The following is a 71,532-nucleotide window of genomic DNA, read 5'->3' as shown; positions in this document are numbered from 1 at the left end:
TGGCCTCAGAGTGACAAAGGCACTCTCCCCATGGGGCCAGCAACATGTCTCGGTTGTGGCAGGCTGCTGGAACCAGTCAGCCTACACAGATAGTCGGTTAAGGTTTCAGGGGGCACCTCTAAGGTGCCCTCTGGGGTGTATTTCACAATAAAATGTACACTGGCATCAGTGTGCATTTATTGTGCTGAGAAGTTTGATACCAAACTTCCCAGTTTTCAGTGTAGCCATTATGGTGCTGTGGAGTCCGTGTTTGACAGACTCCCAGACCATATACTCTTATGGCTACCCTGCACTTACAATGTCTAAGGTTTGGCTTAGACACTGTAGGGGCACAGTACTCATGTACTGGTGCCCTCACCTATGGTATAGTGCACCCTGCCTTAGGGCTGTAAGGCCTACTAGAGGGGTGACTTATCTATACTGCATAGGCAGTGTGAGGTTGGCATGGCACCCTGAGGGGAGTGCCATGTCGACTTACTCGTTTTGTTCTCACCAGCACACACAAGCTGGCAAGCAGTGTGTCTGTGCTGAGTGAGGGGTCCGTAGGGTGGCATAAGCTATGCTGCAGCCCTTAGAGACCTTCCCTGGCATCAGGTCCCTTGGTACCAGGGGTACCAGTTATAAGGGACTTACCTGGATGCCAGGGTGTGCCAATTGTGGAATCAAAAGTACAGGTTAGGGAAAGAACACTGGTGCTGGGGCCTGGTTAGCAGACCTCAGCACACTTTCAATTCAAAACATAGCATCAGCAAAGGCAAAAAGTCAGGGGGTAACCATGTCAAGGAGGCATTTCCTTACACAACCCCCCCCCCCCCAAACGAAAGAGGATGAGACTAACCTTTCCCAAGAGAGTCTTCATTTTCTAAGTGGAAGAACCTGGAAAGGCCATCTGCATTGGCATGGGCAGTCCCAGGTCTGTGTTCCACTATAAAGTCCATTCCCTGTAGGGAGATGGACCACCTCAACAGTTTTGGATTTTCACCTTTCATTTGCATCAGCCATCTGAGAGGTCTGTGGTCAGTCTGAACTAGGAACTGAGTACCAAAGAGGTATGATCTCAGCTTCTTCAGGGACCAAACCACAGCAAAGGCCTCCCTCTCAATGGCACTCCAACGCTGCTCCCTGGGGAGTAACCTCCTGCTAATGAAAGCAACAGGTTGGTCAAGGCCATCATCATTTGTTTGGGACAAAACTGCCCCTATCCCATGTTCAGAGGCATCTGTTTGCACAATGAACTGCTTGGAGTAATCTGGAGCTTTTAGAACTGGTGCTGTGCACATAGCTTGTTTCAGGGTGTCAAAGGCCTGTTGGCATTCTACAGTCCAGTTTACTTTCTTGGGCATTTTCTTGGAGGTGAGTTCTGTGAGGGCTGTCACAATGGATCCATATCCCTTCACAAACCTCCTATAGTACCCAGTCAAGCCAAGGAATGCCCTGACTTGGGTCTGGGTTTTTGGAGCTGCCCAGTCCAGAATAGTCTGGATCTTAGGCTGGAGTGGCTGAACTTGGCCTCCACCTACAAGGTGTCCCAAGTAAACCACAGTTCCCTGCCCTATCTGGCATTTGGATGCCTTGATAGAGAGGCCTGCAGATTGCAGAGCCTTCAAAACCTTCTTCAGGTGGACCAGGTGATCCTGCCAGTTGGAGCTAAAGACAGCAATATCGTCAAGATAAGCTGCACTGAAGGACTCCAAGCCAGCAAGGACTTGATTCACCAACCTTTGGAAGGTGGCAGGGGCATTCTTTAAACCAAAGGGCATAACAGTGAACTGATAATGCCCATCAGGTGTGGAGAATGCTGTCTTTTCTTTTGCTCCAGGGGCCATTTTGATTTGCCAGTACCCTGCTGTTAAGTCAAAGGTACTTAAGAATTTGGCAGCCCCTAATTTATCAATCAGCTCATCAGCTCTAGGAATGGGATGGGCATCTGTCTTGGTGACAGAGTTAAGTCCTCTGTAGTCCACACAAAACCTCATCTCTCTCTTTCCTTCTTTGGTGTGAGGTTTGGGGACTAAGACCACTGGGCTAGCCCAGGGGCTGTCAGAGTACTCAATTACTCCCAATTCCAGCATCTTGTGGACTTCCACCTTGATGCTTTCCTTAACTTGATCAGACTGTCTGAAGATTTTGTTTTTGACAGGCATGCTGTCTCCTGTGTCCACATCATGGGTACACAGGTGTGTCTGACCAGGGATTAGGGAAAAGAGCTCAGCAAACTGTTGTAGGACCCTCCTACAGTCAGCTTGCAGTTGGCCAGAGAGGGTGTCTGAATAGATCACTCCATCCACTGAGCCATCTTTAGGGTCTGATGAGAGGAGATCAGGGAGAGGCTCACTCTCAGCTTCCTGGTCCTCATCTGTTACCATCAACAGATTCACATCAGCCCTGTCATGGAAGAGCTTTAGGCGGTTTACATGGATCACCCTCTTGGGGCTCCTGCTTGTACCTAGGTCCACCAGGTAGGTGACCTGACTCTTCTTTTCCAGGATTGGGTAAGGGCCACTCCATTTGTCCTGAAGTGCCCTGGGAGCCACAGGCTCCAAAACCCATACTTTCTGCCCTGGTTGAAATTCAACCAGTGCAGCCTTTTGGTCATACCAACACTTCTGGAGCTGTTGGCTGGCCTCAAGGTTTTTGCTTGCCTTTTCCATGTACTCTGCCATCCTTGAGCGAAGGCCAAGTACATAGTCCACTATGTCTTGTTTAGGCTCATGAAGAGGTCTCTCCCAGCCTTCTTTCACAAGAGCTAGTGGTCCCCTTACAGGGTGGCCAAACAGAAGTTCAAAGGGTGAGAACCCTACTCCCTTCTGAGGCACCTCTCTGTAAGCGAAAAGCAGACATGGCAGGAGGACATCCCATCTCCTTTTGAGTTTTTCTGGGAGACCCATGATCATGCCCTTTAATGTCTTGTTGAATCTCTCAACAAGGCCATTAGTTTGTGGATGATATGGTGTAGTGAATTTATAAGTCACTCCACATTCATTCCACATGTGTTTTAGGTATGCTGACATGAAGTTGGTACCTCTGTCAGACACCACCTCCTTAGGGAAGCCCACTCTGGTAAAGATACCAATGAGGGCCTTGGCTACTGCAGGGGCAGTAGTCGACCTAAGGGGAATAGCTTCAGGATACCTAGTAGCATGATCCACTACTACTAGGATGTACATATTTCCTGAGGCTGTGGGAGGTTCCAGTGGACCCACTATGTCCACACCCACTCTTTCAAAGGGGACCCCCACCACTGGAAGTGGAATGAGGGGTGCCTTTGGATGTCCACCTGTCTTACCACTGGCTTGACAGGTGGGACAGGAGGTGCAAAACTCCTTAACCTTCTGGGACATGTTGGGCCAGTAGAAGTGGTTGACTAACCTCTCCCACGTCTTGGTTTGTCCCAAATGCCCAGCAAGGGGAATATCATGGGCTACGGTCAGAATAAACTCTCTGAACCCCTGAGGCACTACCACTCTCCTAGTGGCACCAGGTTTGGGATCTCTTGCCTCAGTGTACAGGAGTCCATCTTCCCAATAGACCCTATGTGTTCCATTTTTCTTGCCTTTGGACTCTTCAGCAGCTTGCTGCCTAAGGCCTTCAAGAGAGGGACAGGTTTCTTGTCCCTTACACAACTCTTCCCTTGAGGGTCCCCCTGGGCCCAAGAGCTCAACCTGATAAGGTTCCAGCTCCATAGGCTCAGTTCCCTCAGAGGGCAGAACTTCTTCCTGAGAAGAGAGGCTCTTTTTTTCTTGTTGTGTTGCAGCTGGTTTCCCAGCTGACTTTCCTTTTCTCTTGGTAGGCTGGGCCTTTCTTCCAGACTCCAGCTCTACTTTTTCACCCTGTGCCTTGCACTGTGCCCTTGTTTTGACACACACCAGTTCAGGGATACCCAGCATGGCTGCATGGGTTTTCAGTTCTACCTCAGCCCATGCTGAGGACTCCAGGTCATTTCCAAGCAAACAGTCTACTGGGATATTTGAGGAGACCACCACCTGTTTCAGGCCATTGACCCCTCCCCACTCTAAAGTTACCATAGCCATGGGATGTACTTTAGTCTGATTGTCAGCGTTGGTGACTGGATAAGTTTGTCCAGCCAGGTATTGGCCAGGGGAAACCAGTTTCTCTGTCACCATAGTGACACTGGCACCTGTATCCCTCAGGCCCTCTACACTTGTCCCATTAATTAAGAGCTGCTGCCTGTATTTTTGCATGTTAGGGGGCCAGGCAGCCAGTGTGGCTAAATCCACCCCACCCTCAGAGACTAATGTAGCTTCAGTGTGACACCTGATTTGCTCTGGGCACACTGTTGATCCCACTTGGAGACTGGCCATTCCAGTTTTAGCTGGAGTGGAGTTAGAAGTGGTATCTTTCTTGGGACAGGCCTTGTCTCCAGTTTGGTGTCCAGACTGACTACAGCTACGACACCAGGCCTTTTTGGGATCAAAGTTTTTACCCTTGTACCCAGAATTGTTTTGTGAAGAGGCTCTGGGCCCACCCTCCTGTGCAGGTTTTTGGGGGCCTGTAGAAGACTCTTTACTATTTTTGTTTTTGGCTGTCTCACCACCCTTCCCCTGGGGAGGTTTTGTGACCCCTTTCTTTTGGTCACCCCCTGTGGAAGTTTTGGACACCCTAGTCTTGACCCAATGGTCCGCCTTCTTTCCCAATTCTTGGGGAGAAATTGGTCCTAGGTCTACCAGATGCTGATGCAGTTTATCATTGAAACAATTACTTAATAGGTGTTCTTTCACAAATAAATTGTACAGCCCATCATAATTACTTACACCACTGCCTTGAATCCAACCATCTAGTGTTTTTACTGAGTAGTCTACAAAGTCAACCCAGGTCTGGCTCGAGGATTTTTGAGCCCCCCTGAATCTAATCCTATACTCCTCAGTGGAGAATCCAAAGCCCTCAATCAGGGTACCCTTCATGAGGTCATAAGATTCTGCATCTTTTCCAGAGAGTGTGAGGAGTCTAACCCTACACTTTCCTGTGAACATTTCCCAAAGGAGAGCACCCCAGTGAGATTTGTTCACTTTTCTGGTTACACAAGCCCTCTCAAAAGCTGTGAACCATTTGGTGATGTCATCACCATCTTCATATTTAGTTACAATCCCTTTAGGGATTTTCAACATGTCAGGAGAATCTCTGACCCTATTTATGTTGCTGCCACCATTGATGGGTCCTAGGCCCATCTCTTGCCTTTCCCTTTCTATGGCTAGGATCTGTCTTTCCAAAGCCAATCTTTTGGCCATCCTGGCTAACTGGATGTCCTCTTCACTGGAGTTATCCTCAGTGATTTCAGAGAGGTTGGTCCCTCCTGTGAGGGAACCAGCATCTCTGACTATGATTTGTGGAGTCAGGGCTTGAGAGGCCCTGTCTTCCCTAGATAGGACTGGTAGGGGGGAATCACCCTCCAAGTCACTATCATCATCCTCTGTGTTGCCATCCTCAGAGGGGTTGGCTCTTTCAAACTCTGCCAAAAGCTCCTGGAGCTGTAGTTTGGAAGGTCTGGGGCCCATTACTATTTTCTTTAGTGTACAGAGTGACCTTAACTCCCTCATCTTAAGATGGAGGTAAGGTGTGGTGTCGAGTTCCACCACATTCATCTCTGCACTAGACATTATGCTTCTAAAAGTTGGAATACTTTTTAAGAATCTAAAAACTAGTTCTAGAATCTAATTCAAACTTTTACCAAAGTTTTAAACTCTAAAAGAAATGCTAAACAGGATCTAACACAAGGCCCTAACAGGTCTTTTAAGAATTTAGAAAAATTTCAAATTGCAAAAACAATTTCTAATGACAATTTTTGGAATTTGTCGTGTGATCAGGTATTGGCTGAGTAGTCCAGCAAATGCAAAGTCTTGTACCCCACCGCTGATCCACCAATGTAGGAAGTTGGCTCTGTATGCACTATTTCAAAGTAAGGAATAGTATGCACAGAGTCCAAGGGTTCCCCTTATAGGTAAGATAGTGGCAAAAAGAGATAATACTAATGCTCTATTTTGTGGTAGTGTGGTCGAGCAGTAGGCTTATCCAAGGAGTAGTGTTAAGCATTTGTTGTACATACACACAGGCAATAAATGGGGAACACACACTCAGAGACAAATCCAGCCAATAGGTTTTGTTATAGAAAAATATATTTTCTTAGTTTATTTTAAGAACCACAGGTTCAAATTCTACATGTAATATCTCATTTGAAAGGTATTGCAGGTAAGTACTTTAGGAACTTTGAATCATTACATTAGCATGTATACTTTTCACATAAAACACAATAAGCTGTTTTAAAAGTGGACACAGTGCAATTTTCACAGTTCCGGGGGGAGGTAAGTTTTTGTTAGTTTTGTCAGGAAAGTAAATCACTTACAAGTCTCAGGTTTGGGTCCAAGGTAGCCCACCGTTGGGGGTTCAGAGCACCCCAAAGTTACCACACCAGCAGCTCAGGGCCGGTCAGGTGCAGACGTCAAAGAGGTGCCCAAAACGCATAGGCTGCAATGGAGAGAAGGGGGTGCCCCGGTTCCGGTCTGCCAGCAGGCAAGTACCCGCGTCTTCGGAGGGCAGACCAGGGGGGTTTTGTAGGGCACCGGGGGGGACACAAGTCAGCACAAAAAGTACACCCTCAGCAGCGCGGGGGCGGCCGGGTGCAGTGTGCAAACACGTGTCGGATTTTCAATGGTTTTCAATGAGAGATCAAGGGATCTCTTCAGCGTCGCAGGCAGGCAAGGGGGGGGCTCCTCGGGGTAGCCACCACCTAGGCAAGGGAGAGGGCCTCCTGGGGGTCACTCCTGCACAGGAGTTCCGTTCCTTTAGGTGCTGGGGGCTGCGGGTGCAGGGTCTTTTCCAGCCGTCGGGAAATGGAGTTCAGGCAGTAGTGGTCAGGGGGAGCCTCGGGATTCCCTCTGCAGGCGTCGCTGTGGGGGCTCAGGGGGGACAACTTTGGTTACTCACGGTCTCAGAGTCGCCGGAGGGTCCTCCCTGAGGTGTTGGTTCTCCACCAGTCGAGTCGGGGTCGCCGGGTGCAGTGTTGCAAGTCTCACGCTTCTTGCGGGGAGTTGCAGGGGTCTTTAAGTCTGCTCCTTGAAACAAAGTTGCAGTTCTTTTGGAGCAGTGCCGCTGTCCTCGGGAGTTTCTTGTCTTTCTTGAAGTCGGGCAGTCCTCAGAGGATTCAGAGGTCGCTGGTCCCTTGGAAAGCGTCGCTGGAGCAGAGTTCTTTGGAAGGCAGGAGACAGGCCGGTAGGACTGGGGCCAAAGCAGTTGGTGTCTTCTGTTCTTCCTCTGCAGGGGTTTTTCAGCTCGGCAGTCTTCTTCTTCTTGTAGTTTCAGGAATCTCAATTCTTAGGTTCAGGGGAGCCCTTAAATACTAAATTTAAGGGCGTGTTTAGGTCTGGGGGCTTAGTAGCCAATGGCTACTAGCAATGAGGGTGGGTACACCCTCTTTGTGCCTCCTCCCAAGGGGAGGGGGTCACATTCCTATCCCTATTGGGGGAATCCTCCTTCTACAAGATGGAGGATTTCTAAAAGTCAGAGTCACCTCAGCTCAGGACACCTTAGGGTCTGTCCTGACTGGTCAGTGACTCCTCCTTGTTATTCTCATTATTTCCTCCGGCCTTGCCGCCAAAAGTGGGGGCCGTGGCCGGAGGAGGCGGGCAACTCCACTAGCTGGAGTGTCCTGCGGTGCTGGCACAAAGGGGTGAGCCTTTGAGGCTCACCGCCAGGTGTGACAGCTCCTGCCTGGGGGAGGTGTTAGCATCTCCACCCAGTGCAGGCTTTGTTACTGGCCTCAGAGTGACAAAGGCACTCTCCCCATGGGGCCAGCAACATGTCTCGGTGGTGGCAGGCTGCTGGAACCAGTCAGCCTACACAGATAGTCGGTTAAGGTTTCAGGGGGCACCTCTAAGGTGCCCTCTGGGGTGTATTTCACAATAAAATGTACACTGGCATCAGTGTGCATTTATTGTGCTGAGAAGTTTGATACCAAACTTCCCAGTTTTCAGTGTAGCCATTATGGTGCTGTGGAGTCCGTGTTTGACAGACTCCCAGACCATATACTCTTATGGCTACCCTGCACTTACAATGTCTAAGGTTTGGCTTAGACACTGTAGGGGCACAGTACTCATGTACTGGTGCCCTCACCTATGGTATAGTGCACCCTGCCTTAGGGCTGTAAGGCCTACTAGAGGGGTGACTTATCTATACTGCATAGGCAGTGTGAGGTTGGCATGGCACCCTGAGGGGAGTGCCATGTCGACTTACTCATTTTGTTCTCACCAGCACACACAAGCTGGCAAGCAGTGTGTCTGTGCTGAGTGAGGGGTCCCCAGGGTGGCATAAGCTATGCTGCAGCCCTTAGAGACCTTCCCTGGCATCAGGGCCCTTGGTACCAGGGGTACCAGTTATAAGGGACTTACCTGGATGCCAGGGTGTGCCAATTGTGTAATCAAAAGTACAGGTTAGGGAAAGAACACTGGTGCTGGGGCCTGGTTAGCAGACCTCAGCACACTTTCAATTCAAAACATAGCATCAGCAAAGGCAAAAAGTCAGGGGGTAGCCATGTCAAGGAGGCATTTCCTTACACCGGTCCTCTGGGTCTCCTCTCAGCACGACGAGTGAGGTCCCTTGAACTCAGCAACTCTGTCCAAGTGACTCCCACAGTCCAGTGACCCTTCAGTCCAAGTTTGGTGGAGGTAAGTCCTTGCCTCCCCACGCTAGACTGCATTGCTGGGAACCGCGTGTTTTGCAGCTACTCCGGCTCCTGTGCACTTTTCCGGGACTTCCTTTGTGCACAGCCAAGCATGGGGCCACTGCACTCTAACCTGCATTGCACGACCTCCTGAGTTGTGCTGCGGCGGCGTGGGACTCTCTTGTGCAACTTCGGGTGAGCACCGTTTCACTCCACTTTGTAGTGCCTGTTCCAGCACCTCTGCGGGTGCTGCCTGCTGCTGAGAGGGCTCCTTGTCGTGCTGGATGCCCCCTCTGTCCCCTCACGCAATTGGTGACACCCTGGTCCCTCCTGGGCCACAGCAGCATCCAAAAACCCTAACCGTGAGTTTTGCAGCTAGCAAGGCTTGTTGGCGGTCTTTCTGCAGGAAAACACTTCTGCACGACTCTTCACGACGTGGGACATCCATCCTCCAAAGGGGAAGTTTCTAGCCCTTGTCGTGCTTGCAGAATCCTCAGCTTCTACCATCCGGTGGCAGCTTCTTTGCACCCACAGCTGGCATTTCCTGGGCATCTGCCCACTCCCGACTTGATCGTGACTTTTGGACTTGGTCCCCTTGTTCCACAGGTACTCTCGTCTGGAAATCCATCCTTGTTGCATTGCTGATGTTGGTCTTTCCTGCAGAATTCCCCTATCACGACTTCTGTGCTCTTTGGGGAACTTAGGTGCACTTTGCACCCACTTTTCAGGGTCTTAGGGTGGGCTATTTTTCTAACCCTCACTGTTTTCTTACAGTCCCAGCGTCCCTCTACAAGGTCACATAGGTTTGGGGTCCATTCGTGGTTCGCATTCCACTTCTTGAGTATATGGTTTGTGTTGCCCCTATCCCTATGTGCCCCCATTGCATTCTATTGTGACTATACATTGTTTGCACTGTTTTCTATTGCTATTACTGCATATTTTGGTATTGTGTACATATATCTTTTGTATATTTGCTATCCTCATACTGAGGGTACTCACTGAGATACTTTTGGCATATTGTCATAAAAATAAAGTACCTTTATTTTTAGTATATCTGTGTATTGTGTTTTCTTATGATATTGTGCAAGTGACACTAGTAGTACTGTAGGAGCTTCACTCGTCTCCTAGTTCAGCCTAAGCTGCTCTGCTAAGCTACCTTTTCTATCAGCCTAAGCTGTTAGAACACCCCTCTACACTAATAAGGGATACCTGGGCCTGGTGCAAGGTGTAAGTACCCCTTGGTACTCACTACAAGCCAGTCCAGCCTCCTACATTGGTTGTGCAGCGGTGGGATAAGTACTTTGCAACTACTTACCACTTTTGTCATTGTACTTTTCATAAGAGAAAAATATACAAAACAAGTTCAGTGTATGTACACCTAACCAAAAAGTTTTGCTTTTCTTCTCTCACTTCATTTCTAAGTGCTGAAAAGTACCTCTAAACTTTCTAAAAAGTTCTTTAAAAGTTTTTAAAGTTTTTTTCTGTCCTTTCAAAAGTTCTGAAAACTTTGTTCTCACTTTTTCTATCTCTTAAACACTGTCTATCATGTCTGGTACAGGCCAAACTCTTGATCTGGCCAGCATAGCTTATGACAACCTTGGCTGGAAGGAAGCAAGGAGTCTCTGTGTAGATAGAGGTTTAGGGGTAGGGAAGAATCCCTCAAGACAACTGTTGGTTAATATGCTCATTGAACAAGATAAGACCTTAGTTGGCACTTCTGTTGAGAAATTAGCTGATGGTTCCCACTCTGATTCTGGGGCACCCCTAGCAAAAGATTTGGGAGGGAATCTTTCCAACCTGCCCATTAGCAGACCACCTAGCATAGCTGGTACTGATGTGAATTCACATCACAGTAATAGTGTTACCTCACATCACAGTAAGAGCGTTCCTTCTCATCATAGTAGGAGTGTTACTTCTGTTAGCCAGGTTGTTAGAGTGCCATCTGTTAGGGCCAGGTCTCCTTCTGTTCATTCTCAGCATACTTCTGTTTCTAGACATGCCTCACCCACCCACCCTGATGACAGAGTGTTAGAAAGGGAGCTCAATAGATTGAGAGTGGAACAATCCAGACTGAAGCTCAAGAAGCAACAGCTGGATTTAGATAGGCAGTCCTTAGAGATAGAAAGAGAAAGACAGAAATTGGGTTTATAAACCCATGGTGGCAGCAGCAGTATTCCAAATAGTCATCCTGCAAAAGAGCATGATTCTAGGAATCTGCACAAGATAGTTCCCCCTTACAAGGAGGGGGATGAGATTAACAAGTGGTTTGCTGCACTTGAAAGGGCCTGTGTTGTACAGGATGTCCCTCAAAGGCAGTGGGCTGCTTTCCTATGGCTATCTTTCAGTGGAAAGGGTAGGGATAGGCTCCTTACTGTAAAATAAATTGATGCCAATAATTTCACAGTTCTTAAGAATGCACTCCTAGATGGTTATGGCTTAACCACTGAACAGTACAGGATGAAGTTCAGAGAAACCAAAAAGGAGTCTTCACAAGACTGGGTAGACTTTGTTGACCATTCAGTGAAGGCCTTGGAGGGGTGGTTACATGGCAGTAAAGTTACTGATTATGAAAGCCTGTATAACTTAATCCTGAGAGAGCATATTCTTAATAATTGTGTGTCTGATTTGTTGCACCAGTACCTAGTGGACTCTGATCTGACCTCTCTCCAAGAATTGGGAAAGAAGGCAGACAAATGGGTCAGAACAAGGGTGAACAGAAAAGTTCATACAGGGGGTGACAAAGATGGCAAGAAGAAGGATGGTAAGTCTTCTGACAAGGGTGGGGACAAATCTAAAAATGAGTCTTCATCAGGCCCACAAAAACACTCTGGTGGGGGTGATGGGCCCAAATCCTCTTCTAATCAAAACAAAGAAAAGAAACCATGGTGCTATTTATGTAAAATAAAAGGCCATTGGACAACAGTTGTCCAAAGAAAAACCCCAAGCCTCCTACCACTACAACCCCTGCTGCTACACCTAGTGCCCCTACTAATAGTAGTGGTGGTGGGAGCAAACCTACTAATAGCCAATCCAAGGGAGTAGCTGGGCTCACTTTTGGTAACTTAGTTGGGGTTGGTCTGATTAGGGAGACCACAGAGGCTGTGTTAGTCTCTGAGGGGGCTATTGATTTAGCCACCTTATTTGCTTGTCCCCTTAACATGGATAAGTACAAGCAACTACCCCTAATAAATGGTGTTGAGGTTCAGGCCTACAGGGACACAGGTGCCAATGTTACAATGGTAATAGAGAAACTGGTCCACCCTGAACAACACCTACTTGGTCACCAGTACCAAGTAACTGATGCTCATAACAACACTCTTAGCCACCCCATGGCTGTTGTGAATCTCAACTGGGGGGGGGGGGGTTACTGGTCCAAATAGGAAATGATTTAGAGACATCAGCTTGGGCAGAAGTGGAGTTGGAGGCTCATGCAGCAATGCTGGGCATTCCAGGGCATATTTTTGCTTTGACCAGGGCTCAGGCCAAAAAGCAAAAAGGACAGGGTGACTTGGATCCTGGAAGAATGGACCAAGTGCTCCCTAAAGCTAGGGTTAGTAAAGGTAAAACATTACCTACTATCCCTCCCTCTACAGTGGATTCTACTTCTGAGGAAGAAGAATTTCCACCCTGTGCAGAACCTACAGCAGAGGAGCTGGAAGCAGACACTGCTGAGCTTTTGGGTGAAGGGGGGCCTGCCAGGGAGGAGCTGAGTGTGGCACAGCATACCTGTCCCACACTAGAGGGTCTAAGGCAGCAAGCTGTCAAACAAGCAAATGGGGATGCCAGTGACTCTCACAGAGTTTACTGGGAGGACAACCTCTTGTACACTGAAGCAAGGGATCCAAAACCTGGAGCTGCCAGGAGATTGGTGATTCCTCAGGAGTACAGAAAGTTCCTCCTAACTCTAGCCCACGACATTCCCTTAGCTGGACATTTGGGGCAAATGAAAACTTGGGACAGGCTTGTTCCCTTGTTTCATTGGCCTAGAATGTCAGAGGACACAAAGGAATTTTGTAAGTCCTGTGAAACCTGTCAAGCCAGTGGCAAGACAGGTGGCACTCCAAAGGCACCCCTTATTCCACTACCTGTGGTTGGGGTTCCCTTTGAAAGGGTAGGGGTTGACATAGTTGGCCCCCTTGACCCTCCTACTGCTTCAGGCAATAGGTTTATCTTGGTGGTAGTGGACCATGCCACCAGATATCCTGAAGCAATTCCTCTAAGGACCACTACAGCTCCTGCAGTGGCAAAGGCCCTCCTGGGAATCTTTTCCAGGGTGGGCTTCCCAAAAGAGGTGGTATCAGACAGGGGAAGCAATTTCATGTCTGCTTACTTAAAGGCCATGTGGAAGGAATGTGGTGTGACATACAAGTTCACCACACCATATCATCCACAAACAAATGGACTGGTGGAGAGATTTAACAAAACTCTCAAAGGCATGATTATGGGACTCCCTGAAAAACTCCGCAGGAGATGGGATATCCTGTTACCTTGCCTCCTTTTTGCTTACAGGGAGGTACCCCAAAAAGGAGTGGGCTTCAGCCCCTTTGAACTCCTATTTGGACACCCTCTGAGAGGTCCTCTAACACTTGTTAAGGAGGGTTGGGAACAACCTTTAAAATCTCCAAAGCAAGACATAGTGGACTATGTACTTGGCCTCAGATCAAGGATGGCTGAGTACATGAAAAAGGCCAGTAGAAACCTTCAGGCCTGCCAAGAGCTCCAAAAGCAATGGCATGACCAGAAGGCTGTTTTGGTTCATTACCAACCAGGGCAGAAAGTGTGGGTCTTGGAGCCTGTGGCCCCAAGAGCACTCCAAGACAAATGGAGTGGACCCCACATAATTGTTGAAAAGAAGGGTGAAGTCACCTACTTAGTTGACTTAGGCACTGCCAGGAGTCCCCTCAGGGTGCTCCATGTCAATCGCCTGAAACCCTACTATGACAGGGCTGATCTCACCCTGTTCATGGCAACGGATGAGGGACAGGAAGAAGAGAGTGACCCTCTCCCTGATCTCTTCTCTTCCACAGAACAAGATGCTCTAGTGGAAGGTGTAGTACTGGCAGATTGTCTAACTGCTGAGCAGAAAGACCACTCCATAAATCTCCTGGGTCAGTTTTCTGAACTCTTCTCTACTGTGCCAGGCATCACTTCTTGGTGTGAGCACACTATAGATACTGGAGACAGCTTGCCTGTCAAAAGTAAGATCTATAGGCAGCCTGACCATGTCAGAGACTGCATAAAGCAAGAAGTGCAGAAAATGCTTGAACTGGGAGTGGTTGAGCACTCTGAAAGTCCATGGGCCTCTCATGTGGTACTTATACCAAAACCTCATTCCAAAGATGGAAAGAAGGAAATGCGGTTTTGTGTAGACTACAGAGGTCTCAACCAGGTAACCAAAACTGATGCTCACCCTATACCCAGGGCAGATGAGCTAATAGATACACTGGCATCTGCCAAGTATCTAAGCACTTTTGATTTGACTGCAGGGTATTGGCAGATCAAATTATCAGAAGATGCAAAAGCAAAAACTGCATTTTCAACCATTGGAGGCCATTACCAATTCACAGTAATGCCTTTTGGATTGAAAAATGCACCTGCCACTTTTCAAAGGTTGGTGAATACAGTCCTGCAAGGGCTGGAAGCCTTTAGTGCAGCATATCTAGATGATATAGCTGTCTTTAGCTCCAGCTGGGATGATCACCTGGTCCACCTATGGAAAGTTTTGGAGGCCCTGCAAAAGGCAGGCCTCACTATCAAGGCTTCAAAGTGCCAGATAGGGCAGGGGAAGGTGGTTTATCTGGGACACCTGGTAGGTGGAGAACAGATTGCACCACTTCAGGGGAAAATCCAAACTATTATAGATTGGGTTCCCCCTACAACTCAGACTCAGGTGAGAGCCTTTCTAGGACTCACTGGGTATTACAGGAGGTTCATAAAGAACTATGGCTCCATTGCAGCCCCTCTTAATGACCTCACATCTAAGAAAATGCCTAAAAAGGTATTATGGACAGCAAACTGTCAGAAAGCTTTTGAGGAGTTGAAGCAGACCATGTGCTCTGCACCTGTCCTGAAAAGCCCCTGTTACTCCAAAAAATTCATTGTCCAAACTGATGCATCTGAATTAGGGGTAGTGGCAGTCTTATCACAACTTAATTCTGAGGGCCAGGATCAACCTGTTGCTTTTATCAGCAGGATGTTGACCCCTAGAGAAAAGCGTTGGTCTGCCATAGAGAGGGAGGCCTTTGCTGTGGTCTGGGCACTGAAGAAGTTGAGGCCATACCTGTTTGGCACTCACTTCATTGTTCAGACAGACCACAAACCTCTACTTTGGCTAAAACAAATGAAAGGTGAAAACCCTAAATTTTTGAGGTGGTCCATATCCCTACAGGGAATGGACTATACAGTGGAACATAGACCTGGGAGTACCCACTCCAATGCAGATGGACTCTCCAGATATTTCCACTTAGACAATGAAGACTCATCAGGTCATGGCTAGTCTTATTGTCCTTCGTTTGGGGGGGGGGGGGAGGTTGTGTAGGAAAGTACCATCTTCCCTGGCATGCTATCCCCATATTTCACTGTATATATGTTGTTTTAGTTGTATGTGTCACTGGGACCCTGCCAGCCAGGGCCCCAGTGCTCATAAGTGTGCCCTGTATGTGTTACCTGTGTTATGACTAATTGTCTCACTGAGGCTCTGCTATTCAGAACCTCAGTGGTTATGCTCTCTCATTTCTTTCCAAATTGTCACTAACAGGCTAGTGACCAATTTTACCAATTTACATTGGCATACTGGAACACCCTTATAATTCCCTAGTATATGGTACTGAGGTACCCAGGGTATTGGGGTTCCAGGAGATCCCTATGGGCTGCAGCATTTCTTTTGCCACCCATAGGGAGCTCTGACAATTCTTACACAGGCCTGCCACTGCAGCCTGAGTGAAATAACTTCCACGTTATTTCACAGCCATTTAACACTGCACTTAAGTAACTTATAAGTCACCTATATGTCTAACCTTTACCTGGTAAAGGTTGGGTGCTAAGTTACTTAGTGTGTGGGCACCCTGGCACTAGCCAAGGTGCTCTCACAGTGTTCAGGGCAAATTCCCCGGACTTTGTGAGTGCGGGGACACCATTACACGCGTGCACTACACATAGGTCACTACCTATGTGTAGCTTCACAATGGTAACTCCGAATATGGCCATGTAACATGTCTAAGATCATGGAATTGCCCCACCAATGCCATCCTGGTATTGGGGAGACAATCCCATGATTCCCCGGGTCTCTAGCACAGACCCGGGTACTGCCAAACTGCCTTTTCAGGGGTTTCACTGCAGCTGCTGCTGCTGCCAACCCCTCAGACAGGTTTCTGCCCTCCTGGGGTCCAGCCAGGGTTGGCCCAGGAAGGCAGAACAAAGAACTTCCTCAGAGAGAGGGTGTTACACCCTCTCCCTTTGGAAAAAGGTGTTAAGGCAGGGGAGGAGTAGCCTCCCCCAGCCTCTGGAAATGCTTTCATGGGCACAGATGGTGCCCATTTCTGCATAAGCCAGTCTACACCGGTTCAGGGACCCCTCAGCCCTGCTCTGGCGTGAAACTGGACAAAGGAAAGGGGAGTGACCACTCCCCTGACCTGCACCTCCCCTGGGAGGTGCCCAGAGCTCCTCCAGTGTGCTCCAGACCTCTGCCATCTTGGAAACAGAGGTGCTGCTGGCACACTGGACTGCTCTGAGTGGCCAGGGCCAGCAGGTGACGTCAGAGACTCCTTCTGATAGGCTCCTTCAGGTGTTGCTAGCCTATCCTCTCTCCTAAGTAGCCAAACCCTCTTTTCTGGCTATTTAGGGTCTCTGCTTTGGGGAATTCCTTAAATAACGAATGCAAGAGCTCATCAGAGTTCCTCTGCATCTCTCTCTTCACCTTCTGCCAAGGAATCGACTGCTGACCACTCTGGAAGCCTGCAAAACTGCAACAAAGTAGCAAAGACGACTACTGCGACACTGTAACGCTGATCCGGCCGCCTTCTCAATTGTTTTCCTGGTGGTGCATGCTGTGGGGGTAGTCTGCCTCCTCTCTGCACTAGAAGCTCCGAAGAAATCTCCCGTGGGTCGACTGAATCTTCCCCCTGCAACCGCAGGCACCAAAGAACTGCATCACCGGTCCTCTGGGTCTCCTCTCAGCACGACGAGCGAGGTCCCTTGAACTCAGCAACTCTGTCCAAGTGACTCCCACAGTCCAGTGACCCTTCAGTCCAAGTTTGGTGGAGGTAAGTCCTTGCCTCCCCACGTTAGACTGCATTGCTGGGAACCGCATGTTTTGCAGCTACTCCGGCTCCTGTGCACTTTTCCGGGACTTCCTTTGTGCACAGCCAAGCCTGGGTCCACGGCACTCTAACCTGCATTGCACGACCTCCTGAGTTGTCCTGCGGCGGCGTGGGACTCTCTTGTGCAACTTCGGGTGAGCACTGTTTCACTCCACTTCGTAGTGCCTGTTCCGGCACCTCTGCGGGTGCTGCCTGCTTCTGAGAGGGCTCCTGGTCTTGCTGGACGCCCCCTCTGTCCCCTCACGCAATTGGTGACACCCTGGTCCCTCCTGGGCCACAGCGGCATCCAAAAACCCTAACCGCGAGTTTTGCAGCTAGCAAGGCTTGTTGGCGGTCTTTCTGCGGGAAAACACTTCTGCACGACTCTTTACGACGTGGGACATCCATCCTCCAAAGGGGAAGCTTCTAGCCCTTGTCGTTCTTGCAGAATCCTCAGCTTCTACCATCCGATGGCAGCTTCTTTGCACCCACAGCTGGCATTTCCTGGGCATCTGCCCACTCCCGACTTGATCGTGACTTTTGGACTTGGTCCCCTTGTTCCACAGGTACTCTCGTCTGGAAATCCATCGTTGTTGCATTGCTGGTGTTGGTCTTTCCTGCAGAATTCCCCTATCACGACTTCTGTGCTCTTTGGGGAACTTAGGTGCACTTTGCACCCACTTTTCAGGGTCTTGGGGTGTGCTATTTTTCTAACCCTCACTGTTTTCTGACAGTCCCAGCGACCCTCTACAAGGTCACATAGGTTTGGGGTCCATTCGTGGTTCGCATTCCACTTCTAGAGTATATGGTTTGTGTTGCCCCTATCCCTATGTGCCCCCATTGCATTCTATTGTGACTATACATTGTTTGCACTGTTTTCTATTGCTATTACTGCATATTTTGGTATTGTGTATATATATCTTGTGTATATTTGCTATCCTCATACTGAGGGTATTCACTGAGATACTTTTGGCATATTGTCATAAAAATAAAGTACCTTTATTTTTAGTATATCTGTGTATTGTGTTTTCTTATGATATTGTGCAAGTGACACTAGTAGTACTGTAGGAGCTTCACTCGTCTCCTAGTTCAGCCTAAGCTGCTCTGCTAAGCTACCTTTTCTATCAGCCTAAGCTGCTAGACACCCCTCTACACTAATAAGGGATACCTGGGCCTGGTGCAAGGTGTAAGTACCCCTTGGTACTCACTACAAGCCAGTCCAGCCTCCTACACATAGGGTGTAGAAAATGTGGACCACTGACATGAACATGCGTCTGCCATCCATCTGGTGCATGCTATGTCACATGTGGTGTCTACGTGACCCTGAAACTTGGAAGTATACTTTACGGGTGTTGTTACACGTATGACCAACACATGCCCTTGCTCATTCCAAATTTGACTTGCATCTTAGGATTGGACACATGGACAGCACATTCATACAACCATATGTACAATAATGCTTCATGTGATATACACACACACTTGGTCAACCAACACATTAGTTGTCAAAGCACACACTTTGAGCCAAAGGCATTTAGGTATTGTACATATGTGCGTCACATTGCTATCCTCTCCTCATGACAAACATGCACAATTTGTGCCACACATATATGTAGGCCACACTTATGACCATCTATGACGTCAGCCAACTGTGAACATACTGTGAAGGATGTAGTGGATGATGTTCCGCTGCAGTATGATGTCACACATGTGAACATACACCATCAACACCATACTGTCTTCAATTAGCCAATCTCTGATGTGTTCCAAATGTAAAATAACCAAAAAACAAGTAAAAATGCCCCAAACCAGTTAATGCACTGTAATTTTTTGTTTACCAAAACTGTATTTGCGTCATTTTTTTTGACGCACAGGAGTGAAATTTAGCCCGCATCCAGATATTTGTACAGTCCATGTATCATTATGTGGATGCGGGTCAATAATCACGTCTGTGCGTCAAAAGAAATGACGCAAATACAGTTTTGGTAAACAAAAAATGACGCATAACGCGAAAAAGGTGGGACTTTTCATACAGGAAGTGATGTAATAGGATATCGTGTTTACAGATCATGTACAGTGGGTGTACTTTCACTTTCACTTTGCAGTCTATGATCCTTCTAGACTGTGTGGCTGTGTAGAGAGTGTTGTCCAGAGATTTTGTGCTGTATTTGTCCTGTGTGCTATCTGTAAAGTCCTTTTGTGAATTAAATATTGTTTGTGTATACTCTACTACTGTGTTTTGTCTACATTTGTCCATTTATCTTGTGTATTTCTTGTTTGTGGGAGTCTGTTGTGGGTAGTGTTAGTTTGGGGATAGTTGGGCTCTTTTAGTGTTTAGGCTTACTTTATTTCTGTCTTTTTACCCCTACGTACACCCTTTTCCCCTTTCTATTTCTTTTACCCCTATTCCTTATCTTCAACTATAAGTCTGTCTGGTAGGCCACGTCTTGGCAGGATGGGGGAAGAGGAGTTGAGGGGCTTCATCTGGCTGGTGACACATTTCTTGCCGCTCATGATCCAGGCAGGGGGCAGGGTCATACAGGGGTACCCGACAGAGGCACGCAGAATCCGGTGTGGAAAGGTGCTGCATCACCTGCAGCGTGTGTATGCCTGCCAGAGGAGTGACCACCAGCTGAAGCACCGGTGGGCTGACCTCATCACCAGGGAGCAGGATCTATTGGACCACCTGGGAATCATGATTGGTGGCACTGTTGGTGAGTACGACAATTGTTAATGTGCACGATTAAATGCTCTGTAGTGACATCAGGGGATTAGTGCAATGTCTGCCAGCTAACTTGATGACTGTGTGTAATGCTGGGGAAATATAAGGGGATCATTGATGCACTATGGCAAGGATCACAATTGCTAGCTGTCAGGTAGCACGTGCTCAGCAAACTTACAGGTAACTTTATTGGTGTGGCCTTTTTGTCAGCACAGCTAACAAAATAGGACCCAATCATGTCTATATAGGGTATTATTGACAGAGAAGTACAGATGTACCAACATTTAGGCCAACTATGTTGACGCAATTGCTAGACTGACTTTAGAATCACTACATGATGCTGAAAATGAGTGCTGCCTTCACGTCAATTGATAATAGCAAAGTGGCTCAGACATATGTCTCATGTTAGTCTGGTGAGTGTGGAAGGAAAGCGTTCACAGAAGTACTATTAATGTGTGGGATTATTTGGTTTCTTGATCTTTTTGGATACATGTCAGTTCAGGATTTTAAAACATTGTGAAAAGGTGTAAGGTGCCCTCAGCTAACATCTTAAGATGTTTGTTGGAATTAGTTGAGCCACAATCCAAATATGGATGGCAGTCCAAGTGTATGCACATGGCTTCACGTCTCCATGGTTAGTGCAAATCACCATAGTTAGGCCACATCAATTGACTATACTGTAACAACAGGATGGCTTACAGGAGTCCCTGCCCCTCCCTCTGTACATTGGGCCTATGTGCAATAAATGTGTCATGGCCACAAGGCATGTTTGACTGGTAATGCAGTCCTCAAGTAACCAGGCGTTGGATGTTTCTCTTGGATGCACATGATGAGACGATTACACTCCATATTTTTTAGTGCTCACCAATTATGGAGCAAGTTTACAACCACATGATAGTTAGGGCCAATGTATGTGTGCAGATGTGTGTAACTGTCACTGGAGACCCATACTATGTACAAGTTTGCCGTGAAATATCAGATGCAGTACCATCATGTCTGAATGGCTGCCATGTCCTTATTCAGCCTACACTTTGTAAATGATTATGAAATTGTTGCACTGTGCACAGATTTTGAGCACATTTCTTCCTTCCATACCTTACAGGTGGACTGGCACCCTACACTGTGGGAGAGGTGGTGACATTTGAGGACCCCGACCACTCCAGTAAGTGTTGATATGTCTGTTATGTGTTGTGTTTGCTGGTTGTGGACTCGTGTGAGTTGGACGCATAGCAAGGTGTGATGCGTTGGGAATGTTTTTCACTTGTTACATGAGTGGGAATGCAGTTCTCACATGTTTTGAGTTTGCCAATGCGTATCCAATGGTATCATGTAGGGATTGTAGGACATCCCTGCAGGCCCCACTGTGAGTACAGGGGATAGTCATGTGTCTGACACTTGTATCACCAAGAGTCGCACTGGAAGTCAGCCCCTATTTAGTTAGCCTGTCAGACCCACATTCTCTAAGATTGGTGGAGCTAATAGCTTCCCAATAGACATCTGCTTCACTATTTACCTACGTAAGTTTGAAACAGTAGGTAGAACCTCCTAGCAGCATGTACTTCCACATGTAGTGCATCAAGTCTGTGGAACCTGAGTGTAATGGCCTAGGTGTGCATGCAATTCATGATCATGGGTGTTCTAGCAACTCTGAAGTCAGGCCTCACTGGAAGTATATGTTGTGTACTAAGTTCTGCATTTCCTGACATGTCTGACCCTATGAGTGCTCTAGAGTTTGCGGACTCCAAATTGTAGATAGACCTTACCTGTGGTGTGTCTCTAGAGACAAACATGTGTGGAGTTGCCTATACACTCCTCGGTGTACATGTTGTTGGCAAATTATAGTTGTGTATCCACCACCCCCCCTCAAACACGGCCATGGTGGGTTTGTGAATGGGGTACCTAGTATTGATGCTACCAGTATGTTACACACACCCGACAACCTTACTACCCTCAAGGACGCCAACCATGAACACCACCAACGGATCCGACTCGCCAAGCGCACCCACTTCACAGAACGCCTCAACAACAACGCCCACTACTGCAAAGAACTCTTCTGCATCATGAAGGAACGCTCCAACCCTAACGCCAACGTCAACGACGTCCCTCCCTCCCAGAAACTCTGCGACGATCTCTCCACCTTCTTCCACCAGAAAATCGCAGCCGTCCACGACAGCTTCAACACCGCACCTCCGCCAGACCCCACCCCGACGACTCCTCCCACGCCTGCCGCCTCACCACCTGGACCCAAGTAGACGACGCCGAAACCCTAACAACCATGAATTCCATCCACTCAGGCTCTCCCACGGACTCGTGCCCACATCACGTATTCAACAAAGCCGACGCCACCATCGCCCCCAAACTCCGCAAGATCATCAACCTCTCCTTCAACACCGCCACCTTCCCGGACAGCTGGAAGCACGCAGAAATCCAACCCCTCCTCAAGAAACCCAAGGCTGACCCCAACGATCTCAAAAACTTCCGACCGATCTCTCTCCTCCCTTTTCCAGCGAAAGTCATCGAGAAGATCGTCAACGCACAGCTCGCCCACTTCCTAGAAGACAACTCCATCCTAGACCCCTCTCAATCTGGATTCAGACGTAACCACAGCACTGAGACCGCACTCCTCGCCGCCACAGATGACATCAGACAACAAATGGACAACGGCGAAACCTCAGCCCTCATCCTCCTCGACCTATCAGCCGCTTTCGACACAGTCTGCCACCGCACCCTGCTAACCCGTCTCCACGAAGCCGGCATCCAAGACAAAGCCCTCAACTGGATCTCATCCTTCCTCTCCGACAGAACCCAGAGAGTCCGACTCTCACCCTTCCGCTCCAAAGCCACCAACCTCATCTGCGGCGTCCCCCAAGGCTCTTCTCTTAGCCCAACGTTATTCAACGTCTACATGGCCCCCCTCGCACAACTGGCCCGTCAACACAACCTCAGCATCATCTCCTACGCCAACGACACCCAGCTCGTCCTCTCCCTGACCAAAGATCCGCTCACCGCCAAAACCAACCTCCACGAGGGACTAAAATCCATCGCCGAGTGGATGAGCAACAGCCGCCTGAAGCTCAGCTCCAACAAGACGGAAGTCCTCATCCTCGGACGCACCCCCTCGGCCTGGAACGACTCCTGGTGGCCCACTGCCCTCCGACCCCCACCCACCCCAGCCAGCCACGCACGAAACCTCGGCTTCGTCCTCGACTCTGCTCTCACCATGTCCAAACAGATCAACGCCATCTCCTCTTCTTGTTTCAACACCCTCCGCATGCTCCGCAGGATCTTCAAGTGGATTCCAACAGGAACCAGGAAGACGGTGACTCAAGCCCTCGTCAGTAGCAGACTTGACTACAGCAACGCACTACACAGGCATCCCAACGAAAGACATCAAACGACTCCAACGCATCCAGAACACATCCGCCCGCCTGATCCTCGACATACCCCGCCGATGTCACATCTCCCCCACCTGAAGGACCTCCACTGGCTCCCCGTGGAAAAAAGGATCACCTTCAAACTCCTCACCCACGCACGCACACAAGGCACTACACAACACCGGACCCACCTACCTGAACACCAGACTCAACTTCTACGTCCCCACACGTCAACTCCGCTCTGCCAACCTCGCCCTCGCCATCGTCCCCCGAATCCAGCGCAAGACCTCTGGCGGCAGATCCTTCTCCTTCCTCGCCGCCAAGACCTGGAACTCTCTCCCCACCTCACTACGCCAGACCCAGGACCTCCTCACCTTCAGGAGACTCCTCAAGACATGGCTCTTCGAACGCTAGCAGCACCCCCCCCTCCCCAGCGCCTCGAAACCCTGTCGGGTACATAGCGCGCTTTATAAATTCACTGATTGATTGATTGTGAATAAGTGACGGTTTGGTTGCATACTAGTATACACACTCAGGTTTGGCACTTGGTACCATACTGGAAAGTCCAGTTACAACTTGCAGACCATGTGGCTTTAGTTTTGCTTTCCGTACACTGACATTTGTAGCCCAGCTCTTGGTGGAGGATTTGCAGCATGATTCTTAGATGTTAACTGGCAGAACTCAGATTGCAAGTCAAAGCCATTTGTTACCCATCTTGTGGGTTATGGATGTGCTTTGTGTGATGTCACCTTTGTTGTCTGGCCTGCCATATACTTCCTCGATGACATGCAATGCTCTGTATCGTGATATGAGCTGTTACAAGTACAGTAGATGTAATGTCTGATTAACTTGCTGTGCCGTTTCACACAGTGCAGTTACTAATGTAGCATATCTGCATTTGTCTTCACAGCAGCTAACATGACTCCAGACCAGGTCCGTGAATTTCAGCGTCGGGCCATGAGATACCAGCACATCCTGCTGGTGGAGTCGGGGTTCCGGAGGATGGCCCGGCGATATCGCCATGAATGTGCCTCTGGGGCATGGCGAGCCTTCCCACAGGGTGGGCCTACTTTGCCCACCACAGCCACCACAGCAACAACCACCAATCCAAGCCAGGTGGCCCCACCCACAGCTGCCACTGTAGATTCAACATCTGCTGGACTTCCTGGCCCCAGCATTGCCACCGGTGCAGGACAGCCCACACAGACCTCCTCCACCGGTACCCAGACTGCGACTGCTCCAGCTGTTGACCCTGCAGCCTTTAATAGACTTGAACATAAGATGGACAAAGTGCTGCGCGAGGTGAGCCACCTAAGCCGGGACGTGCGGCACATTAAACGGCGGGTCAAGGATATAAAGAGGACCCTCCGCCGGAGGGCCAACCTCTAGACAGTTGATTTGATAGACATGATACCCTCCCCTCCCTCCTCTTTCCTTGTTCTTATAGTTAGCGGGCTTAGGGGGCTTAGTGTTAGGTTAGTATAGGCTGTTAGTTTAGTTAGTGTTAGTGGGTGGGGGGTCCTGCTTGTTTCTTTTTTGACTTCTTACATGTGTGGGTGGGAGGCTATGTTGGGGTTCTTGTGTGTAAAAAAGAAACATTAAAAAATATATATATATATATATATATATATATATATATATATATATATATTTGTTTAGGATAGTATAGTATGAGTTTAGGTTAGTATGTGTTGTCTTCCATGTGTCCCGTCTCATAAGGGGGGTAGATGTTTAGAACGTTTTGTTACATGTGATTAGTAAGTGTAGCTTAGGTTAGTTAGGGACAGTTGTGGGTAATGAGTAGTCAGGGTAGATTAGTGTAGGTAAGATTTTTCCTTCAGTTTCCTCATCTATGGTTAGCTTTTAATAAATATTTGGTTACCCCTTAATAGTATGTGTTGAATGGTACTTGATCGTGGGTTTGGATTCAGTGTACATCAATTTTGTACTATAACATCTGTGTCCTATGCTACAAACAAATCCCAACTGAGCTGTACGATTGGCAGCTAGCCCAGAGCTACCTGGCAAAGTGTCTACCCTTTGTTGCAACCACCAATCACAGTTAATATGGTTCCAAATGTGTTTCTGTTGATAAGTGTGTTTTCAAAGTCACTAACAGTGCTTCCAGACATGATATTGGGGAAACAGTTTTAGCTCTGACTGCAGTGTGATGATCATGCACACCCTTATAAGATGAGTTCTCATTGGCAATATTGTATTCTTGTCTTCATGACCCTCATACATCAATTGTGACACAGTTCGGCATGATTACCTATTTGTATGTTAACTCAGACACCTTCATAAATGCAGTTTTTTTAGTGTTTACTTAGATTAGTGTGTTATGTTTATTGTGTTATTTTTGCATGTTGACAACATTTAGCAGGCACTATTTGATGACTTAGTTATCCCCTGAGGAAGCATTCTTCTGTCCAACACAGCATGGTGGTGTATGGTTTCTCACTTCATGAGATTTGTCCTTCAGGATGGGCAGAGTATGATGCAATCATGGTCACTGTGCAGATTTCTCTAACTACATAATATCTGGACAGTTGTATTGACAAGCTACGTAATTTGACAGTAGGCACATTTCAGTTATCTACTGCACAGTTGATATGTCACATTACCCAGAGACAGATTTGTTGTGTAGGTGCTATTTATTGAAAAGTGCTGTAGTGCTATCTGTACATTGTCCATGATTGTGAGTCCATTATAGTGACATCTTCCATTGTGATCCAACACAAGGGTTTACCAAAATGCTTTTGTCATGCTGGGGTGATGTTTCAGACAGTGCAGAGGGACAGACTTAGCCAGTGAGTAGGAGAGAGACAATCACTGGGCTGGGTGACAAGATATACAGTGGTTAGCAGAACAGTGCTTGAGTACAATTGTTGTAAGACTTTCATGTTTCAAAACACAGGACTTTGGTAATAGTTGGCCATGTGGCAGGGACTAGTGCTTCCAGGTACTTTTCCTTGTGAATGTGATCTGTTCCATGTCTTCTTCTTCTGATGTGTGTGTTGCCTGCTTTGTCCTTGTTGTTGTTGGTTGTGAAGGGGCAACACACACCTCAGTGTTAGAAGACGTGGAGTCAGACATCCCGGTCGCTGCTCCCTGTAAAGGTCTTAAGGGCAGTACTGCTGCAAGGAGGGCCTGCTGGTTCTTGAGAATAGCAGCCACATCACAATGGTAGGCAGCCAGGTCGGCCCTGAGGGGTTCAATGTTTCATTCGTGTACGCGTTGACAGGATTGCTGTTGTAGGTGTTGGGTCAACTGTATTACAGCTGTGCTGATTTCCTTCTAGGTTTTCTGCAGTTCCTGCAAGATAGATGTTAGGGCTTGCATAGCTGCTGCCTGATCTGCAGATGACATCATGCACGGACGCACCCCCTCTAGGCTGGCTGCCATGTTTTGCATCCCCACCCGCACCTCCTTGGCCAGCTCCCGCTATACTCCCACTACAGTTCTCTCAAAGCTGGTGCCAGTGTCGTCTGAGTCCTCAGCTGTATTGGAGCTGGCAGGTCTTATAATTGGGGTGGTGGGTGGTTCCTCTGCGATGGCTGCTTGTTCTGTGCTCCTCCTTGTGACTGAAGGTGGGGTCTGGAGGGTTTCAAGGACCTTTTGGATAGTCTCCTGGGGAATGTTTATCGGCTCGTCATCCATGTCATCAGGGAAATCTGGGACAGGCATATCGGCAGGAGATCCATCTTCCTCTGCAATGAAACAGGGTACAATTAGTGTGTCTGTGTTGTGGCAATTTTGATGTGACGTGCCTGCCTTTTGATGAATTCACTTTGTAATCTTGTTTTGTGTTAATATCTCCAGTACTTCAGATGGGCATTGTTTCAGGCCTATGGCCCACCTGTGTGTCACATGTATGTTATTGAGTTATTAGACTTGTCAGCCTCATCGCCTCTAGAATTGCCACCTTCTTTTCTTACTCGACCCTCCGTGTACATCCATTCTCATGGTGAGACCTTTCACTGGCTGTGGGTGTTCTGATGGCCCTGGCAGCACACTTAGCAATCTGGACCTGCCCCAATCCCTGATCGTTCACATCGACTTAAATGTAATTGACATGTGGCATATCCTATGCATGGCAATGTTATGATCCGATATGGATGTTGACATTGTTAATGGGTCCTGCTGATGTTGGGTAATGTGTGTTACATTGGATTGCCCTGATAGTTGTATCAGTGTCCTATTTCATCCTCTGACTGTGCAGGTGTATTTCAGTGACCAGTTACATGTGTCCCCTCCTCTATGCTGTTGCCTGAGCAGAATGACATTTGGGATGCTGCCTTGTTACCCAGGCACAGGATGGACCCTGACATATGCAGCATGGGTGTGTCCTTAGTGCTGTGTCGCTCCTATTGTTATTTACTTTGGCTGATGTTTGTGACAACTATGGGCATTGACATTTGAGTGTGCTGGGGCCTTTGTCTTGTTTCTGGGGATTGTTGCAGATGTCATCCTCAACCCTGTAATTTAGGTGTGCATGATCCATGGGGACGTTACTGCCATTGGCTACTTGAGCTGCACACAGATCAGAGGTGGTAGTGGCAACTGTTGTCGCAATTACATTGCAGTTGTCGGTTTGGCTAGAGGATTGCTAAAAGGGCCCTAGTTAATGTAGGAGGTATGTTGGCTGACGAGTGCCAGGATGTAAGTTTGACGTAGTGGCCTTCCCTCCTGTCGTGGCTTTCCCTTTGCTCCATCGTTGGCATGACAGCATGCCCCCATGGGACTGTTGTTGGTGTAGTGTAATGGTGTGCCCCAGCTTCTGTCTGTGCAGGCCATGCCCCAATGCCGTGCCCCTTTATCCATGCCACTCCATGTATATGATGATGACATCCATGCATTTTGTGGTCGGAATCCCCACCGCTTGCAGTTAACATTTGTGCATTTTAATTCCCCATGCAACTTACCCTGCATGTGCGTTGTCTCCTGGTAGTCTGCGCTGTCCTGTCCTTGAATCCCTGTGACGATTTCCTCAGGGATGACGGCTGCGACCATCTCCTCCATGTGGTCCATGGCCTCCTGGTGTGCTGGACTCCCCCCTCCAGTCTGCAGTGCTGCCTTCCTGGCCATCTTTTCCTTGGTCCTGCGCTTGCAGTCATGCCAGCGTTTCTTGCACTCGATGACTGATCTGCGTACTTCAGCCACACTGTTAATCTTGTTGACAATTTGTTGCCATATAGCCTCTCTCCTACTGATTGGCAACTTTGATGTGACAAAAAGTTGGTGCTGGTGTTCTGTGACCTCTTTAACCAGAATTTCCTGCTCCTCTGCACTAAAGTGACACTTTCTTTTCTTCTTAAAAGTGTCCTGGTTCTTGTGTGGGTCCTCCTGGCTGGTTCCTGGTCTGCTGTCATCTTCCTGGGGTCTGTAGTGGCATCTGGGATCCATTTTGGCTCTCCTCTGGTGAAATGGCTGTGTTCGCTGTGTTTTTTGACGCTATTGCGTCAACAAAAAAAACGGCGCATATCCGGTTTGCGGTGTCGTAAATCGACCCACAGTCATTTCCGCAGCGTTAACGTCGTTTTCCTTTACGACTTGACGCTGCGGTGTGCGTCAAAAATAATGACTCCCACCTGTTGTTTGCGCCGCCGTGCGTCAAAGTATAAATCTGACACCCGCACGGCGCACCAAAATGGCGTTAGCCGGCGGTAATATTTTTGACGCAAAACTGCGCTGGCGCAGTTTTGCGTCAAAAAGTATAAATATGGGCCTTAGTTACTTTAGATAACTCTAACTATAATAGGTGAATTTCTATGGTCTTGTACGTTTAAAATGTGAGCTTCACTTTAACGTCCCTATAACTTTTTTTTTTTTAATATATACTTGTGCCCAAAGGTAACTATAACTCATGCCCTCACCATGCACTGCTAATTATCCCACAAATTACGGCACTCTTGACATCTTTGATAACATCATTGATAATATCAATGTAATATTTGCAGTAAAATTTAGGACAAAAAACTGTGCATGGCCAGGGCACGAGTTATAGTTACCTTAGGGCACTGGTTATAGTCACTTGAGATAACTAACTAAAACAGGTGGATTTCTATGGTTTTGTATATTTAAAATGTGAGCCTAACTATAACGTCCCTGTAACCTTTGTTTTTTTAGTGAAAAAAAAATGATATATATATATATATATATAGCAGAATGTCTGTGACTCTAAAAAAGGCTAATATAAACACGGTGCAATTCAGTAAACAAATTAAATCAGAAGGTTGGATCTAGATAATGAGAGCAGTGGAAACGAAAAAAAGTTAAAACAGTAGAAAAGAAGATAAAGTAACGAAAGAAACTAAAGGGGGATAACATTACTATGAGAATTAGGGAAAAACAAAAACAGTTCATAACAGAGTTCATAGAAAATTATAGAAAATTATAAAACAATTTTGTTAAAATAATTGAAGTGGATCATAAATATTGTTTGAATGAACAGGTATACTATGCATATTGATTAAAATATTAGTCAATGGAAGCCAGAATAAATCTCTTTCAACTGTGATAGGAAAAGAGTAAGTATTACATATATCTGCTCAATGATTTCTGCATACAGCATGCGACCAAGATATAAAAGATAACTTAGGAGTGTCTATTATCTTTCCATCCGTTTATTATTTGCTGGAATGCAGTGGTTGTTAGTAAATCCATTATTTTATAACTATCGCAACCATTAGGTACACCTAGGAATATGCCCACAAAAGCGAGAGGGGAACTAATTTGAAGAATGTAATTATTTTTTTAGTACAAGATTTCAACATATTTTAACAGTTCTAACAGACTAAACGTGCGATAAACCGCCGGCATAAATTATTACTAAAAATGGTATATAATATGACCAAAGTCTGTGAATTTCTGTTATCAATGAAAGGGTAAGATTGGGTTACGTTTGCAATGTTAGATGTCTTAAATAATTGAGTTCATTTTTTATTTCACAAAAAAGGTTGCTGAATGTAAGGCCCTGCTGTTTATCCATTTGAGGCCTTCTGTGGCCGACAGGGAGGCTGACTGAAGGAGACCTTAAATGCCTCGCACCCTTTCAGGTGAAGGGGGTGGGGGGCTCACGTACTCATCCTTCTGCGAGGCACAAGGAGTTCCCCCAGAGACAGCCCAGGGCCGAATAACCTTGAGAAATCCTCGTGCTCCTCGGCGCAGCGCCGGGCGCCACCTGCTCTAGTTACTCGTTGCCGCCACTCAGGGCTAAATATACCGGCCCCGGGTAAAGGGCAGAGGTGACGGCAGAAGGTTAGACATCGATAGGCCGCCTTCGCCGCGCCCTTTTATACCCACCCGAGCCTTCTGCAGGTCACTTAGAGCCGACGCCTCTGAGTGAACACCAGCGCCCGCCTTCTCCTCCGGCCCAACACCAGGTAAGAGACTGGACGTACAGACTTACCGGAGGTAGGCCATGACCTATTTAACAAGCCAAAGGGCACTGGAATTGTACTTCAGCGCCGGAACAGGATTTAAGGAACAGAAGAGGTTAAACCCTTCTGTTTTACTGTTCCCCTCTATTTTACTATTTAATGCCCATTCATCCTCGCTGTATGTTCTATCACCGCGCAGTGCGACGATGAGTCTTAATTTAGGCCATGACTGCTGTGGTAGCAAGTTAATATTTGAGGCAATGCCACTGAACAAAAAAATCAAGTATGCAAGTGCACTTCCAAGGGCAGAGGGGACTAACTACATGCATCACAGGGAGTGTTGTGTTTATTGTGTCCGTTGCGGCGCTCATGTGCTCGTGCAGGGTGGGGCGTGGTCAGGGCAGTGTGCTGGGTGGCCCTAGTGAGTGCTGTTGAAGCTACATGGGGATTGGTATTCTTATCGCCAGAGGGCTTAGCCATTTAGCATGCTGTGACTATAAACGCGTTATTTAATTCGACGAAGATGCCTTCTTCGTATTTCCGCTTACACGCAGCGTACTGCTGCTGCTGACATCGCAGATTCCTGGCAGCGCCAGTCGCCCCTCCACCCCCAGGCCAGCGTCTGTGAATTCGTCGTATTATAGCCTCTCTGTCTGTCAGGGGAATAGCAGGGGCTCTGTGAAGCGCGAAGGTCCGAGTAGGAGCGGCCCTCACACAGGCCCCGGCAGCGAGTTGAGGTCGTGTTTAAATAACGCATACTGTACTCGCCTTCAGCAAATCTTTTTGCTCGCCCGTGCCAACTCTGTCTGCCAGGAGCACCTCGTCCGTGCCAAGGCCCTCGCTCAATACCAAGCCTCCTAGGCATAGTGATGCCAGCTGGCCCTGCGCAAGACCCCAGCCCACGTGACACCTAGTTCTCTGGTTCTGTATCCTGCATCCCTACCCCGCCTCCGCACCCCGGTCTTCGCCCTCTAGTCAGAACCTGCCCGCTCTTTCAAGGCAGCAGCGCCGCCCTGGCCCATGCCCTCTTCCAGGGCTTGCGGTGCCAAGCCGCCCAGACCCGTCCTTTAACAAAGCCATCTTGCTGTGGCCGGTGAGGCACCCCTCAGCTTATACGAGGCAGCCTCAGTCTTTTTAAACCCCTAAGGAGGGGGCCGGCTTCTTTTCTTTATTTTTCTTTTCTTTCTTTTTACCTGAACCAGCCTTGGTAACCTTGTACCAGTCTCTCCCTCCGTACCAAAAACAGTGTTCCACGCCCCCTAGCCAGAAACCAAAACTATATCTCTCAAAGATGACTTCCAACCACAGACATGTGTTAAAACAAGGCTACTATTTGTAACAGAAAAAATCTTTAGCTGACGAAGTTACATTTAAAGTGGCAGTACCTTTAGATAATGCCATCATACAGAGCCCCTCTTGTGATTAATTACAGCTGCACTGGTGTAAAGGGTATATGGGTCGGTGAATGTCTCTAGTCTGAGAAGTGGGGAATCTTTTCCCACAGGTTCGATGGACTAGTCCTTTGCAGATTCATTGTTACAGTTTATCATATAAAGCAATTCTGCTATTATCCACAGCCTTTTTGTATATATTTACAGCATTTTATTTTCCCTAGAACTGGAGGCATGATAGGCATCTAAAATGCAAGCTTTTTAATTAAACACTTTTTTGGATATTGTTCCTGTTAAATATGTTTCTTGAAAGGTAATTGTGCTATAAGAGCGAACAGACCTTCTGTTTACTCAGCCAATAGAGACCACCGAAGTCTTCCATGGGTTTAAAATGACGGACTGTGAACTACACACGGCCTCCACAGCAGGCGTGCTAACCCTCTGAGCTACGTCACTGGAGTTGGAAACTGTGAGTTGCACATACATTTCTGCAGCAGGCACACCAGTTCCTGAGCTATTTCATAGACGCTTGATCTTTTGGAGTACATCCTGGTTCCTACAGCAGGTGCATAAACCTCTCGGGATATATATCACTGTGGCTGGAGGCGGGGACTTGCTGGTTCAATAAATCTGTACAGCGGCAGTTTTGATCTAACTCAAACTGTCTCGTTGGGATTGTGACATGTTATTTGCCGATCACACGAAGTTCTCCGCAGTAAGTACTTTAACCACTTGTACTGTCACAGTCAGACCGGAGCCGGTTGCCTGGTGGTAACGCACAGATCCCAGCAGCATGCACATTTCAGTGGAACTTTACTTTTGATGTCCAGGTTACTTATAGCCTCGCTCTCGTCCTCTCTGCCCCGTCTTCCCCTCTCTCCCTTTCCTTTTCCCTCACCCTCTGTCACTTTTTTCCTCCACCACCTTTCCATCTCTGGAGCGGTGGCCTTTTTTTCGGTGGATTTCGTTAACTGGTCGCAGCGCTCTCTGAAACCCGGGTGAGTCTAGGCTGCCGCCAGACTGCCACAGTGAAACCGAGGAGCGTTACTGCTTGAACCCCAAAACACTAGCTGCCCAACCCCTCTGGCGATGAGAATAACAATTCCCATGTAGATTCAACAGCACTCAATAGGGCCAAGAGCTTTCCGATTGTTCCATGCGAGACATGAGTGGCCTATTCAGCTGTGGTTTCTGTTTTTTTCCCTTTGCATTTGACACCTAGACTCCTACATGTATCATGGGAAAATAACAGTCCAAGCAGCAGTGGAAAAATGAAGAAAACATTAAATCAGCTGACTCCTGTTGAGAGCTCTGCTGGTCTGTCCTGGAACCTTAAAGCAGCCCTTGAAAATGTTCGAACTCCAACCCAGCACTGCAGTGCTTAATTTGTAAATAAAGAGGTGCCGGTGATCAAAACCCTTCTCTTAAACACGCGGCTGCTGTAATTAAATCTACCAGCACTGAATACTGAGGCAGCATAATCCTGAAGCCACCTCGGGCCTCTTCAATCCATTTACGGCCGCCCCTGCCCCTTCAGCTCAGCCTGCAACTTTCTGCTTTCTCCCTTTATGACGCTTTTTTAGTTTTTCCTTCTCCCGTCTTTCCCAAATGTGTCTTTTGCTCGCAGCAAATGCTTGAGGCAGAAGAATAAGCTCAGGCCCTCACAAATAAGTGCAGGTGCTCAGCACCAGAAACAACAAGCACAAATTAAGCACTGCAGCACTGGCAGCTAAACACTCCAAGGGTTTTGATTTAACATAGGACTAGTCGGTTCGTTTTGGCACAGCTATAGTGCACTATTTCTCGGCAGAAGTAAAAGTGTATGTGTGTGTGCGAGAGACAAAACAGCCTGTTAGTCTGCAGGTGCCTGATGGAGAGGGTGCTGGAATGGGCAGTAGCAAAGGTGGGGATGAGCGCAATGGCAAAGATGGGAGTGAGGGCAATGGCAAAGATGGGAGTGAGGGCAATGGCAAAGATGGGAATGAGGGCAATGGCAAAGATGGGGATGAGGGCAATGGCAAAGATGGGGATGAGGGCAATGGCAAAGATGGGGATGAGGGCAATGGCAAAGATGGGAATGAGGGCAATGGCAAAGATGGGGATGAGGGCAATGGCAAAGATGGGGATGAGGGCAATGGCAAAGATGGGAATGAGGGCAATGGCAAAGATGGGGATGAGGGCAATGGCAAAGGTGTGGATGAGGGCAAGGGACATTTCTTCCTTGCGCCAATGAACGTCTCCCTTTTCCTTAAGCAAAATATGTCACCTCTTTTTGTCTCTTTGTTATGTTATCAGCATTTATATAGGGCTTTTTTATTTATTTGACCCTTCGGCATCTTGGAGTCTGGATTCTTGTACCATACCTTTTTGGGATTTTGTTTGGTGAAGTTGGCTGGTGTCATTCAGGGCTTTAAGCGGGTTCAAAAAGTGTATAGAGGGTTCTCTGCAAAGGGAGTGGCCTGTGTAATTAAGGGTGTGGCTTGAACATGAAAACTAAATTTCTGTGATTGCAATAGTGTGCCACTGCCCATATTTTGGTTCCTCTATGAGCTTTCTGTTATTTTATCCAGCTACAAATCTCAACAACTGACATTAACTTGAAACCAGCAAGACAATGGGCGTTAGCTGTTTAGATAAATGAGTTACAACAATTAGGTTATAACTAATATTGAACACGTTTCAGTTCTAAAATTGTGAGACTTAATTAAATATTCCTGAGGCCTGTAGAAGGGGTAGTGGTCTTCAGAATGTCTCAGTGACTAACATTATATTCATGCTATGCTAGCTATATTCATCTCATCCATTTGCATATCTCACAACTCTTCTCTTTCCTCTTCAGCACCCTCCTTTCACTCTCTCTTGGATGCACTGTTTTGCATCTCCCTCATCTCACCACCCCCTAATACACAACGCACCCACTCTTTTGTAAGCAGTGCAATTGTTGTTACTTACCCCTTGTCATCATGTTTAGAACTGTCCACCTCCTTCACACACATTTGCACAGAATCACCATTGCCATCAGAATGTGTGGCCATTGCTTTATGTGCTCTGCAGAGAGGCCAAAGATTGGATGACTATGCATTCCGAATACCTTTTTGACCTACTGACAGACACTCTGAGAAATTTGCACTGTCTGCAGTCTCAACTCCAGAGCCCTCAATCATGGCCCAATATAAACACCTGGAGGCCACTACATTTAAAATATGCACTATACAAGACCAGTCGCAGCCCCCGATAACATGAAAGGGCAGGGCAGCGTGCGGGGGGGGGGGGGGGAAATAAAAATTACATTAAAAAAATAAAAACACTTCCCTTCCCTGTCACGCGCCGCTTCTCTGTCTGTCGTCGCTCCAAACCAGGCAGGCAGGTAGGCTCAGGCTCCCAGCCTGCACTGTGGCCAATCCTGACGCTGCTCAGAGCAGCATCAGGATTGGCTGGAAGCGCCCAGCAAGGGCTCTCCCAGGGTCTCTCTCATGCAGCTTGAGAGAGCCTACTGCATATGTATGTTTGGCCGGTCTGAGACAGCAGGCCAAACTTACATGCGCTCTGAAGGAGAGTGCTGAGCCCTCCCCCTCGCTGCTCTTCACCCCCATGGCCCCGCCCCTTTAAAAGAAAAGAATAATAAACAAGGTTTATTATCCTTTTCTTTTAAAGTTTTTGCAGCTGCCGCTGCTGACGGGGGGGAGGGGCAACGCTCCTCCGCCCTAGTGGAGGAGATGCCCCTGTAAAAGAGTAATATGCTACACGAAAAAATAAAGAAACACAGCATCACAGAAATAGCTAACATTCTTAGGGAATGCAAGATTAAAAATATAACATAAAATATAAACAGGAACTAAATTTCTGGCATGGATTACCTTAACTTCTTTTTACATTAATTGTGCAGAAATCAATCAGTGTTATTTGCATTAAAATTAAGGACACGGTTTTCGGGCCCACTATGGATCTATTTCAAGGCCATTTTGTAATCAATACCAGGTCTCAGACCCAAAGGGACAGGGCACTCTTAAAGCCTTTGTGTCAGTTTATTTAGTTTGTGACTATCAGCCTGACCAGTGTGTTGCTTACAAATGGTGCACATTAGGAGACATAAAATGTATCCGATCCTGTCTGGGATATCTGTGTAGTGTTCTGTGTGAATGGGACAAATTCCGATGGAGTCCCTCTGTTTCTTATTTTGTTCCATTGGGGTGACAGATGAAGCTAAAACGGTGAACTGTGAGCTATGCCTTTGAAGCAATGATGCGCAAGTGTGAGATTTATGTTTAAGCTAACTTGCTTTTTCCTCAGCGAGTTACGTTTATCTCGGCATGTGCTGTGATCCATGTTTACGAGTTCTATGAACGGGGCGTAGCTTGTGGGGGTGTGTGTTTGGGGTGTTACACCCTCCTAATGTATTTTCTGATAAATAGTTGGGTACAAATGCTCTTATTCATGGTGAAGTGTCTTTTGGATTTCACCAGGGATTTTTACATATACACAGTCAGAAACACACACTTTCCTGCTCTCTGTTTCGCAGTTCTTTAAAAATGTTGGTTATTTTTCAAAATATCGCATTTTCTCTTACTGGTATCCCTAACTTACCGCATTCCTCTACCTTTCCACCGTCCCTTAAGATCCTCTCATGCACCCTCCTTGTCGTATAATGCATTTTAACATTATATGCCCTCGCGATGGTTGGAAAATTTGAAGCTCATCCCCCGTCCAAACTTACTGACCAAGCTACGCCCCTGTCTGAGTTCTAATTCCATCAAGGCCAACTCAGCCTTACATACCTCCAAGGTCACCTGCGAAGCTTGCTGCACCGTGTTTGGCCCATGTCTCTGAGCACCACCAGTGCCACTCAGCCCATTCTACACCCTACATCCTTCCAGTAGGATGCCCAACTTGAGTCCCCCACCCCATACTCCCCCGCCAACCCATCAGTGTTAAGAAACGCTATACCAGTGACAATGGAGGACACGTCCACCGTACTTTTGTGGGAGATTTCAGATGTTTTAGCAACCGAAATCTCCGGGTGAAACAAAAGAGATTCACAGTACTCTGGTGGATCTCATATTTCCGATACCTCACTTATAATGAGAACCTAAATTAAAGAACCAGTAGTTTACAGCTCTATTTATCCTGCCTCAAGTAGCTCTCTTCCTTAACTCCTGATTTATGTAACACTGAGTGTTGTTTTCATCCTCTGGCTATGACATCTGCCGTCTGGATCTGGTGCTGAGCCATGCTCACAAGAGTTCACCCTTCCTTGCCTATTCCCTCCTTCCCTCTCGTATACTTTATTTTCTGCTACTTTGTCGTTTTCTTCCGTTTCATTCCTCACGATCCTTCCCATTCTGTTTCTCACGCAGTTAATCCAGCAACCAGCAGGGATTGGGTGTATTCCTCATTTATGAGAACTCGTACCAGGGACAGAGTTCTGTTGGGGCAGCCGGTTCAGTGGCACCGGGGCCCAGAGGCCCTAGTGACTAATTGAACCCTGGTTATTGCCGTATTTTACCGTCCAGACAGCAGCCGAAGTGCCTATTTCTTTCCCCGCATTAGGAACCACGATACACTGGCTACGCCATTGAGTGGTACTGAAGGCGACTAATATCTGCTGCGCCACCACACTCTCAGTCCACGTGAGTGAAAAGCCCATGTTCCCAAGTGAGTGCCAACTAGTGACAGGTGCTGGGGTATGCCCCCACCCCCCCTTTAGCAGGTTGAGATAGTTCCCTGCAGCTGCCTCCACTCTTATCTCCTCCCGGAGCCAATAATAGCGCTGACCTTCAGCAGCGACAGGAGGTGACCTTTACAGCAAAGGTCAGGTAAGGGGGCATCCGAGGCAGAGGCTTATAAATCTTGCAGTGTGCGTGGGAAGCAAGAGGCGAGAAGGGGGTGGGGCTCCAATCTCAAAGAAGGTATGTCACTTAGGGCATGCCCTTGACAGATACTAACATGCGTAACAGGCTAACATACTAACAGGCGTCCCCAGCGTGCAGGCCGTAAGCAGCCTAGAACTCCCAACCGAGCTACCACAGCTATACAAGGAAACTAGGGCCCAGCCAGCCTGGTTTTCCTTCATCTGCACACAGCCCTGCAGACTGCAGCTACAGGAACCCCGCGGGCAAACTGCTTGTTGCAGGCATGCTGCCATACTGGGAATCTGGGACTCAGCCACCCCGCCCTTGGCACACTTCCCTCACACGCAGTCCTACTGTACAGAGAATCGAGCAAGAGTTGAACTATCCAGCGATTAACTCAGATGTATGTTATTAACTAGGATATCCCTCACAGGAGTACAGAGTTCTCACGTTACCTAGTCCCATGCTTATGTATCTCATCCAGTATGTTTTTTTTTTTTGCATGCTGGGATTTGTAGTCCTGTCAACTCATTATAAAACCAGATCTACAAGTCCCACATGTTAAAGAGAATTCCCGACAGGATGCAGTGTGTAAGCATGGAAGTGGGAAACTCGAGTCCTTATACCCTGGCTTCGCAGTACCTGCTCAAAGCAGAGTATGTCACAATGGTGCTGCTGGCGCTCCACCTAAATCATGCCAACTCTGGGCCGATAATGCTTCCAGGAAGAGGAGTGCCAGCATACTGTATGTCCTTTTCAGTGGCTCTTCAGACACGTTCGTCTATTGCTTAGGGCATTCTTCTGCCAATTTGTTTTTGGAAGAAGTGTTCATGCATTATGGGACTTTAAGTTTTGCTTTCAACACTGTCCCTATGGACTCAAAACCCCAAGCAACAAAGTGCTGCCGACTAAAATGCCAAAAGGATTTTCAACACTCCACAATGTCGTCTTGTAAATTTATTTTAATAAATAATTGCTTCAAACATCAGAGAAAAAGTAAACATCTGCTCACATATTTTGTGAGGTTTAACTCTTATTTCCATCGTGCATTAAAACAAGAAGAAGCATTGTTGGGCATGAAAATGGACCGAAATTAAGGTTTGGGGTCAGTTAAAAAAATGCTGGAGTTCGTGTTGGTTCTTTAGCTTTCTAGATATTGAGGAGTATCCGTAACCTGGTCGATTTTGGTAATTTGCCCACCCTCAATCTAAAGGACTGTGGTCTACGCAGGCGCACAAGTGCCAACTTCTCCCAAAAGGTTTTGAATGTCCGCGGACCAGGAGCAGCGCAACTTCGCCCTCTCTATTGCAGCTACATAGGCATTCACCCCCCCTCCCCCCCACCCCACCCCCCGCGCTCCCCTAGTCCGCATTATAGACACGCTGCAGTCAAGATACAGGCCCACGCCTCACCCGCCTGATTTGGACAGTTCTGCATAAGGCTGGGAACACTGGCCGCAGAAAGTGGGTGGACTATGGAGGGTAGGGCTGTGTGGCTTAGGAACAGCAGCCTGCCGCCTTGCTCTACAGTCAGAGCGTGCGAAGGGCGGGGTGGGGAGGTCTGGGTCTGCACACACCTCCCTTGGCATCGTGTTCTGCGCTACTTTTGAAAGGTCACTTTGGAAATCAGAGAACAGAGGGAGGGAAGGAAGCGGAGAGAGTGCGGCAGGGAGGGATGGCAAGGGGGCATTGACTGCTGGGATGATAGGGCGTAAGAAAGGCCAAACGAAGGGAGCAGGGAGTAGAGAAGGAGATAGAGGACTGGGAGGGAGAGACAAAAGGAAAAGGGAACCAGTCTATCCTGGAAGGTTGATGCTGAAGCATTAGGGGGTTGGGGGGAGGGGGGCCAGAGGCAGTAAAAGAGTGCACGGGGTGGGCTGCCGAATATTTATACAATTGGGTTGTAAACAATATAGTAAATATGTGAGGAACAACACGGGTAATAGTGGCGTCTCCAGAAGTGATTTTTAGACGGGGCATACAAGGAGCAAGGAGCCACAGATAAAATCGGTTGGGCCATCTCCAACAGGCAATCACGAATATCCAATATTTCGCACACGGTGGTGGTGAGGGGGGAGAGGGTGTGTGTGTGCGCGCGCGCACGTACACACACGCGTATTATTCACAACTCCTTTGTGCTTCTGAAAGGACGATATAGATATTCATACAAATCACTGAAACATTTTAAGGAGACTGAGAATTAAACATTACTAAGGTCTATGGAAAGCGTAGTGGTCTGTGGAGTGACCTAATCACTCCAGTTCTGTACACTAAACTTTCTTTTGCATCCTCTCTTTTAGGCACTCATGCCCTTTTTCTGCGGATATCGTTTCTGAAACTCTTCATCTGCACATCTCATATCTCACCTCTTTCCTCTTCAGCGCCCTCTTTTTCCTCTCATGCACATACTTTGTTGCATTTTCTTCCCCTTACCTCCGCTACATAACACGCACCCGCTCTCTTGTAGGCGCTGCCTTTTATCTTTCTTCCTGGCAGTATTATAACAGCTTTGTAGAATCACATTTACAATTGGCACACCTGGCTGTTGCTCGATGCACTTTGCAGAGGGCTAAAAACTGGATGTGCGTGTATCCTGAAACACTTTTATGGGCCATTGACGGGCACTGTGAGGAATTTGTTCTGCTTTCAGCCGGAACTCCACAGCTCTCAATTGATGCCCGTTTTAAACACCCATCCGCAACATCAACTCACACAGATTATATAGAGCAGCTCTTTTTACCATACACCCTTTGTATGAGTAATAAATTGCATAAAAAAACTACAGGAGGCTGAGAGTCTAGTGTCTGTTTTTGTTGGCTCCAGCTGTCCCCTGGTGGTGGGGCACAAGGTGCGCCAGGACAGTTACAGATGGGGCACAGATCCCATCATACTCCACCAGCTACGCTAGTAGTGGGTAAAGAGAAAAAAGGTGTGCAACGCTGTGAAGATATAAAACACTTCCTTCCTCAAAAGAGGATCTAAAGAATTTGATAGGGATCCTGAAACGATGGAGGCTAATAAACCGGATGCCAAGATTAGGCACTCAATGGAAAAAATAAAGTTTGTTATCAATTCATAAGAACCAAAAGAACTGGGTTTACTAACAACTGATTCAGACTTGAACAGTTTTAACTTGTGCATACGTGATATTTTTAGGTTACTTAGGAGATGCTACAAAAATAGCCAGCCCAAGAAAAGCCACTTGTTATGCGAAATAAAAGGAATCTCTAATCTGAAAAAAGAAGAGCTGGAGGCTCTACTTTGTATCCTATCTCTTGAAGGAAATAATGATGAAAGTACCCAAATTGTCATTTTTTTAGATCCCCTTGGGTGGTTAATCTCTAGCTCATGCTGATTATTTTGGGCCTATGATACGCGGTGGGTGTGTGGATGTCTTACTCAATGCTCTGAGATGAAAAATTGAAAGATCTATAAAGGGGCATGGTCTCAGAACTGTGACCGAGAACTTTTTGTAAGAGGCAGGCCAAGATCTCTAGCGGGCTATAGATTAACCATATCCTTGGCCATCAGCAACAACACCTTTCACCGGTACCTGTACAATCTAAGGCGTGCAATACATTTAAATGATTAACATTTATTGATTTGTTGACTGTAAGCAGGGACTGAGATGAAGAAGCCACAACCCCTTTACCTGCACCCATAGAGATCTCTTTCTAGCCTGTCCCATCGTTGTGACAAGACAAAAAAAACCAAGGCCAACTACCCACCTACTCCCAAACAAACACTCTGCACTGACAAAGCATATACTTTTCAAAGGAATGCAGAGCCTGAACCTGGTCACAGGGTCGCCATGCTATCATATTCTGCTGTGAAAAGCAACAAGATTACCATTGACCAGTTTACCTTGAGAGTGAGCTTTGATTCCATTTGGGAATGAAACATACATTTGCTGTTAAGTACAAATGGCTGTATCACCTGAAGCCTAATGAAATTAACAATATATAATTGGCAAAGAAACCAAACTTTGAATCTCTTAAATGCATGCTAGTCATGTTCTTGGAATTCTCATCATCGGCCCAAGTGAGTGCCACTCGTCTTTCCAATTGATAATCTAAACAAATCCTGGGTATGTGGGTCACAGCCAGCAACTCCATGATTGACTGTTCACTGCCTAACAGTTTTAGAGACGGGTCCATGTAATTGCCTTCCACAGACCCAATATCCAGTGTCTTCTTCTAACACCAGCCCACTACCACTCGCCTGGTTATGACCACCAAGATCATAAACACAACCCAGCCTTGGAAAGTTTTTTCAAAATACAGACAAAGAGATTTAATTGTAGGTCCCATGGAGGAGAGGTCGGCTGCATCCACATTTGTCAAACTTTGCTTATGTTGTATAAGTTGGCACCCTATCTTTGTGCATAGCTGCAAGCAGCGTCCATAGCAATCTGCAAGAGGCAACGTTTGACATGCGGATATGGACGAGCTCTCTTTCACAAGACCTACAGTTAACTCTCTTGAACCGTATTTTGAAAAAATATAAACCTCTCAAGCCCTTGTGATTTGTCTTGAGGAGACCCTTCCTAAAAGGCCAAAACTCGTCGACCAGTACATAGTAGGGAGTTATTTATGCCTTTGTAATATGGAACACATATTAATCCAATAAGAATTTTGGGCACTAAAAATCCACAGAAAAGTCCTTCACTTTGGCCAACCCCAGGAATCTTGGAACTAGCTCTGGGTGGACAAAATGTATCCCTAAAAAAAATCCATATTTCCCTGAGTCTCCTTCTGTGGGGATATAAAACCTAGACTTGTCATCATGCTGCTGGATATGGCACAAACATCCATACTGTAGGGGCCCTTTTGTGATGAACGAGTATGCCTGCCCTCTTACTGTTCTCAATTTATCCTCCAATAGCTCTGAGACAGACCCTCTCTTCATACCATTGGCTCCTCCACCAAATAGAAGTGTTCCTCTATCTCAGTATAGCCATCTCCTGATTCAAGTATCGATATACGTCAATTTAAGTATCACTATATTCTGATGTGTGTGTCTCCTGATCCATATTTTGCTACTGATATATCTTGCTTGATGTTTGTGTGTGTTGCCTTCTGAAGTGGGACATCTCTTGCACTTGTAGTTGTCTCACTTTGGACAGGGAAATACATTCCCTACAGCCAGTGTAAACATTTCCTGTCATCTGAAGGTGATGCCTGTTCATGTGTACCTTTGTCCCTGTTTTGTTGTTTCAGTCTCAGAGTTAGCGTATGCATGATGCTCTTGTTTATGCAGCTCTGTGTATAGCTTTCTGTGATGCTACAGTCCCTGGTATTTGTGACAGGGTGTCAGTGGTCCACCTTAGTGCATGTGTGATGCATGTTGGTGAATTGTAAAAGGTGTAGGCAAAGTGCCCTAGAAGATGGGACCAGTGTCATCTTAAGGATTGTTGAGGCCCCAGACAAGACATATTTTGGGCTCTCAGTTTGAATGATATTACCAATTTTCTACTAATTAAAGTTCGCATGATGCCTAAAATATTTAAATATATCTTACATTTTCAGAAATCGGACACTGAATATGTCTTGGCTGAGGCCACAGATTCCTTCAGAGCCTGAGTAGGAATAAGCGTAAAGAGAGTCTGAGATAGAGGAGTCAATTTTTGAGAGGGGGCTATGAAAATAGGGGCCCTGGGCAATTACCCATGCCTTAAAACATCTCAGGGTGGAACACCATTAATGGATAAGATCTTACATCCCCATACCGGTGGATCTCTGTTCCAGTGTTGTGGAGTTGCTGGTCTCATCGGCGCAGTTAGCCGAGTGGTAGTATGTTCTCCTTCCCATTTCAGTGCGTTCCCAGTTTGAGTGCTTGTGAGATCCTGTCCTCAGAGTGCAAGGCCTACCTTGAGCAAATGTTTAACAGATGTATGTTCTTTGTCCCACACTATGTAGCTTGATATCTGTAAGTTCTTGGACCTCTGCAAATGTGTTCCTTGTTTCAGAGTAAGTGCATTCTGGATTTTAAGTCCTGGCCTACTATTCTATTGAATGGTAGCTGGCATTGGACCTATTCCCTAACTATAGGATAGACAGAATGTGCCCATAACTTGGCGCAACAAATGCCAAGGGTCCCTATACATAGATCAGAATGGTATTGCTGTTTTTTTCCAAACCTTGAAGGATGAGACAGGGGTGCCAATATAGGAACAGATGTGTGCCACAGTATTGAGTGGCAAAACACTGTCCTGCAGCGATATTTTATCCAAAATATGAACTACCACAATATTTATACCGGCATGACCGTATTTTAATGTACCTGCTGGTTAAAAAATTAGGAAAATCATGTAAAGCCAGCATTTCTCCCCCTTAATAGTGCACACTTTAAACAGTAAATGTAAGAAAACACGTGCAGTGTGTCTTATACCTGTCTTAATGACCCCTGATTGATGATTGAAGTGAACAAAGACAGAAAGCCCATGTTAAACATTACTAAAGAAAATTTCATATAACATTCTGCTTAAGACTCGTGTCCAGGCCTTCGCAGAATCTTAAAGCATGAACAGATGGTCAGTATTTTTCTCTAGGAAAAGTGGCAACTGTAGGAAGGTACCCTCTTTCTTGGCATGGTTACCCCCGGATTCTACCTGTTGTCAGTGTGTTTGACTGTGTTCACTGGGATCCTGCTAATCAGGACCCCAGTGATTAAGCTCTCTCCCTCCTAACTTGGTAACTTTTACCCCACGTTTGCCATACTGGTGCCCCCATTTAAGTCCCTAGTATATGGTACACAGGGCATTTAGGTACCAGGGTATCCCCATGGGCTGCAGCATGTATTATGCCACCCATGGGGAGCCCTTGCAAAGTGTATCTGCAGGCTTGCCATTGCAGCCAGCGTGAAAGGGTGCATGCACCCTTTTCACTACAGGTCACTGCACTAGGTCACTGTAAGTGACCCATATAGCAGGCCATCCTAGCCCAGAGGGTATGGTGCAATTACCTGTGTGTGAGGACACCCCTGCACTAGCAGAGGTGCCCCCACGAACTCCAATTCCATTTTCATGGACTTCGTGAGTGTGGGGACGCCATTTTATGCATTTAGAGGACCCCCCAGGATTGCTCCTACCAGCATTCTGGGGTTTTCTGTGCAGCCCAAGCTGCTGCCACCCCTCAGACAAATTGCTGCCCTCCTGCTGCTTGAACAGCTCAAGTCCAGGAAGTTAGAACAAAGGATTTCCTTTTGGGAGCTGGGTAATACCCTCTCCCTTTAGAAATAGGTGTTACATGGCTTGGCAGTGGTAGCCTCCCCAAGCCACTGGTAAGCTTTTAAGGGCACATTGGGGCCCTCTGTGCATAAACCAGTCTACACCGGTTCAGGGGCGTCCTGTCCCTGCTCTGGCATGAAACTGGAGAATGGAAAAGGGAGTGACCACTCTCTTGTCCATCACCACCCCAGGGGTGGTGCTCAGAGCTCCGCCAGAGGGCCCCTGGTTTCCGCCATCTTGAATCCAAGGTTAGCAAGGACCTCTGGGAGCATCTGAGTGGCCAGGTCAGGCAGGTGAAGTCAGAGCCCCCTCCTGATAGGCGGTCAGGGCTATTTAGGGTCTCTCTCTTGGGTGGTTCCTCAGATTCTGCTTGCACAATTCCAGCAGGACTCCTCTGCAACCTCTACTTCTAGCCCTGAAACAGCGACTGGACCCTCCAGGATCCGACAATCTGCATCAACGACAAAGAGTCTGCTTGCAACATTGTTTCCACGGCTCCTTCTAGCTTCTTAAACATTTGAGCTTCTTAAACATTTCCCCGGCTGTGTATCCTCTGAGGGCGGCAAGACTTCAGTCTGCACGATAAGGAAGAAGGAATCTCCCTTGGAGTGAAGGAGTCACTCCCCTGCATCTGCAGGCACCAACTTCAATGACGGCTGGCTGCGTGGATCTCCTCTCATCCAGAGCTGCGTGGATCTTGCATCACGGGTGGTGGTGTCTTCCCACGCAGGACAGTATCCCCGTGCACTACGTCTCTTGCAGCTGCCAAGGCGTTTTTGCATCTCCTCCAAGGGATCTTCAGGCTCCATGAAGCCCCAGTCCCCAGTACTCCTTCCTACGATGCACAGCCCTCTGCGTGCTTCTCCTGCGGCGTGGGACCCTTCTCCAGGAGTGCTGCGTGGGCTCCTCTGTGACTTCCGGTTCCTCGTCCAGTGGGTCTCCTGTGGGGGCTACCTCTTCATCTGTGGGATCTGTCTTGCTGAGGGTCCCCCTCGGACGCTCCCCTTGGGTTTAAACCTCCTGGACCTTGCTGGTCCATGGCAGCCCACTTTTGCTTCACCACAACTTGTGCATTTGCCAAGGCTTGTTAATGGCTTTTCCGCACCACTGGCTGACTGCAATCATCCATCCAGCGTGGGACGCCAACTGCATCCTTTAGGACCTCTTCACCTGCTCCAGGGGTGCATTCCTGACTGTCTTCGTCCTACCGTTGACCAACTCCTGCATCCACAGCTGGGTGGGTAGTACCTCCTACTCCTCCTGGATTCTTCTGCGACTTCTGGACTTGGTCCCCTTCTTCCACAGGTCTTCCTCTTCAGGAATCCCCTGCTGTTTTTTTGCAGTCTTGACTGGGTGTTGCATTTTCTTCTTTTTCTTCCTTTTGGGTGGTTTGGGGAAAATCTAGTGATTTACTCCTTTCCTACTGGTCACTAGTGGGCCCTGTGGTACTTACCTGTTGGGTTTCCTGGTACCCTCAGCTCCCCTCCACACATTCCACTTCCTTATGTGGGAGTCCTGTGGTCACGTTTCATTTTTTTAGTATATGTTTTGGCTCCCCCAGGACCACTATTGTCTATTGCTATTTTCATTGTTTTCTAACACATTGTATACCTATTGCTGATTACTAGTGTGCAAATTCAGTGTGTTTACTTACCTCCTTTTGGAGGGTTGCTTAGCTAGTGTTTTGGTATTGTGTTACTGTAATAAAGACCTTTATTTTTGTAACACTGACTGTTTTCGTTCAGGTGTGTAAGTGTTGTGTGACTACAGTAGTATTGCATGATTTGCATGTCTCCTAGATAAGCCTTGGCTGCTCACCCACAGCTACCTCTAGAGAGCCTGGCTTCTAGACACTACCTATACTACACTAATAGGGGATACCTGGACATGGTATAAGTTGTAACTACTTTAGGTACCCACCACACACAAGGGCAGCTTCCTACAGCAACCGTTATCACAGATATTTATAGCTCTGAGGCTGTACAGGGAGGCTCCTCAGGAGTGGAGCCTCTGCATCACAGGAGATTACATTACACCACTGTTACAGTTTAAAAAAAAAGCTGTTGCACACATGAGACAGAATCAGAGGTTGGCACTTAATCACGGAAGTATTGGTACTTACTGGCAGGAGTACGTGTGTGCTATTGTGAAGTGCTGCTCATATATCATTAAAAGTATTGATTAACCGTTGAGAAAGATACTCTACCTCTCAAAGAAGGGAAGGCACTCAGTACGTGTGAGTACGGCCCATTTAAGGTACCGGATATAGTATATTACCTTTTACAGTGGCCAGCATAAGTGTTTTATTAAGTTCTAGTTTTTTTAAAATGCTAAAACTCAAGTCGCAGTCACTTCTGTGGCACTATGGCGCTGAGAAAGTTGGATTAATGACCAAGTGCTGTCCGAGGATTGAAAAGGTACAAACAGTGGGCCCTTCCCCTTTCTGAAATGTAATGAGCAGGAAAACATGGAACTTCTGCCAGGTTCAAACCATGTAACGGCAGAAAAAAACGTGTCAAAAGACCATTAAAATTAATTAAAACTATAGCGACATTAGAGGAAGGCATGGCCAAAATCGTACCAAAAACAATACGGCAACATACACACACTCCCTGCGCAACAAAGATTTAACACGCTTCATGCAGTATGTAGAAATACTAGCAGCTACCACGCTACGGAAACACTTGTATGTTTAGGCACCCGACAGAGCATCAGCCTTTCAAGAAGCTGAGAAATGGTGACCCATCAACAGAGTATTTCCGGTATCTTAAGTTTTCCTTAACAGCAGTGGGGACGATTTACGAGACGAGATGACTCGACTGGGGGGAGTGGCTTATCACCGTGGAGATTTAGCGAGACTGTGTGTATTTTGTCACGTACTGGGGCGGAGGAGAGCTGGTGGGTACAACACGACCCATCCTCCAACTTCCTTCACCAACAAAAAAAAAATAATCAGGTGCCCATCTATAAACGTTCTTGGCCTCGCCCACCCCTAACACAGCATCACCCCACTTCCTCTGCAGCAGTTTTAAGATCTCCTATTTCAAGGTGGCCTAGGCCTAAACGACACGTGTCTTTTTTCTATTTCTATGCCGCATCATTGTGTCCCTCCCCGCTCGCCCGCTGCTGTGAGCGCGGTTGGGCCACGCCCCTCTGATTGCGTCGAGGCAGGGATTTCGCTCGAGGACCTCGCGTTGCCCCGCCCCCTGCTTTGAAAGGCGTGCGGTAGAACTAGCCCTTTCCCCGGCGTAACGTTTGCGGAATCCCCCCCACCAAACACCCACCCGTGGGCGTGTCTAGCCGAGGCTAGCCTTGATACCCGCGTTCGCCCATAGAAGCGCTCATTGTCAGCCGAAGGTCTCAAGAGCAGGCGAAGCAGCAGGTGAGGCCGGGGTCTTCTCAATAAATCCAGTCGTACTTTGACGGGAAGGCGTTATTAGGGACAGTCTTTGTAGGGTAGTTAACGTGTTTAGTCTTTCTGAGCTATCAGAGAGGGCGTCAGTTGTATGGGTGTTGTAACTAGACAAGTGATGTGCGGCGGAGTTTAGCAAGGCATCCTTCCTCGAGCAGGGACGTTTTAAGATCGTTGGTAGTTCGGGTGAGCTCTTCTCATCTGTTTTACGTCATGGAATGGAAATTATCAGAATGTCGAATTTTATGAGAGGTACGGAGTTAATTTGAAAAAAATAATAATTATTTCCATCTAAGGAGCTCCTGGGTTTTTATGTTATCTCCTACATTGTTCATAGAACATTTGTATACCTCTCCTTTATTTAAGTTTGTTTTTGTGTGTTAACACCATGGCTTGCTGAGGCAATAGCCACTGGGTACAAACAACTATCCTCCCATCTTTACACCGTTCACTTGGTGGATAGACGTCTTACGGTGGCTGCAGTTTGATGTGCAGTGTTAATGAAAACCCCACACGACATGAAAATATGCAGTGGGCAAGCCTCATTCCCATCTCGCCGCTTGGAAGATAGCCAACGGCAGTGACCTTGAAGAAGACATACTCCTTCCTGATTCCTAGAGCTATTATTTAAGAGTGGGAGGACAACATGACTTGCATGAAGGGCCGTTGTTTTGAGGGGCTGGGGAGAATTGATCGCTTGTATAAATGGAAGGCTTAAGGGGACAGAGGGTTGTGCAGGGTCGTTTACTGGTACATTGGTGCTAAATATAGACATGGATGCGTTTCCTGATAGATGCGGGAGCTTGGGTGACGCAGCCACTCGGCTGTCTATAGATACTATATACTTGTCACTGGGCCCTCGTGTTGAAGGAGGAACAGTCGTTCAATTTGTCGTTAATTGTATATAAACATATCTTGTAATCCGTGTGTTGTTTATGCTGCACACCTTTTGGTCTGAGACCAGTAGACGTCCAAGACCTCGTCGGTTCCCCCCGGGCCCCTTCACTTTCAGGGTGCTCTTGCGTCAAATCCCCTCCCCACCTCTTCGCCCACGGGATGGGCACCGTTGTACGTGCTGACCAGCAATGTGAGCCTCTGCCTGTTGCTGAGTCACTTCCCGGGTGCGGTGCCCTAGCGACGCTTTCAGTGACACGATGTGAGTTTGGGGAGCGTTGTTATCGTGCGGTACTTATATTAGATCATTTAGGGGTGCCTTTCAAAGATGACCTTGGCTGTGTGCTGTGCAGTTCTACGCCATTTACAGAGCAACGCCTTATTCAAAGGACTACAGTTTGTTTCACGTTCCATGCACCCCGAGCGGACTGTCGTTTCATCGATGCAGCGCCATAAAATCCAGCGTACAAATCGAGGAGGGTGAATTAGGCCCTTTCGTTGTAACCCTATAAGGGATGAGGCGAGCGCCATGTACGGTACAGTGCAAAGTTGTGCAGTACGATCCATAGCCGCATCAGACAGTGATGAGGGATGGAGGCAGATGCCTCCGAAGGCGCATTGCCCTCTGACCTCCGGATGCCCTTGACGCATTTTGAGAATTTTTGAAGTCTGTGCAATACAGGGCGTCCTCTCCTTCCGCACAAAAACACGTTGTCGCAGGAACAGGTCAATATAAGGCCAGCGAAGGAAAAACAATACAAGGGGACGGGCAAAATACGAGGGTAAAGATAAAAATATGCATTCGGAATTATGAGCGCGTGAATAATGCACAGGGCCAAGGCACTCAAGATGCATTCATTAGAGCACTTTAGCACCCCCCTCCCCCAGGAGCTATGTAAATTTGCTCTGTAAATGGCAACACAACGATAATGAACTATAGCCCAGTGCAGCACTTATGTTAGAAAAAGGTGCAGCACTTCAGTTAGGAAAAATTCAAGCTGTAAGGCTATAACACTTAGTTCTGTATGGTCGTGGTCAATTAAGAGACGGGATTAAATCCGTGCAAGGGACACATCTAAGTGCATTAACATGTCCATGGGATTTCAAAATATCTCCCACCTGTCGCGCAGTTTATGCAGGTCACAAGACCAGTTCTCCGACCTTCATAGACAACAGGCCCTCAAATATTTTAGAGGGAGGTTAGAAAACCCTCCTACACGATAGAGAGAAGAGTTCGCGCACCCTACAGTCTGGCTGCTCATACTGGTCTTTAATTCGGACAGCCAACAAAGAGTAGATTGCATGCAAATCGTAGCTCATAATGAATGGCTTCTGGGCGCCTTGCAGATTTTAGGGCTTTGTTGTGACAAGTGCGGGGCACAGCATGGACGCCTTGGGTTTCTAGAGGTGGTGGGGCGTGGCCGTTGCAGCCTGGTAACTGTCTTATATAGAGTCTCGGACTATGAATGCAGCTAGGAATTAACTATGGCTATAAAATCGTATTTATATGCTGTATTACGTATCTGCCATTGAGCGGCTACGAGAGGAAAGGGTACTGAGTGGCTATGGGTGACGCAAGGAGTAAATCATGTGATGTCGTTGCTTTCCACTATTCCTGGCATGTTGCTAAATTGAGCGTCGGAGGATGAAGTTGTTAGTGGCCCCTCACTTGTGCTAAGTTAACCTTTCACTCTTACGGTTTCACTCCAGAACATTCAAGATGACTCACCAGTACCCCGCACTGACCTCGGAGCAGAAGAAGGAGCTGCATGACATCGCCCAGCGCATCGTGGCCCCCGGCAAGGGCATCCTGGCGGCCGACGAGTCCACCGGTGAGAGCACAGGGTGGCGTGGGGGCACTTTAAAGCATATGTGAAAGGGGCTCGATAAACCCCCCATTGTAAAGGGTGGGGATTTGGTAAATGAAACATAACTAGTGGTGTGGGAAGCCGAAAGACATTTGGTTTGGGTCACTAACGACCACATTGATGTGGAGCTGGAGTTTTATGGGAACTGCTCCGGTCCACTAGTTATTACGTCATCAGCTCAGTGCACGAATCCCGGGCGGAGGCAATATTGCATGGTGCGAAACAGTAATTTGATTTTCAAGATTAAAAAAAAAAAGTCACTGCGACGCCCCTAGTGGTTGCTGTTCCTGCCTCATCGTAAATCCTGGCTAATTTGTGTGTCCCCCCCCCCCCCCCCCCCACCTGCAGGTAGCATCGCCAAACGCCTGAGCTCCATCAACGTGGAGAACACGGAAGAGAACCGCCGCTTTTACCGCCAGCTGCTCTTCACCGCCGATGACCGCGTCAACCCCTGCATCGGTGGCGTTATCCTCTTTCACGAGACCCTCTACCACCATGCCGACGACAAGCGCTCCTTCGTCCAGGTCATCAAGGATAAAGGAGCTGTGGTTGGCATCAAGGTGGGTACTAGTGACCTACCTGGGCCTCCGGGGTGCTAGCGGGCGCTGCCACCGAGTGAATGATGTGTGTTCACCTCCGTGGCGCAGTCCAACACCTGGGCCCGTGAACATTGCACTTTTACAGAGGAAGGGAATGGTGGAGAATGGGTCGAACAGGTGTTAAAAAGGTGAAGGTCATAATATTTCCATAGGTTGAGGACATTTGTATTTCCACAAAAAAAAACTGCCCCTGACACAGCTTTACCTCTTCATGTCTTATGCATTCATTTTTGTTACTCTTCCTACATAACTCTGCCCCACTCTGTACCAGTTCACTTTACTTTTTAACAATCAACTCTATGCCCCAGCACTCTACGCCAATCCATTATATGGCAATCTAATCTACTCTGCAGTACTGCACTCAATGCCACTGTGCTCTACACCACTTTACTCTGCCATGAAGTGCTATGCCACTTTACGCATCTGCATTTTTACCGAGCACCACTCAATGCTACTTCACTCGACTCTGAAAGAATCTACTCTACGCCACCCTACTATACTCTGCGCCTCTGCGTTCTATGCCACTGCGCGCTGCCAGTGTAGTCTACACAGCTGCATTGCCACTGCACAGTATCACTGTACTCTATGCCACTCTGACACTACTCTGCAACAATGTACTCTCTACTGTGACCTACTCCACTCTGCACTACTCCATTCTAAGCCACTGCACTCTACTCTGCACCACTCTATGCTACTCTACACCCCTCTATGCCAGTGCACTCTGCATCATTGCACTCAGTCACTTGACTCTGCTTTGTGCCACTACCCTTTGCATCACTCTACTACACACCATTTTAATCTATGCTGCTGAATCCAATGCCATTGCACCCTGCACCACATCGGTGCATGCCACTCTACACTATGCCACTCCAATACATAACACTCTGCCACTCCACTCTGCAACACTTCACCATTCCACTCCCCACTCCACACCACTCCCCTTTATGCCACTAACTCTTAACCATGCTAAACAACAACCACACTGGTGTACAACATGGCAAAAACACACTGGCAAAGCCAATAGCTCTTGAATAGACAAGACCTATTGGCTTTGCCAATGTTTATTTTTATGCTCATGACGAGTCAAGTAACGTGATTAGCCGGTAGGTGGTGCTATACACTACCAGTGTCTTGAAATGTGTCCCAGGGCACGATTTCGCTTTTGAATTAGGCACATGCACCAGTTTGAACCAGTCCCGCATGATGTTAGAGACCCAAACACCACAAAAGATTCAGGCAAGCCCAGGGCTTTAAATGGGGATGTATACTGCAGTGGTAAGAATCTGCAATTCTCAGCTTTCCCGTTAAAGGTATTAATTACAGCAGAGTACTAGCACTTCTCAGGAGTGAACGGGTACTCTGGACAGGCAGTACCACCACCACTTCTGTATTTCCGTTTTAAGCACTGGATAGCCTTACCTTGCACTACCAAGCCGAGTGCAGGACCAAATGTGCCCTCTCTAGTGGCTCCTCTTTTTATGCTTCTGCAAAGCACAAATGCTGTCCTTCGGGTCCTAAAACATTGAATATATCTAATTTCAATCCAAGCCATTCCTAGTATATAAAGGGGTCTGTCTGTCTTCTAGAATTAGGTGCAGGTGCACGTAGGGGAATTTAACTATTTCACGATCTTTTGCTCACCTCTTTTTATTATCTGCCCATAGGTTGACAAAGGTGTTGTCCCTTTGGCTGGAACCAACGGCGAGACCACTACTCAAGGTAAGTTTACCCCATCCCGGTCAGTGATGGAAATGTAAGGTTGAGGTTTTCCTAGGTATTTTCTTTGGAGGAGTCCTGGTTATCTGTTCTGTATGATTCCCAGGCCACTCGAATTAAGCATTTTGTGGCCCTAGCTTACTCAAGTCACCAATTGAGGCATATCTTTCATATTGCGAGAATAAGTCCCGTCCCCCCCCCCCCCCCCAAGATCAAATGGATCAACAGTTAAACAAAACAAAAAAACATACTGTCACAGGATGGTAGGCCGTTTTCAAAGGTTGATCGGTCACTTTTCAGTTACGGATTGCTCTGTACAGTTGCTTATTGTGCTGTACTAATGCAGATACAGCATTCACTATTTAAGAAGACGAGTGATATTCTACCTCAGAATATGTTGCATGATTTCCGTTTTCATGCGGTGTAGGTGCAGTGCCTGTGTATGATCAAACCCCCCTGGCTAACCAGGACCAGAAACAAGTGCTGCTGAACTTGGACTCAATGGTGGTGCCTTCACAGTGGTGGAGGAGCATCGCCCCCATACCCCACCGCCAGCAGCTGCAAACAGTTTACTACAAAACAATAATAAACTAAGTTTTTATTATCCTTTTGTAGTAAAAGGGGTGGGGCTTTGGGGATGACAGCCATGAGGGGGAGTGCAGAGAGCACTCCCCTCAGTGTGCGTGTATGTTTAGCCAGTTGTCTTGAGCTGGCCAAACACACATGCATACTATGCTCTCTCCAGCCCGGCACTGTGTTGCTGGGCTGGCGAGAACAGGGATAGGCTCCCAATCTGCCAGGGAGCACCCTGGCTGGGAGTTCCCAGCCAATCCTAATGCTACTCAGAGCAGCGTCAGGATTGGCCGAAGGGCAGAATGGGAGCGCGCATGTGTGTGTGTTTTTTTTAAAAATATTTATTTTTTTTGGTTTTTAAAAATCTTTTTTTTTAATTAATATACACCCTCTGTAACCTGGCGAGCCATGGCTGCTTCTACTTTGTTCCTTATTATTTATCAATGTATATTTAACATCACCCCACGCTCCCTCAAAAAAAAAAAATCCTGGAAGTCAGTTCACAGCAGCGATTTGTGCCAGTCTGAAATATCTTGAACCTGACCTTCCTTCTCCAGGTCTCGATGGTCTTGCTGAACGCTGTGCCCAGTACAAGAAGGATGGTGCTGACTTCGCCAAGTGGCGTTGTGTGCTGAAAATATCAGAGCACACCCCCTCCGAACTGGCCATCATGGAGAACGCCAACGTTCTGGCGCGCTACGCCAGCATCTGTCAGCAGGTGAGGAAACGTCTACCTATCACACTTCACATCAGGGTGTCACAGATTTCCTGGCGGCCTGCCACCTACCTGTCGTGCACAGGCTGAAAACTGGCAAAGTCCTTTCTCCAGCTTTCAGCAGTGTAGGTAACTGATTTAACGTGCCCTTGTCGTCCAGCTTCTGTAGGGGCATGAGGTAAGGGGTGGCACGCAGGCCATTGGTACTCTGTTAGTTGTTCACACATGCTTGGCATAAAAGCTGAACTTTAGTCAAGCAGGGTTGGAGAGGGCAAATTAAATGGACTGTTAGCCTTTACTCAATTTCCTGGCACCATATTTGAGATTTTAGTTGTTTCTTTCCGTTTAAGTGCCAGAGGAACTTTAATGCCCTCCTCTTACTTTATTTATTATTATAATATTGGTGGCAAATCAATGTTCTAGGTGCTGATCTCTGACTTTTCCTTTCAATCAGCACTGCATCGTTCCCATTGTGGAGCCTGAAGTTTTGCCTGATGGAGACCATGACCTCAAGCGCTGCCAATATGTCACAGAGAAGGTACAATAATGGGGCTGGAAAGTGTTTAAAAAAAAAAATAAAGACGACACCGTGAGTGGCAGAGAAAAGAGAAAGGCAAGGTGAATTCTGGTCTCCCAATCTCACTTTCTTGTCTCTGTTGTTCAGGTCTTGGCTGCGGTGTATAAGGCCCTGAGTGATCACCACATCTACCTGGAAGGCACCCTGCTGAAACCAAACATGGTGACCCCTGGCCATGCCTGCACCAAGAAGTTCTCTCCTGAAGAGGTTGCAATGGCTACAGTCACCGCTTTGCGCCGCACTGTGCCACCAGCTGTCTCTGGTGAGTCCTCAGGGAGGGAGCAGGAGATGGCTTAGTTGTAGCCACAAGGAACTCTGTTCTATCAGGAACTTTTTCTAAAGTTTGGCCACTGTGGCGGAGTTTGATGTGAAGTTATTGTTGTTGCTTGTAGGCTGGGTACCCTTACTAAGACCTACAACTTAGATGCTGCATGTATAGGATTTAGTTATTTTAATTAATAATGGTGTCTGTGTGTGTGGGGCTCTCAAAAGGGAGAGGGAGAAGTGGCCTCTTAAGTAGTGTGCTCTGTATGTTCAATGTATAGGCATACGGTGTGGCCCTTCATTGAGTGGGCTGCTTCGCTCGCATCTGGGGATTGGTTTTGTGTGCATCAGGCCAGTTATGACTGGGAGTGATGTCTGGCTTACTCATGTTGTATGCATACAAAGGCTAGGTTGAGGGGCTTGCCGTGGGTGTGATTGTTGGTTGCCCATTGGGTTTGGTGGCTTAGCGGGTTGCCTCATTGGATGGGATGTCTTGCGCGACGATCAGGTCTTTGGATGCTTATTTGTCAATGTCACTTCTGCACCTGTCTGCAGGCATCACCTTCCTGTCTGGTGGACAGAGTGAGGAGGAAGCTACCATCCATCTGAATGCCATCAACAAGTGCCCTCTGCACCGGCCCTGGCCTGTCACCTTCTCCTATGGCCGAGCCCTGCAGGCTTCCTGCCTGAAGGCCTGGGGCGGCAAAAAGGAGAATGTCAAGAATGCTCAGGAGGAATACATCAAGAGAGCCTTGGTAGGTGTTGAAGGGGTACCTGTGGGAAGTAATGAGACTGGCCCCTTTGGCCACTCCCGAAGGGTGTTGTGCCCTTAGGGAAGTCATCCGTTCCTGTACGGAAGCAACTTAAATGTGTCATCAGGTAACTTTTTAATGGTACTAGTGCAGTAAGAATGCCTTGCTGGTTAATGCATATTGTTGATTTAAGCAACGTAGATCCAAATGTATTATCTAAGCCAACAGTCCTGAATTTACTTTATCTTCTGATACTTATTTTCCCATTATGAACAAAGTTAAAATTCCTGGATTCAGTCCTAATGGCAGTCGTAGTAGGGACTGCTCTACGTGACCTTTTGCGCGCCCCCCCCACCCCCCCCCCCCCAACGTTTATAAAATCACAGCTTTTAGCTCCTCAAAATACTCTTATTTATCGTATGGATAAGGTGTGACCTATAGCCCGCAAGTTGAGTAACTCTTTGTAACCCTGGATACCTCTTCTTGATGACCATCCTACTTGCCCTCAAATGTAATAGCAGAAATAAGACTGGATGGGATACTGATGCGTGACATTGCTCACGTTTGATCGGGGGGGGGGGGCGTGAATCCATAAAACGAATTCTTGGGGTGAGGGCCTATGACAGGACGTGGAGGGACCTAATGCGGATGCTAAACGCTCCACAAGTGCTTACAGAAAAATGTGCTAGAGCCATCTTGTGTGTTCGTGCCAGATGTCCAGAAAGAGGCGTGAAGGAAGGCTCTTGAATCTCCATCGTCATTAGTCAGTCAGATTCAGTGAAGCTTATGTCCTTCGGCAGGAGTGTCTCCAGCCTCCGATGATCTAGTGAAATCTTTCTACCTGGATTGGGAGGCATGATTGTCTTATTCCAGATTTTCATTTACCATGCTTTTCCTGACTTTGGTAACTGAGCGTCTTTGCTTTGAATGGCTTCCATCCTGCACTTACAGGGTTGGCTGAAACTCCTAAATCCAGCAAGTGTCTTAAAAGGTGATGGGAAGATTGGAGAGTCCTGTTCCTTGGGACTGTTGGTAGAGCATTGAAGGTTCAAAGTGAAATGTGGCGACAGTCTATAGTTTGTTTTGCAGCTACTTCCTCGGGATCTTTATTTCCCCACTGACTGCCAAAGTGGGGTATGGTACTGTACACTGCACCTAGAGACCAGATTTATTAAGAATACTGACAACAAAGTTGAATAGTGATATTTTTGGGAGGGAGGTGGGGTGAGGGGGTTATTTGATTTTAATATTTGTGAATCTAATTTACATGTGTTCCTCTTCTACTCCTTTCATAGCTTATTTCCCCCCACCACTAACATGCCTTTTTTTTTTTTTTTTTTTTTTTTTTTTTCTTTATCTTCAGGCCAACAGCTTGGCTTGCCAAGGCAAGTACGTTTCCAGTGGCCAGGCCGGAGCTGCCGCTGGCGAATCTCTCTTCGTCTCCAACCATGCCTACTAAGCCCATCTTCCACACAGCCTCCTTGCTCTGGCTGCACCTGGTGCCACATGCACCCGCATATGTCGCTCCTTCCATGTCTCTCCCAATGCCACCCGTTTCACATGTTCGCCTCATACTCTTCCTGGAATGTCTGCCCTGATTGGAGTGGCTTCACTGACTATGCTGGCCGATGGAGGGAGGTCAAAAACACCTGGAGGAAGATGGAGGGAGAATAGTAGTGGTTATTGGCTAGAAGCCTCAAACGCTTCTGACCAGTTCCTAAAATGACATCTGGCCCTGCTGTCTGATATCATGGAAACGAGGCATCATTTCTAACGGTTGGCAGCCCAAGGTCCCCCGGGTCGCCACTGTGGTTAGCTGTTACTTGCATCTCCCTTATGGTCCGTGGTCATCCCGTGGGTGGCGCGTCTTTTCCAGTAAGGGAGCAGTGGTTGCACTTATCTGTTGTAATGTTAGTGTATTGTCGTGCAGGCCTCTGAGCTTTAGATCCTTTCCATTTCCTCCAACCTACTGGTGACGGCGCTTCTAGTGTTCCTGTGACTTACATCTCACGCCGGCTCTGAGTCTCACGTGTAGTGTTAATATTCAAAGTATATATCTCTGTAATAAAGGCGTATATATTTAAAACTGAACTTGGGCCTGCACAATTTTCTGTCAGACTTTACTTGACTCATCATGCAATGTTAAACTGTATTTTTGCACCAAAAGGTCTGTGTGCCAGTTGCTTGTAGTTGTAGGAACAGATGCTGTGCCTCCCCTTACCAGCTGGTGTTGGGCTCAGACGTTTGTAACCTTTCCTTCAAGGAAGTCTGAAGTCACACGTGTGACTCCTTCATTGGTCCACAATAAATCAGTGCAGCGCTCCCCTTAAATTTTCTTCCACCATCAGGGCCGGATGTTTGAGTGCCAGCTCTGGGACAGACTCGTCCTCTGGGTTCTTTGTGCCTATCTATTTAATCTTCAGAGTTGAAGAACAATACCATGGTAACTGACATGACAACTTCTGACGCCTCAGCTCTTCAATCAACGCTTCTCTGCCAATGAACCTTGACTCACTGCGCCCAGGGAGTCCCATTCTTCAACTACCTCCAACATTTAAGACCACATATTGAAGAAATGCAAGCACAAACTCTTGAGGGAATTGTTTTAGAAAACCTTTCAAACATACATCATATGATTGGTTGAATACATCTAATCAAGGGAATCGATCAAAATTCCAAACAAAACTATAAAACATATTAGGCATGGTCAATGCTGGGATTCTAATGAAAATATATTTATATATTCATGTAACTATACAGCATCAGCCGATAATAGAGAAAGCAAAATCACTAGCAGTTCTTTTTCCAGTGATGTTTAATGCATTTTTTTTTTTTTTTTGTTGCTTTGATCTGTAAGGGACCTATTAAAAATATGCCCAGAAGATTGTTTCACGGTGTTTGATCTTCTAGGAGACCGAAACGTCAACGTTTCTCTCCCCCCCCCCCCCCTCCCAAAAATATGCAACCTTTACAATTTAGAAATACCATATGTACTCTAGGCCAAGGCTTTTGTGATTTGGTTGTTCTCAGTAATGTAAGGTCTATTACAGGAAAAACTAATGGAAATACTTTTGTCCTTGTTGAGTAACAAATGGCTGTGACTCTACAAGAAGATTGTATTTAACTCTATGATAAGGTATGCAATTTTTCTATTGACAAAAAACATACTTGGGGAAAACTGCAAAATGTTAATTTGTTATTAGTATGTAAAGACTGTACTCTTAATTTGATATCAAAAATTTACATTAGAGTCCCAGCATTAAGCATGCTTTTACTATTTTTCTATTATTTAGTTTAGTGTTCAATTGACTCCCTTGATTGGATCTATTTGACCACTCTTCTAATATATTTGAAAAGTTTTCTGAATTGCATTGCCCACTTTGTGCCACATTTTGTACGCAAAGGGGATGTTCTGGCACAAGGAGGCCCACAAAAACGGAGCACTAAATCTACAAGATTTAACTGCGCCATTTTTGACACCGAAAAGGATGCACCTATTGGAATCACTGGGCCACCTTGCACTTTGCTCCACTAGTGTCAGAATGTTTTTGACGCTACTGGAGCTAATAGGAACAATAGCATCAAAATGTTTTACACTATTGTGGCGAATACCGCCATGGTTCACTGTATCTTAAATACAGCACACACATGGTGGTGTCTTGGGGGAGGGGGGGAGGGAAGAGAGAGAATCATGAAAAGTGGTGCTTCACAACGTGAAGTGCCACTTTTCTTAAATCTTGGCCTTTGTGTTTGCATTACGTGGCCATCTACTGTGGGTAGATTAGGTTGTCCTCTTTTGTGTTACTGTATATTGAAAGACTATAGGGAATGGTTATGGAAAGCACACTTTCATTTTTTGTACAGCCTGCAATACCATGTAACCTATGTCCAAGTACGGTGTATGTAAGCTTTGCATGTCACCCCAGCAGGGTGAGACAGTTGTGTGTTTGCGAGGGGTGCCTCAAGCGGCACTGACCCTAGAGACATAATAACATACTGATCCTGCCTGGGGGAAAGAGAGAACGTGCCTTTCGAGCCTCCACAATATCATCTTCTTTCACCAAAAGGCCTAACATCAGGGCTACCTCCTGGAGGCCAACAGGAAGAGTGGACAAGGATTTGAGATGGAGGGTAAGGTTATGAGCAATTCTAATATCAGATGAGCTCTGGACATGCCAATACCTCACCCTGGGGTGTCAGTACCAGTATCCTACTACTACGGCACACTTGGCTCTGGATTTGAGCCTGAAGTGCAGCAGCTCTGCCACATGCCTTATGATGGTGTGCATCTCTTTGGCCTCCAGGTGGATGGGATGCTCTGAAAGAACAAACTTTATGTAAAGTTCATTAGTACTTTCCTAACAGATGTACCTTTCATGAAAACTGATCCAGAAGTGGGGCAAATGTTGCAGGGAAGCTTCAGGCCGTCTGTCCAACATCAGCAACAGTCTTGAGGATACTCAGCAGGCCAAGATATTTACACAAGATGGCTACAAGGGCACAGACTTGGCACCAGTTGTGGTACTTGTGCAACTAGACTCTTATCTACCCCCTAATCACCTGTCAGGTATCAGGGGAAAGCTGAGGTTCTTCCCTAGCGGAAGGAAATTACTCTGTTGTTCAGTAGGGATATTGCTTGAAATTCCACACCATGTCACCACATATCCCACCCTGCTGCTATGTCTTCAGCTGGGAAAATTTTCAGTTGCTTAAGTGTGCAGGTGCTCCTTGCCAGAGGAGCCTTTGAGATGGTGCCCTCACAACAGTGTGGCAAAGGAGCGTACTTCCTCTGTTTCGGATTCCAAAAATTGACTGCTTTTTCAGACGAATCTTTGACCTACGGCCTCACAACTAGTACATTCTGTTGGGATATTTCCATATGATTCTTCTCTGTAGTGTCATCCCACTGCCCTGCCAGAGCGAATTCATGTCATTATTGGACCTGAAAGACACATGATTTCACATCTCCAATCCTTGAGGTTGTCCTGTGCAGCTTTGCTTTGTGGTAAATGGTCATCGCCAAAAGTTCAAGGTACTGCCCTTAGGAGGAACAGCAGTTCTTCACAAAATCTTCAGAAGGTCTTCACAAAGGTTCAGGCATTGGTGGCCACTTATCTGCCTTGCAGCATCATTCAGGTCTTTAGATGACTGATCGAGAGCGTTGGCAAACCATGCCTAGCAAATACCGTGGTGTCCGTGATCTGGAGGGAATGGTTCGCCATCAATACGAAAATTAAATGTTATTTCCAGCAACAATGTCCACCCCTTCCTAGAGTCCATTCTCTGTGCTGTTATAGGGAAGGCATACCCAACGAAGAGAGGGTAATGGCATTCCAAAGGATGGTGCCTCTTTTTCAGATCGGATATTCTCTTACTGTAAGGTGGATAATGAAGTTCCTAGAAATGATGGCACCATGCATCATCAAAGTACATCACACCATGTTGCGCATGCATCCACTTCAAGAGTGCCTCACAAGGCAGTGGTTAAAAGTGGTGCGTGATTGGGAGGATCTAGTGTTGTTAAAGATGTATTTTCCAATAATGAAATGGCAATAGTCTGTTACTCAGCAGTCTTATCCTAGACCATTTTTCACAGGTAACTGACTAAAGCAGACTCCTCACTCGTGGAGTAGGGGGCGAGCATGAGCCATAGGCGTGTTCAGGATATCTGTACCTCACAACACAAAGGGTGTTGTATGAACTGCCTGGAATTACTATCCATCTGTTTGTCCCTTAAAGCTGCCTTGAAGCGTATCATGGGAAACCTGTCCTCCTAAAGCTGGACAACATGATGGCCATGTACTATATCCAGAAACAGGGGGGGGGGGCACCGTCTCTCCCCAGCTGTCTGGATTTACACAGGAGATTTGCCATGGAGTGATTCACAGCCACATACTCCTGTTAGTGGAACACTTAACAGAAGTTGTCAACAATGTTGCAAAACTGCTACACAGGACACATTAACAAGTCCATGAATGGGGACTGAACCTAAAAGTCCCCCACAGGTACTTTCACCAGTGGGGCACTTTGACCATCGACCTGTTGTACAGCGCCACTTTTCTTAAATCTGGGCCGGAGTCTTTGACAGAAATATAATCCAACGTTACCCTGTCTGGTTTTTGTGGAATCCAATCAGGGGAGTGTTCTCATCATGCAGAGCTTAATTTGTAAAATATTAAGTGCTGGTGTCCAAAGACGTTTGAGAAGTAAGAGGCCCGTGCTGCCGACTTATCAAGGCGGTGCAGTCTTGCTTTCACTTCGTGCTTCTTTCATCTACCACAATACTCTCCCTGCCCCTTGATCTCACGCTTGCAGGAACTTTTTATTCCGTTTGACGCCGTTTTCCATTTTCTCTTCTTCCTCCCTTCCTGTTTTTGTGTTTTCTTTATCATACTCTGGTTAAAATTCTTATGAAGAAAACTGTAGATGATCCAAAGCTGATCATAGACTCGACAAGCCTATGCTCGTGTGTTCCCATTTACTAGTTTACCAGCTTTATTGGAATTCAAGTACTCCAGGTCATCCAGCTCAATTCCCCTAGAATCCGCCTCCACAGCTTGAGGACATAGAGAAAGGCTCGGATGTTGTTTCTACTGATGAAAATGGGTGCTTCTAGAAATTGTAACGAGTTGAGCTAATCCTCATGTTGGTCCTTGACTTTCACCAGATATGCTGCTGGCCTAGATGCTTCCCGAAAGGTTTCAGAATTATGATTGGCAGTAAAACGGCTTTATATAAGTTTTTGTGAATGCTCAAGGAAGTTGAATTGTATCTTGCCTTTTATGGCAGTTCATTTGATGTTTAGGTGCCTTCAACCTCTGAACTGACGATGCATCTTTTGGTCTACAACAATCCTCCTTTTGGGCCCAAAACGGAATGTTCAAATTGAGATACAATTCAGTGTTGGGGAGATCTGCTATAACATCAGCAACAAAAGCATTGGACAGCCACCCGTGTTGCTGTTTTTATCTCCACTTTGCTTACAGTTACAAAAAAGTCCCATATGAACTCTGAAACATTTTGATAACACCCCTCTTAGGCCCTTCGTGCTTACATTTTATTTTTCCAAATAAACCAATATCAGGACTTCCTGCCTCAAGATGGGGACCAAAGCTGCCACTTGGGTTATGATGGCTCAAATCATCACTACCAATAAAAATAAGTGGTATATTTAACAAAAGTGCAAGTCATCGAGTAATGAAAAGCTTGCATATCTAGGAAATAAAAAATTTAAGATTAAGTAGAACCTGTTGGGGGAACAAAGCCACACTGACTACATGCCGATGTAAGGGTGTTTTATCTGTGTCATGTACAGAACCAGCTCTGCAATCTGCCTTCCCAATCACAGGGCACACCCAAATTGCTTTGGGATAAATTTGGATATCCCACAAGCTCAACCTACACTTATCAACCCTCAAATGGCATGGCTGGGCTGCTCCATCATTTTGGGGAATACGCCCCACCCCTACAGTGCCTGCATCCTACTGCATAGCAGTTAATCTCATTCTGAGAGCACGGTATGCTGCCACCACGTTTGTCCCATAAAATCAAAAGCATTTCTTCTTATTTTCATTGTGGGATGAAGGTGTATCTTTGTGCTACAGGACTCTACTATAAGCAGGGTATGCCCCCACAGATATCCTCCCATGGGCACTTTAGAGCGCCCACAAAATTATTTTCCACTACCTCTTCAATGAACCCAGCACACACTGCCATTCTCCCTCAGAGCAGAAATGGGACTAGTAAAAGCGCACCAAAGAGGGAAATGGCAAAGGGAAGACAGATATGGGGCATTCAGAGGGTCTGGAAAATCTCTGCCAGAGCCCCAGAGTCTCTTTTCTACCACATCTTTCATTCATTCATTGCCTGCCACAGGGTAGGAAATCTAAAAACCTAAAAAAAAAAAAATCCTTGGTAAAGAGGCAACGTACATAAAAATATTAAAAAAAGAAGAAAAAAATGTTCTGTACTGCTAAGTATGTTCAGGTTTGAATAATGACAAACCAAAAAGAAATTACTAGTTTCTTTGGCAAGGTTAAATAGCCGTCCAGAGAACAAAATTTAGGCTGTTGGTCACAAGACAGGCCCACTGAGTGACCGTATTAGGGGAACCACTGTGGATCAACATTATACTTACGGCCACATTTACCAGGCCCTAGTGCCTCCTTGCTAGCTTTTTTTTTTTTAACACTAATGTGGCTCAAGGAGGTAATTTTCGCCGCACCATATTTACAAAATAGCGCAACGCATGCATTGCATCACTTTGTGACCCCTTGCACCATATTATGCCTGTGTCAGGCATAATGTGTGAAAGTGGGTGTTACAACGTTAGGAGGCCCGCAAAAATGAGGCAGTGAAATCTACATTTCACTGCCCCATTTTTGGAGACTTTTTTTTTTTTTTTTTTTTAATGCCCGCTCAGAGCAGGTGTTAAAATGACACACCCATATTAAACTATGGGCCTCCCGCACTTTGCGCCACTAGGATAACATTTTTTGACACTAGTGGAGAAAGTGCCACAATAGTGTAAAAAATTATGATGCTATTGGCCTAACGGCCACCATGGTGCGCCGTATTATAAATACGGCACACACATGGTGTCGTTAGGTGGGACAGGGCAATACAAGCAAACTGACATGTCAGTACCAATGCGCCAGTTTGTTGTAAATTTGACCCTTAGTGCTGTACAAGTCTTATGTACAAACGAAGAGCCAATTGTCCAACCACCTCGGAGAGGAACATCTTGATTGCCTTCATAAGGATGAAACATCTTTTGTGATCCTACAAGAAGGTTAAGTTTGGAGAGGAGTACTTTCTAGGAAGAGTATGAGGCTACACACTGAATAAGCATTGGCAAAGCCAATGGATCTGACTTAGATGGTGAGTTCTAAATCATCTTTTTGAAAACTGCTTTCTGTATTCAATGCATTTTTCAAATACACTTAACCCTTAAAGTGCTGAGGCTTCACAACGCCCACATGCCCCAAGTGCTTAGCCCTTTTTTAGGTCAAGCCTAGGCAGCACACAAGTGCTGTCTCTCGACATGTTGTAATCTATTGTGGGCTTTCACCACGTCCATAAGTTTAATTAGTTCCTTGGCCTGCCTTTCAAAATTCCATTGATTTCATAGGTATATGCATTACGATTGTCCCACCTTGAGGGTGCTTTGTTACTGCCTTGGAGACTGACCCTGTTACAAAGATTATATCATGATCGGCCATATACCCTTGTGTGGCACACCACTTTTTTCTTTTGCCTCTCTGCTTAGCGTTCCATGGTAGTATGTTGTTTCTTCCTTTTCCTTGTTTTTGGGCATGCCGCTGTTTCTTTGTTGTGTCTGCACCCAAAGGCTACAAGCTTGAGGAGTTTTATTTTTGAAGTTTCATATAGCACAAACTCGATCGGAGGAGCACTTTACATGAGTACCACTTATGTACGTGAACCTTCATATAACAAACTTGATTAGGGGGACGCTTTACATGAGTATCACTTACATACAAGTTTAGTAGTTGAAAAATATACACACTGGTGCATTTAAAACAGAAAAAAACACAGAAGTCCCTCAACGGCCTCTCCCCACAAAGTGGGAGAGTAGGTACTACAATATTCACTGCACTCAGGAAACTCGCCCCATGATGCTTTGCGGGGCATTTCTTTTTTAAAACATTTCGGCCCATAACTCTGTGGTGGTCCTACGACAATGGGACCCCCACCAAACCGTTCAGGGCAATGCATTCTTTCTGTCTAGGTCTCTTGGTCAAAATACTAACCTCTCCCACCATTCAGTGTCTTTTTAAGCTCTCATGGCTAGAAAATTTAGTTTTATGGCTGAGAGTAACCCTTTTACTGCCAGGACTTCTAAGCATCTTTTGCATTTTATGAAGTATTTATGCAATATAGGGCAGGTAAAGGGCTACCTCAGTTAAATTTAAGGTAAATGCATACATAGCAAGGTTTAGATTGAATGTCAGAAACAGAAATAACATGGACCAAAATATTGTGTCAAGAATACCAAGGACACAAATATCGTGAAGGTAAATTTCTATAGGTATACAACTCCATATATATGTACCTCGGAGATATATGTATGTAGATGTGGAGTTAAGAAAGTTTAAATCTATACTTACCTATTTGCACTTACCTTTCCAATATGTTGGTCTTCGATATTTTTTTACATAATATTATGTCCATTCAATATTTCTGTTTCCGATATTTTGTCAGTGATCCTGCACTGCTCATCTTCTCACAGTACTTCAAAAAGCAACTGTCAGTTTTAATGTTTTTATTCCCCTCATGGAGTACCGGATCAGGTCCTATTCCGCTTGGCAGGCAGAAAACAGAATGTGAAATGCTGGAATTTTACTATTTTATGTGAGAATTTCGCCCACCGCAAGTGCTACTGAAGTACATTTACCTTTATCAATAGCAATTACTTCCCTGGTTAAAAAAAACACTAAAAAGTAACACAATTGTGAACTTTATATTTTGTAAGGGCTTGTATTACGGTACAAAGATCACAGGAGGGTGGAGACTATTTAAAAAAGGGCTTGGAGATGTAACTCGAAAAAATTGTAGTTTGCTTTAACCTCAGACTTGCCACCTCACCTCTGGCAGTTCCTTTACATATCTAGTCTGGTCCTAATTGAAGCCTCAAATAAATCTAAGACCCCTTGGTACGTCCACTAGTTACTCAAATTAATACACTTTCAGTTTTCAGGGTTATAAAACGTTCACAGGAGCCGTGATAGTATCTATTCATAGCTAGCTCCGTCTTATTTCTGTGTGCAAACTGAGTACTGACCATCGGGATCCAGGCTCAGCTGTGCAAGTCTCTGATATTCATTTAATTGACTAGCAAGTAAACACACCAGACATACATTCTCCTAAAATGTGTAGAAGTGTTATAGGTCTTTGGTTTTCACTGCTCAGTCTAATTATGTATCTGAACGCAATTGCAGGGTACCTCAAAATTCAAAGAAAGGAATCCATAACCATTTATATATTATTTGATTGGATGCGTTTGATGTAGGCCCAGGTGCAATTCCAGTTACACCGGTGCAATCTCGCCTGAATTTGGCAATTTTACCCTATGCTTGCTATCTGAAGTTCCCAAAATTACACTGTTATGCATGTTGCATAGTTATGTGCCATTGACTGCAAACTTTAGCATCAGGACATGGGAACAACGTGAATAGCCAGAACACATGAGGCTGCTATTTTGTGCTATATGTTAGTGAAAAATGGAGGAAAGTACGCTTTTGCACTTTAATATAGAGCCATTTACTGATTTTGCTTTTGATGCAATTTTCTTGAAATTGTGTGTAATTACCCAAAATACTATTAAACAAATTTCACACACTCCTGCTTTAAAGCTCTGTAGGCTACAGGAATCACAAAGCCATGGCTGGCTCAGTGCTTTTAAATAAATTAGGAATCCCTAAGGCAAAAAAAGAAGTTTTGTGTACATCAGCCCTGTGCCTCGCCCCACAGCCCTTGATGCATTGTTCAAAAGGCTATTAGTGGGAAAAGTATGAGAAGGTAACTTTAAGCTTGACTCTTCATTGGGCATGAAAGCGAATGGAATTGTCTGTGAGCAAGTAGCTCGAAAGTTAAAAAAATATATATATATCCACTCTGCAACACATCTTCCCCCACCTTGGTTTTGCACACGAGGTCCAGGCTACTATCTCTCTTTTACTGTCTAAACTGGATTACGCCAATGGCCTCTAACACAGATCATCTCTATAAACTATGAAAAGAATACAATGGATTCAGAACTCTGCTGCCTCTATTCCTACATGTAAAGCCACAAGCCTACATTTTCCCTGCCTTGAGGGCCCTACATTGGTTACCAGTTGCCAGAAGATCCATTTTCCACAAAGCAATACATGGAACAGGACGCTTTTCATCAGGAATAAAATCACCAAATACATTCAACAAAGGAATAAGATTGGCACCTCACCTCAAAATCCCAACACACAATAAAAAGACAATAGGTGATACACCTTTTTCTGTTCAAGCAGCCACACTATGGAATTTATCACCCCCAAATATAAGATCCAAGGATAACTATCTTATCTACAGGAGACTACATCAAGAGTTGGCTCTTTCCTATATACCAACCATATTCCAACACTAGTATGCAGCAAATCCCTGTATATGTAAACATTTATAATTTGGTTATATGTATATATATATATATATATATATATATATATATATATATATATATATATATATAAAAAGTGTATTTCTCTGTACAAATATGTATAATACCTATGTTTAAAAAAATATATAGATACTCTTTAAGGCTGCTTAGCAAATGTATTTCTTACGGTGAAACACACACATATAATTCTATGCTTTTATACAATACAACTTTAAATCTCGTATATTATCTTCCTTATACATAGATACCCTTTCTACGTAGTCATGTATCTATATATTTACTTTACTACTACTGTAGAAGAGAAAAAGATCTTCACTCTCTCCAATGCACTACCATGTCTCACCCTCTACCTCTCTCAGTCTATCCTCTATCTACACTCCGTGATTCACCCCAAACCTAATTCTACCACTATGATCACCAAAATAACCCTTCAGAAATTTTCCTTCATGTATCTCTCCTTTGACTCATTCCAAACCTTACTTTACTAATCCCTTTCTACAGACTCTTCCCTCCTAAATCTCTCATTTTACTCATCCCAAACCTCATCTAACTACTATGATCTCCCAATTAACACTTTCTAGATTCCTCCCTTTTCTATCCCTTCATTTTCTATTCAATCCAAGTAACAGACTCACATACCCACCACTCAAATTAACTCATATTTCCTTTTACTAATCCACTACTAATCCTTTTTTTGCTTTGACACCTTGTCAGGTGCTATATAAATATAATTACTATGTAGGCAAAGTTCTGCTGCCCTATAAGAATTCCTTTCACCCTTACAGCAATTTATGCTTCCACTTATCTATCCTGTCACCCACCCATTCTTTCACCATACTAGCCATCTACCTGTTAAACTTTCATCCATTCACGCTTTCCTCTTTCCTTCCATTTTCTCCCTTCACCCTCATTTCCGGCTTCCCTCTTTTTCTCCATCTATCCTTTTCTATCCCTTATGTTTTCTTTCATGCCTTTCTCTCGTCCACTCTATGCTTCTCTCTAGCCTTTTTGCTCTCCTTGTATTATTTCTCTTTGCAAATTTCCTCCTCTCCAACCAACAATGGTAATTATGATGCTCCTCTCCAACCAACAATGGTAATTAATTGGATATTTCACTCACCGGATCTGTACACATGGCTTCCACTGCACCGTTTCTGCATGTGCTGTAGTCACAACCGAAAGGGGTTATCCTTAACTAGAACACAAGGGGTTACATTTGTTCCGTGAGGAAATCAAATGAACTGGGCCTTATGAGTTTTGCCCTGGTAGTGTTCAGCTGTAAAGCAATTCTAGAACGGAACCAGGGAATCATTAATCGGTGTTTTCTGACATAAAATATACACGTCCTTGCACTGAGAATAAATGTGGCTGAATAACACTGTGGAGCAGAGGTCTTCAAACTTTTTCGCTCTGAGACCCCCCCCTAAACAAAATGTTTTGAAGTTGGCCCCCTTCAAAACTATATGGCAAGAATAGGGAGCGTGGGACTGGTAAGGGGTGAGCTCCGGGAAGGTGCTTAGGAGATTATTTCAGGGGTATTTTTCTGTAGCTCTTGAGTTGTACACTGTATGTGGGACTTATAAACGTACAAATATATCAAACCAAAACAGATTTGACCAAAAATTCTAGGCCCTGTAATTGGGCTGTTGGAGCTTGGGTCCCAATGCAACTGTACCTGCCGCAGTAAAAAGTTCTGAAAAAGCCCCCCAAACTCCCCACCTTCCTCAAGGCAACCCTCTGAGGAAGAAGTCTCTATCATTTGTAATCCAAAAAAATAACCCCCACTGTAATAGGCGCCTCTTCCTCTGGTCTATCTCTTTGATGCTGTCCAAGCATCTCACTATTTTCCTCTTTCTCCTGGACCGTTACTTTGAGGCCCAAGGGGTCTGGACGATAAGAGCACTCCATCTGAACCTGATCCTGTTGATCTCCTCCCTCTCACCCACAAGATTCACCTTGAAGGATATGTGCAAGTAAACAGAGCTCAAAGTGGATGGGATATATAGAGACCCACATTTAATTTTACAAAAGCAGTTCCCATACTTTTTGTTGAAAAACAACCATCCCTGAACAGTTGGGGTGGCCCTTGAAGTGCCTCTGCGTTACAGTGAAAGGAGGGTGGGGAGGAGTTTTCATGTGCTGTGAAGTTCAGGGAAGGACACAGAGCTAAGGACAAAACAAACAATCTCACCAGGGTGCCTGATACCTGAAAGAATGGAAATGTGTGCAATTGGTTCATCACCGAATTTAAAGGCTGTTTGGAAGCCCGTTTAAGTTTTAATTGATGGAGTCACCTGAGGGTTCAGGGGGACAATGAGTTATTCTTTTTAATATTTAAAGAAACATTTTATAAGCCAAGTTCTAGAAAGTGTACTTTTAACAGACAAATATTTGTGCTAGGTATAGTTTACCTATTGCTAAAATATATATGTTGAAAACACATGTTTTTCTCTTAAAACATCAAATCATTGTGGAGCAGTCTACCTTAAATTGTGTACAATACAAATTTCAAATAATGACTTGCATATTCACCGTTCTTTCTGCTCCAGGCTGGGAACTTGTAGACCTATAAGTACATAAGTCACTATTCTTTACATTTGCGGTGGTCACATTACTCAAATGAAATTACATAACCTGAAAGAATGTATTTCTATATAATTGGATTAACTTGCATTTATTGTTCATTTAAGGTTTCTGCATTATTTCATATGCAATTAACTGAAAGTGAAAAACAAAACACTTGAAGAATATTTTGTTCTTTTTAGCCACATTTTTGACCCTACCACCACGTGGCTAAAATAAACAAAATATTTTGAAAGTATTTTGTTTTTCCACTTTGATTTACCTGCATATACAATGATACAGAAACATTAAACAAAAAATAAATGCAAGTTAAGTTAACAGAATGGAAATACATTATTTTACATTATGAGATTACCCATGTGTGTTTTCTTAACCACTTCAGGGATGACATTCAAATGAAGACAGTCTGGAAACGTGCGAAGGTACGCTTCCAGGCCATCTTCATTTACAAGTACTCATTGAGCCTTTTGCGCCCCCTGTGAGAATGTAGCCAGAGC

General features: G+C 46.2%; 2 protein-coding genes across 4 annotated transcripts; one reads left to right on the top strand and one right to left on the bottom strand.

Annotated features, from left to right (window-relative positions):
• Positions 1–26,360: 26,360 nt before the first annotated feature.
• Positions 26,361–31,334, bottom strand: LOC138304208 (myb-related transcription factor, partner of profilin-like). Of its 2 annotated transcripts, none has more exons than XM_069244073.1 (2): positions 27,990–28,609; positions 26,361–26,774 (listed from the first exon to the last, which is right to left on the bottom strand). In XM_069244073.1, the coding sequence occupies exons 1-2, from the start codon at positions 28,468–28,470 to the stop codon at positions 26,509–26,511; spliced, it is 747 nt and encodes a 248-aa protein (XP_069100174.1). In that variant the 5' UTR covers positions 28,471–28,609; the 3' UTR covers positions 26,361–26,508. The 2 variants fall into 2 exon arrangements, 1 of the variants encoding a protein (XP_069100174.1); XR_011205517.1 differs by lacking the exon at positions 27,990–28,609 and adding an exon at positions 31,215–31,334 and having other exon boundaries at positions 26,643–26,774.
• Positions 30,170–58,374, top strand: ALDOA (aldolase, fructose-bisphosphate A). Of its 2 annotated transcripts, none has more exons than XM_069244071.1 (9): positions 30,170–30,449; positions 50,930–51,051; positions 51,436–51,647; positions 53,351–53,405; positions 54,533–54,693; positions 55,145–55,228; positions 55,355–55,529; positions 56,087–56,286; positions 57,647–58,374. In XM_069244071.1, the coding sequence occupies exons 2-9, from the start codon at positions 50,940–50,942 to the stop codon at positions 57,740–57,742; spliced, it is 1,095 nt and encodes a 364-aa protein (XP_069100172.1). In that variant the 5' UTR covers positions 30,170–30,449; positions 50,930–50,939; the 3' UTR covers positions 57,743–58,374. The 2 variants fall into 2 exon arrangements, with proteins under 2 accessions (XP_069100172.1, XP_069100173.1); XM_069244072.1 differs by lacking the exon at positions 30,170–30,449 and adding an exon at positions 48,105–48,295.
• The last annotated feature ends 13,158 nt before the right edge of the window (positions 58,375–71,532 follow it).

Source organism: Pleurodeles waltl, chromosome 7 (genome assembly GCF_031143425.1).
Source record: "Pleurodeles waltl isolate 20211129_DDA chromosome 7, aPleWal1.hap1.20221129, whole genome shotgun sequence".
NCBI lineage: Eukaryota > Metazoa > Chordata > Amphibia > Caudata > Salamandridae > Pleurodeles > Pleurodeles waltl.
This window is presented reverse-complemented; position numbering and strand designations above follow the sequence as displayed.

What these genes read in the sequence shown, in the direction of transcription:
- LOC138304208 (XM_069244073.1), bottom strand. Translation starts at nt 28,470, where the DNA reads ATGGATCCCAGATGCCACTACAGACCCCAGGAAGATGACAGCAGACCA. An exon ending in GGAGACAACGCACATGCAGG is followed by an intron (nt 26,775 to 27,989) that starts GTAAGTTGCATG and finishes GTTTCATTGCAG; the next exon opens with AGGAAGATGGATCTCCTGCC.
- ALDOA (XM_069244071.1), top strand. Translation starts at nt 50,940, where the DNA reads ATGACTCACCAGTACCCCGCACTGACCTCGGAGCAGAAGAAGGAGCTG. An exon ending in GGCGGCCGACGAGTCCACCG is followed by an intron (nt 51,052 to 51,435) that starts GTGAGAGCACAG and finishes CCCCACCTGCAG; the next exon opens with GTAGCATCGCCAAACGCCTG. An exon ending in AATACATCAAGAGAGCCTTG is followed by an intron (nt 56,287 to 57,646) that starts GTAGGTGTTGAA and finishes CTTTATCTTCAG; the next exon opens with GCCAACAGCTTGGCTTGCCA.